The sequence below is a fragment of the Corapipo altera genome, unplaced genomic scaffold (genome assembly GCF_003945725.1).
Source record: "Corapipo altera isolate COAL_440 unplaced genomic scaffold, ASM394572v1 48b, whole genome shotgun sequence".
NCBI classification, from domain to species: domain Eukaryota; kingdom Metazoa; phylum Chordata; class Aves; order Passeriformes; family Pipridae; genus Corapipo; species Corapipo altera.
In genome coordinates, this window is record NW_020884884.1 from 6,111,436 (window position 1) to 6,172,383 (window position 60,948).

Below are 60,948 nucleotides of genomic sequence, written 5' to 3' on the forward strand. Positions count from 1 at the left end.
GTTATAATTTGGTTTGTCTTTCCTGCCTCTTTATTCCTCTCCCATGCATTGTCTAGTTTTGGAAGTGTAAATTCTCTGGAGCAGAGACTTCCTCAACAGGATTTGTTGGGGTAGGCTCCTGCTAGGTGGGTCGTTATCCCAGGTGTGAAGGCTGACAGGGGATGTGAGGTGGAAATGGTATTTAGTTTGTGCATGACACTTAGGTCCACACAGAAGTTGCCAGCGAGCAAAGGAAGGTGTGTTTTTAAACCTCAGCATGGCTCCAGCAGCCACTCAGGTGCCCCATGGCTGCACACACGGTCAGACACGTCTGCTTGGTTTGGGCTCAGCTGTAATTACAGAGGTGCAAGGCAAGCCCGTGGGTATCACAGTGGTACAACAGGTTTTTGGAAAGGCCTTGTAAGATGCCAAGCCTGTATGAGCTGAAATAGAGTTAGAGAGGATGACTGCTGGGTTTGTTGGTGGTGACTTGTTTAAAGTCAGCTGGATTCCTACTTGGGTGAGGAAGTGACGCTACAGCTTGGGTGGCCCTCTGGGAGCCAGGGCAGGGGCTCGTCTGAACAACAAGATTTATAGCTTTTGGTGTTTAGTTACATTTGTCCTAAAGCTGTAGTTGTCAGATTCTTGTCATTTACTGATTTATTTTCTTTACACCTGCGCACAGGGCACAGGGGCCTCCTGGGAAGCCCTTGCCACCCCCTCATCCATGGGCAGTGCTGACACAGGCGCTTCAGTTGTGGGGGGCACCCGGCTTTGCCACCTGGACCAAAGATGCCCCCAGTCCCAGGCATTGCTTTGCAGTAGGGGAGGCTAGGGAACAACAAGCTGGGGGTCCTGGTGTACAACAAGCTGTCCACGAGCCAGCAGTGTGCCCCTGTGGCCAGGAAGGCCAGTGGTATCCTGGGATGCATTAGGAAGAGCGTTGCCAGCAAGTTGAGGAAGGTGATCTGTCCCTCTACTCAATCCTAGTGAGGCCTCACCTTAGAGTACTGTGTCCAGTTCTGGGCTCCTCAGTACCAAGAGGGACATGGAGCTCATGGAGCTGGTCCGGCAGAGGGCTATGAAGATGATTAAGGGCCTGGAGCATCCATCATGAGGAAGGGCTGAGAAGATGGGCCTGTTCAGCCTCAAGAGAAGATGACTGAGAAGGGACCTCACAATGTCTCTACGTTATTGGAAGGGAGGGTGCCAGGCTCTTCTCAGTGGTGCTAAGCAATAGGACAAGAGGCAACAGGGAGAAACTGATGCACACTAAGTTCCACCTGAACATGAGGAAGAACTTCCTTACTGTATGGGTGGCCAAGCACTGGAACAGATTGCCCAGAGAGGTTTTGGAGTCTCCCTCACCGGAGATACTCAGTAACTGCCTGGATGCAATCCTGTGCCATGTGCTCTAGGATGCCCCTGCTTGAGCAGGGAGGTTGGCCCAGATGACCCACAGTGGACCTTTTCAGCCTGACTCCTGTGATTCTGCGAGGCGAGCGGGGCAGGCGGTCCCGCTCAGGCTGGGCGCCGCGTCCCGGCGGAGCGGCGCCGGGGCAGGACCGCGGCCCCCAGAACGCGGGGCAGGACTGCAGCCCCCAGAACGCGGCGCGGCGGGCGGTGACGCGGGGGGCGGGGCGGAAGTGTGTGTTCCCCGGGCTGGGCGGCCGCCCGGGCCCCGTTCCGGCTGTCCCGGCCTCGGCCTCGGCGGAGCGGGGCAGGGGCAGCAGCTAGGAGAAGATGGCGGCGGAGCTGGAGGCGGAGGTGCAGGCCATTGACAAGAGCCTGCTGGAGTGCTCCGCCGAGGAGATCGCCGTGGTGAGGCGGCGGGCCCGGCGCGGGGAGGGAGCGGGGGCTCGGAGGCCGCGGGAAGCACCGGCCTTGGGGGGGCCGTTCCCGGGGCCCGGGCGAGGCCGCTCCCGGGGGCGAGCGGGCTGTCCGAGGGGGGGGGTGTCCCTGCCCGGGCTGGCTGTGCGGGCACCCTCGGCTGGCAGCGGCGTCCCGCTGTGCCCTCAGCCCGCTGTTGTCGCCAGCGTCGCTATTGCAGCAGCCGAAATCCATGGCAGCGAGCAGCCAGCTTTTCCTGTTGTGCCGGCTGGCGCAGGTGGCTCCCTGAAAGCTGCCTGGCCGTGGCCATCCCCTGCCAGGGCAGCCGGGCGTCTCACCCCTTCCTTCACGTCTTCCTCGAGTTCCTTTCCTCTGCCTCCTTTGGTGCCCTTTCTCCTCTCTCGGCCGGAGATTCTCCTCCCTCGCTGTTAATTCAGGTGCATGTCTGACCCCAAATAGGCTTTACAGCGTTGAAAAGTCATTACAGGATTCTTCCTTCCTCCCTCCCGCTATTTAAGACACAGTTCTGGCAAAATCTTGAAGTAGTTAATCTTAGGACCATTAGAATGGGATGTCTGTAGAGAAAATTTTAGTAAAATCAGTGTAGCATTTCATGGAATCATAGAATATGCTGAGTTGGAAGCAATCTACTTCTGTTGATATACTTTTCCTGGTTTTACGAGGAGTAGTTGAAAGGGAAGAGAAGTGCAGTCTCAAGGGTAAAGTTTTCAGAGAAACTTTTGTTTCTGGCATAAATGTCTGTTCATATAGACACTTGTGCATTTGAGGAACTGGACATAGATATTAAAATACAGAGACTGCTCATGTGCATATCTGTAGGCTAAAACCCTGAAGAGCTGTCTGTGTGTATTTCAATGGGAATTACATTGGCTGCTTTCCAAATGGAAATAAAAGACTGTTATAATTCAGATTATCCTCAGATTATGCTGGTATATCTACAGCGCAGACAAAGGTGTGATTAGATGAGCAAATGTGCACAGTTAGCTATATCCTAGCTAGTTTAGCTCCAGGATTAGTCTTCCTTCCCAAACCAAATAATTCCATCAAGCATTTATAAAGTAGTCCACCAAACTACCTTGCCTGTGTGAATAGCAGATGTTTTTTTGGGTCACACTGTAGTTAAACCAAAGCCAAATGTGCACCAAGTGGAATACATTTAGGAATTCACTCTAGTTACAAGTGCCAGCTTAAATATAGTCAGTTCTTTCTCATTTTTATTCTGTCGTCACCAGCACAAGCTCCAGTTCTGAGATCTCTCACTCAAATCTGTGATGTGGTTTTAACATTGTTTTTCTGCCTCCTTTGCTGATTGCATTACTTACCTGATAGCCCACTGTTAACAAAACGATACCAGCCCCAAGCAGTAGTTGCAGCACTTAAGGCTTTAGTTTCTCCGTGCAGCAACTTAATGATAAACTTCCAAAGAACAGCGATCAAAAAATGCATTATTTGTAACAGAACATGATGCTACATTGCAAGGATTTATTTGTGTAGCTAAGGAAAACATAAATTGTTCCTTTTAGCTTTTGAATCAGTGACCTGAGTTTTTTGTGGCTTATTTGTATTATATGTTTTGTTCTGCTAGTATCTCTTACGTAGAGATACTATGATACTCGTGGATTTAATAGAAAAGCTGATGGACCATTAGGTATTTACTTACGTAAAATGTTGTTTGATTAGTGCTTTTTGGTTTGTTGTTTTTTGGTTTTTTTTCTGGGGCAGTTAAAAATTGCTGCAGGACAGTAAGTCTGAGGAGGGATGAAGTGAGGAGGACTACACTTCCCTTTTTAATAAAAACCTCTCTTCTCTCGAGTAGAACATTATCTTTTCTTGCATGTGACTTCAGGCTAGAAGACAGACAAATAAATAATAATTGAAAACTTGCCTAAGAGCAAAATGCTTTTGTTAAAGAACAAATTCCAAAGTTTTGAGTAGTTTTTCCGGAGTTCAGTGTTTCTCAGGTAGCGATTTAGAAAGGCAGTGCAACATAGGTGGGCATATGTATTTATTTCTTTTAATGGTTTTATATGCACAACAGCACTGTGAGTTGCCTTCCTGGTAGCTCTTGGAGTGTCATCTGTTTCCTTGTCCTAGTAGCCTGGATTTCCTTCTAATATTATTTCAACCAGATTCTGATTTTCAAAACTGTATGCTTAGTTATGTGTGTGGAACTGGTCCACAAAGAGATTTGAGTGTGATGACGTTGAGTGTTGCCACACCTAACTTTCAGACACTACTCCCAGAATTTTTGGGATGGGAAAGCCATTTACTCGAGGAACAAGAATTTTCTCTGGCTAGGTATGTGTCTGAGCTTGTAGTGCAGCTAATATGCACTGTGTATTTTCTAGATGGAAATTAGTAATGTACTGCTGAATTAAAAGGCTGAAGTTAAAAATATTTTGCTGAAAAAAATGCAGATATAATAACTAGTATATGCCAAAAAAACTAATCTAAAAACGAACTTAGTAAATGGAAATCATGGAAAAAACTAAGTCAGTGCTAATGTGATTGGGTCAGTTCCTGGTGGTAGTAGATATTTGGCACAACTGATGAAAGTTGAGGAAAAGATTAATGAATTGGGGGAAAAAAGTCAAATTCTTAGTAATGAAAACTTTACTTTTTTTTTTTTTTTTTTTTTTTTTCTGTGTGGAGTTCTTGGAATCCTGGTGGAAATGGTGAGATTATCTGTAAACTTCTACATTGTTGCCTGTGGCTTTTTGGCAACCTTTTCCCATGTATTTCCTTGGAAAAAATCTGGGCTTTGACCTTCAAAGCTGGATGAATATAGAAAGATTTAGCAGATCAATTATGATTTTAGGAAGTCAAACTTGGGGAAAGAGAAGTGAGGAAAGCACCCTGACAAATTAGGGTTTTTTAACTATGGAGTTCTACTTTAGAGTACCTAGTAATTGAAAATACTATATTATATTAAAACAAAGGCAAAAATTCAGCCACTCTGCAATGGCACAGATGCTCTGCTGACTCTGTGTGCCTGTATCCTGAAGAACTTACTACCACTGTGTTGTCTCAAACATAAGTTCTTTAGAGTAAGTTATAAATAATTCAGAGTAAATCAAGCTGTAACACTGGATCACTAAACCCATTTATTTTGGTATAATTAATTCTTGGTTTTTGTGTACAGTTTTAGGTTGATTCTGAATTCTTTTCCTAAAGTTGCTAGGGGGCATCTGCTTGTCATATTTAAAATGAGAAATGGCACACTAAGGCTGTTTATGTAACACAGGATTTAATCAGTGGACACTTGCAGTATGTGCTTACTCCCATTTGTTTATTATAAAAACCTTGGTGTCTTAATTTACATTTTAAACCTTTCTAAATTTGTAATCCACAAGGCAGAAATAAAACAAATGTTGTCCTAGAGGATTTTTTTTACTCTCTGTGTGTGTACAAGGGAAAAAGAAACTAGGAGGAGCTGTGAGTTTTTCAGTGGCTTAGGGCAGTGCAGTAGTTTGATGCCTTTTATAAACTGTCAACATTGGTTTTGTACAATTGATTGACTAAGAGACTTGTGGTGGATCGACCCTGGCTGGACCCTGGGTGCCAACTAAAGCCACTCTCACTCCCCTCCTCAGCTGGACTTGTGGGTCAAGATAAGGACAGCAGAGATCACTCACCAGTTACTGTCATGGGCAAAATAGACTCATCACCAGTCAAGTCAGAGTAAGGTTATAAGAGATAAAACCAAATCTTAATAACACCTTTCCCCCGTCCCTTCTTCCCAGGCTCAACTTCATCCACTATCTTTTCCCTATCTTCTCCCACCCAGCAGTGCAGGGGGACTGGGAATGAGGGTTGTGGTCAGTTCACAAGTTGTTTCTGTCACTCCTTCCTCCTCAGGGGGAAGACTACTCACACTCTTTTCCTGCTCCAGTGTGAGGTCCCTCCCACAGGAGACAGACTTCCACAAACTTTTCCAACATGAGTCCTTTTCCATGGGGGGCAGTCCTTCATTTCCAGTACCCTGTGGGGTCACAAGTCCTGCCAGCAAACCTGCTGCAGCGTGGGCTCCACTCTCATGGGTTCACAGGTCCTGCCAAGAGCCTGCTCCAATGTTGGCTTCCCATAGGGTCACAGCTTCCTTTGGGCATCAGCTGCTTTGATGTGTGGTCCCTCAGGGGCTGCAGGTGGATATCAGCTCCACCACAGACCTCCATGCTCTGGAGGGGCGCAGCTGCCTCACCATGGCCTTCCCCATGGGCTGCAGGGCAATCTCTGGTGCCTGGAGCATCTCCTCTGCCTCCTTCTGTACTGACCTTGGGATCTGCAGAGCTGTTGCTGTCCCATATTCCTACTCACATCTCCTAGCTGCTATTGCTCTTTCCCACCTCCCCCTGCCTTAAATATGTCATTGCAGAAGTACTGCCACCATCTCGGATGGGCTCAGCCTTGGCCAGCAGTGGGTCCATCTTGGAACCTTCTGGTGTTGGCTCTGTTGGACATGAGGGAAGCCACTGGCAGCTTCTCAGAGAAGCCACCCCTGTAGCTCCCTTGCTAACAAAGCCTTGCCACACAAACTCAGTGCAAGAATTCATGGATCTAGCATCACACTTGAACTAGGAATTTCGATAAGTTATTTTGGAACTAGGAGAAACCAAAACTCCCTCATTTTCACAGGTAATTTGTTGAAATTAAGTGAGAAATGGACTCCTACCTGATGCCATGTTTGTTATTCTTCGTGTACTTTTTGTCTCTGTCTGTTCCTTGCCAGCTGAGGCTTCTGCTGATTCTCTGTATCCCCAAATGGCAGCATCTATCTGCACTCCAGAGAAATGCAACCAACATAGTCTAGGCCATATCCCAAAAGTCACTGCTAATGTTGGGACGTTTTACTGGTTGTGCATCCTGGAAGAAAATTTTTATGATTTTTTTTTTCTCTTAAATTCTGTATTTTTGAAAAGAATTTTGTATATGATAAGGATACAATGTGCAAGCAGGGAAACAAATTATTCCTTTCCTGATGCCTGCCTTTTGTGATCATCTAGATTTAACATTTTGAAGGAAGTATGGCTTTCTAGTTTTGCAATGCCGTTTTAGATTTTTGATTTAGAAATAAAATAATCCAGATGGATATAACTATGTTTGGTATTTTTATTAATGAAGAATTTGTGTTCTCATTCCTTTTAATTTAAAAGAAATGGCTGCAAGCAAACGACCTTCAGAAAGAAGTATACCAGCATCTGGCCTATTATGTACCAAAAATTTACTGCAGGGGTCCTAACCCTGCCCCTCAGAGAGAAGACATGCTGGCACAACACGTTTTGCTGGGACCAATGGAATGGTATCTTTGTGGAGAAGATCCTGCATTTGGTTTTCCGAAGCTGGAGCAAGCAAACAAACCTTCCCATCTCTGTGGTCGTGTTTTTAAAGTGGGAGAGCCTACATACTCTTGCAGGTAGTTCAACTTAACATTGTGAAGTCCTGGAACGTTTTTCAGTAAGAATATACTGTCTTAATGAAAAGTTAATACCCCAAATGTATTTTTAAAGTAACCTTGCAGTGTTTCATTCAAGTGGGATCAGGGGAAAATTAACACACTACAGATTTGTAAATGGAAAAATATTAATTAGTGTAATGTAGAGTGTTTTCTGTACAAAACAAATGGAAGGTTAAGAAAGTAGTTGGGGTGACCTGTCAGCGTGATTTAAGGGCATTAATCACAAGTATGTGGGCAGGTGTATGTGCATGTATTTTGGGTGTTTAATATCAGCTGTTAATGTCAATGATGTATTTTAGACTCTTTCCATGACCTGTTAAACCAATCTGTTGGATGCTAAAACAGGCATACCAGCTTCTAGTTCCTTCCCTACCTCTAGCTCTAGATCTCTCTAAAAATACTTTTATTGAAAGAGAACAGGAAGTTACTAACCAACTACGAGTATTTAAAAGCATCTTCAGTTTTAAGCCATTGTTTACTAGCTGTAGGTTTGTTTTCATCTTCTCTTTTCTGAACTGTTGTACCCTCTCTGTTATAGATTTCTCCCATTTTCTATGGTTTCCACCACTCACTGGGACGCTTGGAACACTTGATGGGGTGATGGGGGGGGGGAGTGTCTCTTTTATTTCATGGATTTATTTGTCTGTGTTTCCATCCCCTTCGTTTACAAGGGCAGAATGATTGTGGAAGAATTCTATCTTCTAGTGCTCTCATCTTCTAGAAACATAATATCTAACTGGCCTTTTGGGTTTGAAAATGTTTTGAGAACTCTTCATCCTGAAATGGATGAGATTAAACTGATGGGTACTTTAGATACTTTTGACCACTAAGAAAACTCCATCTCCTCTCAGCTGTGCTGAAGTTCTTCCTTCACCCTGTGAAAAAGTAGAGAAATCTGGGTAGAGAGGATGAAGACTATCAGAGGCTATAAGTAGAGTTTCCACAGTTACTTCAGTACCTTTTCATGAAATCTACTCCCAAAGACCTAAAAATCCAAACTTCAGAACTGGTATTTTAATACAAGTCAAATTGCATTACAACCTAGAAGTAGCATGTTAATGATCAAATACTGTACGTATGGACTAATGAAAACTTTGGGAATTCTGTAATTTTCTTCTAAACACTTGCTTTTTCAAGACCAGCAACTCAATATGTAAAGTATTTCCTTGAGAATGCTGTCAGATATGATGAAGACATAAAATAATTCAATCCACTGGTAGAATTGAGAGAATGAGTGAATGTGCTGTTCGTACCCAGGGTCTCTGTTTAAGGAGAGAAATTATATAAATACAGCAGATCATAATGTCATTCATGTCAAAAAGGGTGTCTGGATAGGCCAGCTTGTCCAGTCTTCTGCTCAAGTCACAGTCAGCAGTGAGTACAGACTTATTTTTTGCTGTTGTGGCTATCAGGATGGAATCTGTCATCTTCTTTCAATCAGGAAACATTTGTTTCCTATTGTGTGTTAATTTTCTTTAACTTATAACTGGTAATGAAGAGTAATGAGAGTTTAATTTAAGCTTTAGTGGAATACAGCAAAGAATTGTTTTCCAAGTCCACAAAATACATTAAAAGCAGTGGATTTTCTGTCCAGTTGTGCAGCTTACAGGTCTACCTCTGCTTTAGGTGTAAGCACACTTACTTGTTTGAGAAATTACTTGGCAAATAGTACCGAGTTGGTAAGTACACTGCCACAAGTTTACTGTTCTGAAGAATCAACACCCAGTATTGCAGAACTGATCTCCCAAATCCTGTAGGCACATTGTTGCATTAAGTGGGTTTCTAATTTTTTTTTTAATTTTTAAAATTTTATATATATATGTATATATATAAAAGTTTTTAAAATAAAAAATAATACCATAAACATAAACTATACTAAAGCTGAAAGAGTATTGTATAATTTTGCTTTGACATTTTCACCTTCAGTAGCTCCTCTGGATAAAAACAAATGCAAAGATGGTGCTTTATGCATAGTAAGTCATGGTTGCCTGATTATCTTTCCATCATTTATTTGATTAAATGGAATGAAAAGAATTTTTGATAACATTTCATGTAATCTCTGGTGTTTTCTTTTAAACAAAATAAGTTGTTTCTCTGAATTCTTGTTTTGATAATAATCATCATAAGGCAGACGTTCTCTTGGTAGTTATTTTTACATTACAAGACCTGACTCCCTTCATCTTGAGGTGCCTTGAAGTCAGTTGCACTACATAAGTTCATGTATTTTCAGTGTTTTTTTCGAGAGTACAGTTAAATGTAATGCATAATTGTCTCTTTCATTTGTTTGCCCACTTTTGCTAGAAATATTACTTCTGTCTAATAGTGCAATGCTTGTAGACAGGACCTTATTATGGTCTCTGATCTCCTGGTTGAGGAAATTGCATTCTCACACCTCTTCAGTGAGCTTGTAAGGCTAAACTTGGAAGCAGAGGTTTGATCTAATCTGTTGTGTGCTGTTTTTCTTTCCAGTGTTCAGTGAAAAAACATCTTCTCTCATTGCTGGAGATCATTAATGCTTGTACTGTGTACTTGAGAGAACATGCTTGGGTTTATCCTGTTTGCCTGTCCTGTGTTATGTAATTCATCTGTTTACTTATATACTTATCTCACCTCTTGAAGGCAATGTCTATATTACCCAACTAGACATACTACCCACGCGATATTTTAAAGCCACTTCTGTTGTAAGAACAGATTTTTTTTTCTAGTTTATTTGTTTCCCTCTCTTTGAAAGCCATCGCTTCGCTCTTTCAGAATAATATATATGTTAGTCAGAAGGTTCATATTGGTGATATTTGAAAATTACCTGTTGTAAAATGTATAATCAAAGGCAAACCCAAATGTTTACCGCTTTTTTTGTTCTTTCTGTTGTTGCTGTTTTCAGAGACTGTGCAGTTGACCCAACTTGTGTGTTATGCATGGAGTGCTTTCTTGGAAGTATTCATAGAGAGCACAGATACAGGGTTAGTAATACTGCTGGAATATATGACATTATATTAGTAATTTTGTATGTGTATGAAACTCCTTGTTTCAAGTTTGCATGAATACAAAGTTTGGAATTGTGTCTGCAGTAATCTTACAAGAATTGTAGTGTTTTGATCTGAGTGTAAGTTCTGGAAGTTAACATTTTAAAATACACAGCAATTAAAATTTATGCACAACTGTTAAGTTTACAAATTTATGTTTTTTTAACGCATGCCCTTTAGTGAATTTTACAGCATTAGATTTAGTTTTCAACTTGCTTTGGCTTTTATGTTTCTCTGTTTTTTAAAGCTATTGAAAAACCTTTATTAAGAAGCCACTTCTGTTTAGAACTTTTTCTTTAAACATCTGAATTGTTATCAAATTATGTACAATACTAGGACCTCTATTTGTTTTTAAACATAAAGTTAAAATAGAAAACTAAATCTGCAGGTGCTACTATTATGTATAGTATTATATATAGTGATATGCTACTATTAGTAGCACAGATTAGTTAAAAAAACCCCATACAAACAAAGCCAAGAAGTCCTTGATATGTTTTTAAACTAAGAAGTTAAATGAAAATTACCAGTGCAGCTTTTCTGTAAGTCTGTTTTTGGCAATACTGCACTGCTGTTAATGTAAATTTGATCACTGCCTGCTTACACTGAGCACTAGGATTCAGAAAAAAACCCAAGTACAACAATTTGTCTCAAGAAACCTAGCCAGATTTGCTGATATCATATCACTTGCATGTAGGTTTTTAGTGTGCAAGCCTAGTGAATTAACAAGTCTAGGTAACATCAAAAAGTGTAAGCAAATGTTCTTTTAAATATTGATTTAACATTGTTGATACTGTAGGAGGTACCTGTATGTATAGAATATACCGGTATGTCAAAAATAGATGGAAGAAGAATTCTTCTGTAAATCAGTTAATAGTTGTGATGCAAAAAGAGTACTATTACAGTTATTAACTTGAGATAGTCTTAGCTTTAAAATAAAATAAATTTATTTACAATAATAAATACACACTATTTTATATATTTATATCTTATGTATATTGCCATATCCATAATATATAAACATGTATATTTTATATATTATAATGATAATGATTGTGGTTTTATTTATTATTTATTATAAAACAGTGTAAATATATCATTACAATTTTCAAATACCTTTTTTCCCTGCTTACTAAAACTTATATGAACAATTTAAGTTTTGTCTCTCAATTCCTTTAACATAAACCCCACCTTTTACTCACTGTGTAATAGCACTGTGTGAAATGATTTAGCTTTGTTCAAATTAAAAATGTGAGAATTGGGAGTAGTACAGGTGCCATTGCAAGTAATAGATTCAAAACATCTGAAAACCAGGAAAAATCCACAGCCTTCAGGCAGGGCAGAATGGAGGTGCTTGAAAGTGTTTTGTTGTTTAGGTTTTTTTCTTTTGACATAGGCACACTGATGAAGTAGGCAAGCTTTCAGCTGTCATAGAAGTAGACATGGTTTCACTGCTATTTTAACAGGGTACTGTCTAAAGCTATCAGGTGTTGTGATCATGCTTTTGTAGTTTAGCTGTGACTAGTCCTTTCTTAATGTGCATATATGTATATACACATTCACGTGAACTGCTTTGTTTTTAAATAATTTTAGATGACAACATCAGGTGGAGGAGGTTTCTGTGACTGTGGTGATACAGAAGCTTGGAAGGAAGGTCCTTACTGTCAAAAGCATGAACTTAACACTTCAGAGACTGCAGAAGAAGAGGTAATTACAAGAGGCATCATGTTTCAAAACATGAACTGTGTATATGTATGTGTATATATATAAGTCCTTCATATGATGTTATTTTTAGTCTTGTTTACTATACATAAGAGGTGGTAGGAACTCTGCTCTTTGAGCCACACTGTTAGACAAAAATTAATGTCTAACTTAAGAAAATTAGAATTATGTTTTCTACTTAAGGGCTTCATTTTGTATGTTCTTGGTCATCTGTGCAGCTTTAGTTCTGCTGCTTTGTTTTTCTCTGTACTCTGACAGATGAAGGGATTCTACCACATGCAGAAAATATCTATGTGTAATCGTGCACCAAGAAACCAAATTAAGCTATCTGTGCAGCATATGTTCTGATTCTTACTAAAGTACACGGATTTTTAAAATCAAAGTAACTTGCTGTTACAGGAAACTCATAATGGAGATGTAAGACAGAGGCCTCTAAAAGCTTTTTTGGTATGGAGAAGGTAAAGAGAGAACATATCTTCACCACAGAATCGTAGAATAACAACTTGGACATATTAAATACAAAAAGACATGCCACTTCTTACAGTATGAATTCAAGCTGTTGGACTAACTGTTGCAAAAAACCATTGTTGTTAAAAGTTTATATATGTTAAAAAGGAAATTTGTCATGGTTATGGAGGGAAAAATTATCAATGGCCATTTAAAATCTCAGATACCATCTTTAATGTATGAAGTATTAGTTTCTTAAGTTACTGGAGACTAGGAAGCATTCTGTCTTCTACTAATACTCTTTGTAACTTATTACATCTGAGGGCTGAGTGTGGCTAATTGGGCTTCTGGTCTATCCACTCACATGTGTTCTTACATAGTACAATTGCTGTGAGATTTTTCTAAAGGGAAAATATAAGGCAAAATTTTCAGTAATTTTGCCGATCTGATGGTTTAAATGAAGCAACTGTAATTGTATTTTCAGTAATAGTGGTCCTTCTAAAGTCTGTTCTCACTATCTCAACCCTGAGACTCCAGCACTGCTGCTGGACTCACCACTTGGTCTACATGATAGCTTACATTAGTTGGCAGCCTTAGGAAACTCTTGTTCTGAAATCTTGGGTGCACTGCAACTTCTGTGTCCAGAGATACTCACACAGTGAGTGTGACAGAATAATTAAGGTACCGCTCAGCCTTTGTATTTCTTCCCTATGAGCAACGTGGATTGAGATCTCTTATGTTATGCAGTTGTGCTTGAGGTAAATTAAGGATCATTTGTTGAGCATTATTGGAGCCTATTTTCTGCCTTGCCCAGATACATGTCTTTGTTGAAAGTGCTGGGAATGGAGGGAGTACTGCTGATTATGGTTTGCCTTTGCTTTTGGTGGCTGATAGTTCTCCATACTCTATATAAAGTTTTAAATGAAGGGGGGAAAAAAAAAAAGAGGAATGGTAATTGTTATCTGTCCTGTAAAGCTTCCAGATATTCCCAAAGAGTCTTGGGGGATGGGGGATAACCTTTACTAGTATAGATGAATTGCTGACTGTTAAGAGCCTCCTGTAGGTAATGCAGACATAAGTTCTGAAAAGATTATTGTGGCCTTTTTTATAAACATAAGCTGTAGTGAAACAGAGAATTTGGTATTAGGTAATCTTAAAACAGAAATCGAGCCACTGTTAAATATTTTAGTTGGCTAACAGTTACATAAACTTCAAAATACCAAATGATGAATTGAGTCTATGACCCAATGTATAGCATATGTCCAGGTGGCCTGCAGGGCACGCAATATTCCCTTTCAAGCTTTGTAAAAGAGGAACTAGTTGTTCTCAGAAATTTGAAATAGTAGAAGACAACTTCCTTCAGAGAAGAGGTTTTAGTGTTTTTTATTCACAATCCTTGAAATGGATTGGAGGGAAATGGCCGTGGTACCAGCACTACTTCATTCAGAGTTGGCAGTGGTTCTCATTTGCTGCTCCAAAAAGCAGTCCATTCAACTTGGCAGACTGAGGCAGCACTCCTCTTCCTCCCCTTCCTCATTTCTGTTCCTCCACCTGCAGCAGCCATTCTGCTCTGGCACAGAGAGGAGGATGAGTTTGTAGTGACTACTGCAGTTGTTAAATGGAGAGCACAGAATGGGCACTACTGAATGCATGGTCCACAGACAAAAGGGGAGCAGCTCTCTGTGAGCAAGACTGAGATGTGGACTGATCATTATGAAACACCTCGTTACATTTCAGCATTTAATTATTTATATACCACAGCATATAAGAGATGTGCATCATAAATCATGATACCAGTGTGCTGCATGTTGTATAAGCTGGGATGGATAAGACTGGTGCCTTTAAATAACAGGACAGTAGATGAATGGTCATTTGTATTCTGCAGTTTTCTAATGTTGTTAAGTGGAACAAAAGATACAGTGATTTGAAATCATGTTTTTGAAGGCATAGCAGAAGAAACAGATTTTATACAGCTTAGGTTAAAACTTTTTCAGAAGAACTATCTTAGAAGGTATGCTGGAGTGAGAACAGGGAGAGTGAAAACAGAGAAATGTGTGTAAATGTCAGTGTGTGAAAATGTCTCCGTAAATCAAAGACAAGTTAGCACTCAGGTATTGTTGTCAGATTAGAGCTTTGGCGATTATCAGTGTAGAACTGGAAAAAGAAAACAGGATGATTATTGACTCTGTTCTTTTCACATGAAGAGTCATCTAAAGAAAGACATCATTAAAAATGCTTACATCATCTTTGATAAAACAGAGGTGCAAATCTGAGAGTTTGTTTTCAATGTTATTTAATTTCTCATTTGCTATTTATATTTATTTTCCAGGATCCTCTTGTGCATTTACCCGAAGATATGGTAGCTAGAGCTTATAATATTTTTGCCATCACATTTAAATATGCAGTAGATATATTAACATGGGAAAAGGAAAATGAGTTGCCTGGACTAGAAATGACGTAAGTATCATATTTGTCTTCTGCCTTTTAAAGAATTGCAGATATTTACAGTTGAAAGTGCAGAATCTGATTTTAAGTATCTTTTCTGCCTTTCCTAAAATTGTCAGAAGTATTTTGCAGACAATGGGCTACAATAGTTGTAATACATTTGTATTTCTCATAGTTTTTACTTTTGTGATTGTAAAGCATATTTCTCTTCATAGCAATGATGGAACAATTTCTTTCCCGTATGTTAATTTTCTTAGTATTGAAAAGTTATTAAAATTCTGGTGGCAAAAGTATTTAGTACTTTTGGTGATCCACTTATTACAAATTTTGAAGTGTTACAGAATGCTTAAGTGTATTGTAGCATCATAGCTATTATGGATTAACTTGTGACATCTTGGTATCTGCTTTTACTTTGTGTTTTATGAGCAAGAATCCTGTGTAAATAAATGCTGTGAATCGACAGATTGAACTGAATCTGTGAGCTTAATAAGTTGTCGTTTGAGGACTGTGGAGTTTGGTTTTTTAAGAGACTGCCAAGTTTTTGTTGTCTAATAGACCTTTATGCAATGTCAGAAAAACAGGTGTGGCAAAATAATGCCAAGACTGCTGAAATCTCTAAGAAGCTATGGGGCAATGTAATGAGCACAGCTGCACTGGAAGGAAATGCATTCTCTTTAGTAGGAAACTGTCAATTCATAATCAACAAATGTTCAAAAATAAAACTCAGACTGAAATATTTTCTTGAGATTTTGCTAATTTTGGACTTAATTCTTCAGGAAAGATGCACATTCCTATAGAGGACAGGAGTTACCCTTTTCAAATAATTTGTTGAGATATGTTCCAGTATAGCAAAGGAAGCCCAGGCTTGGGTTGTCTGTTTGGTGGAAAACTTTGTTAAACTAGAAGATTTTTTAGATTACATTGCTTTGAATGATATAAATTCAATCCTTGCTTTGAAGTGAGAAGAGTGACACTTACTACTGTATGCTGTTTAATGATGAAGTCCATACCTACGAACAAGTTATTTATACTCTTCAGAAGGCTGTCAACTGCACACAGAAGGAAGCCATTGGTTTTGCAACAACAGTAGATAGAGATGTAAGTAAATTAATTGCTAGAACTTTTAATTACCTTACCCTAATGTTTATTTTATATGACTACAGTTTGTTTTCCCAAAACATGTGGTTAATGTGATTGAGCCCTATGTGTCACGCCACCCTAAAATGTCTTGACTCATTGACCAATCCAAACCAGACCTGACACTGAATATATGTTTCAGTGTAAATGTTTTCCTGTAAGTCTTGTAAGTGTAGATAGCAGGGTGTTTCTTACTCCTCTGTCAAGGACAGGCAGCAGCTTTGGCCCATCCCTTACTGTACACTGGGGAGCTGACATTGAAAGAGCCCCTATATATGCTCCAAGTGTAGGAAATGCTTCTCAGAGTAACAGCAGTTAACTGTGAGGGTTAAAATCCATAATTGAATGCTTTTGTTCTGGTGCTCATGGAACTATTTGTGGTTTGTGGGGTTTTGTTTTATTAATTTAATTTAATTTTTCATAATCTTCAGATTGTAATGGCAGGAAGAGGTGAAGCATTTCATACAGTATAAAGAAAGAACAATGAGTTTAGATTAACTATATGCTGAATATAATTTTAACTAGTACGTTGGTTTCAGAAGTTGTTTTTGTATTGTGGCTCCTGTGTATTTTTTTAAGAAAGGGATGCTTTGTAGGACAACTGCATCTTGTTATTTGTGCAGTGAGCGTATATGCAGTTGCCATGAAAATGAGTGTCCTTTTCTCTTGGTTTGTTGCCTTGTGCTTTTTTGGGGGGAGTGGTGTGAGGAGGAAATCTCTTACAAAATGGCAATATGAATGTCATTTTGGGTGCTTAAAGTGCTTCAAGAAGGTCAGTGGAGAAGGAAATATAACCACTTTATGTTACTGACCACTGAACTAGATTTTGGTTTTGTATTATCAGTACTTAATTTTTTTTGTGATACCAGTAACCAGAAGATTCCCTAAATATGTGCTGACCTCATACTGTGCATCATAGGATGCACTTAGTTTTTTCCCTGCTGTTGATCCTGTCCTACTTTTAAATACGTACAGGAATGCATATATACATGTACGTGTATGTGAAAGAAATGAGAATATTATGCCTGAAGCAGTGATTTGTCATCAGGCCAGATCTAAAATATCAGTAAGGTGTTCTGTGTATAATACACTATAAATTCAATTAGCTATCTATTTTGATGTGTGTATTGACAGTACAGAAAGAATGAAAAGTTTCCTTTTGAAATAAGGAAAGTGCTTTAGTTGTATGTTTAAAAGACCATTGGTTTTAATATCTGCTTTTTAAAGGGCACTGAAATGTCTGAAATATCTTCAAATTCTACCAAAACTGATTGAGGCTTTCATACTAAAGATAAGTTTTCAGTATTTTAAAATTAAAAAGTATGATGGTTACATCTTAAAAACAATACAATACACATAAAATTTAGTATGACAGATGACTGCATATAATTTTATTTTCTTTTAAAAAGTACAGGATGCATTTTGGAAATCCAAGTATGTAACATATATAGTACTTTAACAGTGAAAATAGCATGAAAGAAGGAGTGGTTAATGTGCATCTGAAACTTTTACTGTGTGTTTCATATAAATGTAAAACACAGCATTAGAACTTCTTATTTTGAGGCTGGTGGTAATGTTATGTCTTTATGAATTCCCAGGGACGTAGATCTGTTCGATATGGAGACTTCCAGTACTGCGACCAAGCAAAATCAGTAATAGTGGTAAGTAATGGTGTAAGTGATATTATCCACTGATTTGCCTCATCATAAGCAAAAGGAGGCTTTGCTACACAGTTTTCTGATGCTGTTATCGTAATGAATCTTTATATTTTAATAATACAGAATGTTGGAGATACTACTTACAATATGCACAGTAGGGGTATCAAAATACAGATTTATGTTTGGGCTTTTTTTTTCCTACCTTGCACCCAAAATAATTTTCTAAAAAGAAGTTGGTGGACAACTTTTTTCTTCAGAAAACAGAATGTGATCAGGAACTTTAAATGTAATCTTTTAGAATTACATGCCAGTTCAGATCAGTGAAGTTAAACTACTTTAGTTTTTTTCCTATAGAATGAAGTCGTGTCTTTCAAAGCCACAATTATGGAAATTGTTACGGATTGAATCCCAGATGAATTGTGAAACTACAAATACAATTTCATTTTACTTTTCTGCATTTTACATGTATATATAGTACTAATATCTCTATGTTGCAAGGTTCCTCCATGTAAGAACATGGGAATAATGTTTTCTGTTTAATTTTTCTTAAACTGCTGCAGTGCACTACTTAATCACATGTAAGAAATTGTTTATATATAATACTGCTACCACTGAAAAACAAATACTGCAACTGGATTTACTGATCTTAAATGATTTAAGGTATTTTGAAAGAATTAGCATATTTTTAAAGATAAAGTTGTGCAATATTTTAGACTTAGTGCCCGTGCAGTCAAAGCACAAATAGCTCTTATGTGTAACCTCTAACTATTACAGTTTCTAACGCAGAGATGAGGGTCAATAGTTCCTTTCTTTTTCTAACCCAGTGTGTTTAATTTGTATTTTTGAAAACAGTCAGTTTCCTTGGTGGGCTGCTGTGTGACTTGCATGTCATGCTGTGAAGAACAAACACGTATGGCAGTCTCAGGTTGTGCATGGGATTGCTTATCAGTAACATGCAGCAGATCAGTGTGTATGTTGATAAGAGGCCAAGGGTGGAAAATGGATTGACCTACATATGTTGATATTGCATAATAAGGTCCTTCAAATATTCATAGGGTAAACAAAGTTCAGGCTTTTTTTGTTTTTTTTTTTATAATCACAGTATGTATTAATATTATAAATGATTGAAATTAATCATAGGAATGCTGTGTTTCTGTATAGAAATATATACCAGTCCTCACATAAATATGCATTGCCTCCTTTTTCCTTTTCTTTTTAAGAGAAATACCAGTCGTCAGACAAAGCCATTGAAAGTACAAGTTATGCATTCATCTATTGTTGCCCATCAGAGCTTTGGTCTGAAGCTCCTAACTTGGCTTGGAAGTGTTATTGGATATTCAGGTGGGCAAACTTGAACTTTTTTGAGTAAGTTAGAGAATATTTATGAGACTGGCTGATTTTCTGAAGCAATTTTGTCCACTTAGTGCAGATATGTAATGTATAAGGCAAAGCTATTAATAACTTGTCAGACTTCATTCTATTTTCTCTTGCTGGAGTGCTGTTCTGAATTCTAACTTCCATGTGAAAGTGCTACCAGTGTTAGGTAGTCTTTTCTGTTTAGTTTCTGTTGAACAGAAGCTGAGACTCGCTGTCAGATGCAATATGCCAAAAAGCTATTTTTCGGTCCCCGCATTTTTAAATGAATGCAGTAAGCTGAAAATAACCTGTCTGATTAGATAAAACAAAATTATTCAGAAGTAATTTGATGAATGATGATGAAAGTGATTGCTTCGGATTTTTTGCTAAGTAGAACAACAGAGAAAATGCAAGGATGTGTGGAGGGTTTTGGTAAGTACAGAAGCCAACAAAGTATTAATCAGATTTTTGAAAGAGTTTTCTTAAAGGAATCAAGATGCACTGTATCAGTTCTTATGGAACTGCTCTGTGCTTGTTTTCACTTGGTTCTTCTTTTGTCCTGGTAAATCTTGAGGTTGTGAAGGTACGGGGTATGAGGGGAAATAAAAGGAAAAGTGTCAAACTGCCGATATGTGGAAATGTAGATACAGTCCCCCATGCATTTTATGTTCTATGCATCTGAAAATGTTAGCAAGAAGTATTAGCAAAGCAGATGCAGCTGTAATATTGCATATATGTTCTGCATAGGTGCAAGATTTCTTCAGAGACTATATCTTTTATTAGACTGGTAACTGGAAGGCTAGTCAAGATTTTAGGCACAGGGCTTCTACTATGTTCTTGTTTTTGTAAGATAAGTAGTTTATGTTTGTGTAAGTTAATTTTTAAATATACATAAATCAAACATTTGAACAAAAGTTATGGTTGCAGTTTGTTCAACTATTTGCCAATGTTGCTGGCAAACAATAGGTATTAAAAGAAAGGAGTTACGAAGATATTTTATTTCTAAGATAAATTTTCCTTTTGGTGAAACATGTAGGCAGGCACTGTCTTTCTAATTTTTTTTAAGCCCAGTTTTGTGCCATGTCATTTGTGCCGGGTGGCACAGTCACTAATTTTCAGCACTAAATGACAGTTGCAAAAAAAGTAACTTGCATATGTTAATGATGTCTCAAATTACAGAAAAAAGTATTGAATTTAGTTTGACTTGTGCGTGTAGTGTTTCTGAAGTTTGAAGAGTTCACCTCATTAAATGCTGTGTTCTTTATGATTCAGAAGAGGAAAAAGCATGTTTGATGGTAAACAGCACACATACATTCTGTGTGTGACCTGTGCCCTCAAGTACTTGAACTGCCTTACACATCTCGGGGTGCAGGCTTGTAATGTACTCCTGAGCCTGGATTTTTTTTAGCTTTTTAACAAACTCACCCAAACAACTAAATTCTACTCAATCTTCTGTAACATGGGATGATAGAGTCGCACTGTTTAAGTGGTTACACTTCCATGTCCCTGAACACAGGGCGATAGCAAGTAAGGGGTCCCCTGCTGTGCCACAGAATTAGGTTGGATGATTGCTGTGAAAGGATTCTTGTCATGAAAAAAAGGGAAAGAAACTTTTCTATGGAACTTCATCAGAAGTTTGACTTCTACATCCTTCCTAGCAAATGTCAGTTCTTGAGCAATAAGTGTCTGTTTTGTAATTGTTGAACAGTGCAGTGGTTTCCCTTAATTTGTTATCTTCTATAACACTGGTTGGAATTGAACTCGGTAAGGCAAAAGGGAATAACCCCAAACTGCTCTGGGGTTTCTCAGACTATAGAACTGTACCACGGTATGGTATACACAGCACTGCCCACTCTACCTAAGAAACTGAGAAGGCCAAGCAGCATATGGAAATAAGGGCTCTGTAAGCCAAATAGTTCTTGTGGAATATGCATTATCTGCAGTGCAAAGCCAGGTTGAACGTTCTTAATATGAGCATGTCTGGGTTGTTCTCTGTTGCAGATGCAGGCTCGTCTGCAAGCATGTAATAACTTACATGTTTATATAATAACAATTATTACTGCTTTCTGTTAGAAAAAATATGTAGAGAAGGTTTGAAATTATAGCAGCTTCTAAGTGTAAACAAAAAACTCATATATGAGTAATTTCATTTATGAATTATATTTTCCTTTTGATAGGGCACTAAACAGGAAAATAAAACCTAGAAAATTAGCCTCCTATATAACTCTTTTTTATATAATAGTAAGTCAACAGCACTTTCAAGGAAACACATTTTTATTTGATAACTTTGAAACAGATCATTGTGTTTGGCAATTTTCACAATGTTCCTTATGTTCCATAAAAGGCTAGTGTGAAACTTGCAAGGTATGAAATGTTTGTGTGTCTATCAGCAAAATATGAGTGGTGTTATTCACTTGTCAGGGAAAAGACGGATGTGTCATAACTTCTGTGTTTTGTGAAAATTTCAGTATGTCAAAATAACGTATGTTTGTGTTTAAGCTATAACTAACTTGTATCATTTCTCTTCATTAAGATGGCCTTCGTCGAATATTGTGTCAGGTTGGTTTACAAGAAGGGCCAGATGGTGAAAATTCCTCTCTTGTGGATAAGTTGATGCTGTATGATTCTAAACTGTGGAAAGGTGAGTTTTCTCAAACTTCTGGAAAATGCTAAAGATTGTTGTGCATGAGTTTTCCCTTTGCTATATCTGCTAATGTTTGATCAATTTTACTGGGGTGTATTATAGATAAATTTGCCTGATTTGTTATAATCCATCTGTCCCTTCATGATACACTCCCAAGTATATTTAAGAAAAGAACATAGACCATTTGGAGATGAGGTCGGTTTTAGATCTAATTTTTCAAAGTGGTCTGAAATGAAGGCTGACTTTAATATGCAGATGACAGTGATAGTTAAGGGAAACTGAGTGAAAAATAGAGCATTTTGGGGTTTGTCTGCTTTATAGGATCTCAGCATCTGTATCATATCTACCAAAATACCTCTTTTTAAGAAATAGGGCAGTGGTTTTCTGCTTTGACTTGTGTTTGTGTTCATGAGATATTTTTAAGTGTTCTGAGAACATTCAGTGAAAACTACTGTGTTCTATATTAGAGCCCTTGAAAATTTAAAAGCCTGACTGATAAAATGGGATTGGCTAGAAAAGTTGTAATTTTGAGGAGGGGGAGGTAGTGAATTTCTTTTTCCTCATGGATTCTGTGTCTGTTTTGGTATCCTGAAAGGGCACGTAAGGCCAGGTGTAAGAAAGGGAAGCACAGAGAAGGTAGAGCATGGTGGAATATGTCTGTCTCGGGAATTTCTTGGAGTAGGAATAAAATAAGTAAAAAGTAAAGTGAATAGTGTATGTAATATGGAGAAAATTATTATTTTAGGTTTTGTTTCTGTAATCCCTTTGTCTTGAGAATGAATTCCTTACACTGCAAATTTTGTGAGTTGAAAGATACTACTTCTGTGGAGCATTACAATATTTTAAACACAGATTTTGTTAGGATAATGTCTTTCATGGAAGAAGGAGTAACTCTTGCATTTCTACTTCAACATTAGTATTTCTCTACTTTTTCTTGTATTCCATAATTCCTCTGCATTAAGGAAATAATGTAATAGCTTTTGACTTAGAAGTGACCTACAGAAGGAAATGGTGCATATGTGCTTTTGTGTCCATGCTACATACAGACAAATCGCATTTGTATTGATAATATTTTCTGAGATTCTGTTCAGACAGACTAGAAGTTCAGAGACAGATAAGCTGATTATTTTATGGAGATGTTCATAACTAGCAAAATTTATTGCACACTTCTCATAATAGTGTGCTCTTCTTTTCCCTGGGCCATCCAAATCCCCTGTTTATCCTGAGGAGGAACAAAGTTCTGTTCTTGCTTTGCTGACTTCGCTTATATTTGAAGATTTATGTTCCCATTCAAAAGTGTTATCTTATACAGGAGTAATAAATAATGCCTCTTGAAGAATTTTGGTTTATGTATTCTTCATCCTTTGCTACCACCTGACAGACTTAATCAAAGCAGCTTCTACTCTGAAATGAGCACTTGCCTCATTCTGTAGATGCTTACTTTTCTAAATGTTTCCATAATATGTTGATAGAATATAGTAACATGCAATATTTAATTCATTTTTCTTGACAGGAGCTAGAAGTGTGTATCACCAGTTATTCATGAGCAGTCTGCTCATGGATTTGAAGTACAAGAAACTTTTCGCTATCCGCTTTGCAAGAGTAAGTATCTTTCTTAAAAAGAGCCATTAAATGCCTAAACTGTCCAGTGAAGAGAGTTTAGTTAGCTTACAGTATTTCAAATGAACTGTTACCCGATTTTTTCCCCTTTTTTGGAAGTGAGAAGTTGAAATGCTGACAACTTTATTTTAGGTGTTCAAAATATTAGTTATAATGGCATCTCATCTCCTGGGAAGGAAGTGAACTTTCAGACTTCCCAATACTAAAGCGGTTTAGATGTTTTTGTCTTCGCCATCAACTGTGCAGGCTATCACTTCTTAAGAGCTAATTGCTTCCCAGTGTTGAGGTGTAAGCTGTTACAGTACTGCTCAGAAACAGTGCTTACATTTAGTTATGCTGATTAGTATTTCTGCAGTAACTAGTATTTGAAATGCTTTAAATCAGCACTGCAAAATTCTGCTCGCTCTCCTGCAGACAAATAATTTTTTTGAGCAGAAAATAAAATGCTAGCCTTTATTGTGAAAATGAGAGTGAGTAGATCTCACATGTGAGCAGATTAAGTTGTCATATTCTTTGTACAGAATATCCATATAATAATCCTTAAGAGCTACTCTTCCCTTTATCATGGCATTAGAGTTTCCCAGAGCAGACATTTAAATTAAAAAATCAGGTCAGTGTGGATTAGAGGTGAATCTCCCCTTGTTGTTTAGAATTACCGGCAGTTGCAGAGAGATTATATGGAGGATGATCACGAACGGGCAGTATCGGTGGCTGCTCTGTCTGTCCAACTCTTCACTGTACCTACTCTGGTGAGTAGTGCCTGTCTTTCTTTTAAAAACTGATAGTTGGCACTCCTTGCCTTTTTTTGCCTCCTTCTTAATAGAACTATGAGCGATTGCAGAGTGATTTTATGAAAGATGACCACGACAGAGAGTTCTCAATTGCTGACCTCTCGATACAGATATTCACAGTGCCTTCTCTTGTAAGTACTAAAAGACCAAAAAAGGAAATCTTTATTTGTTAAAAGCCACTCAAGGTTCATAAATCAAGGCTTCAGATTTCTTTAATGTTACTGTGGAAATGCAGAGCAGTCAGACTGTTTACATACATTGCTATGGGTTTAGAAGTTAAAGCATTCAGCATTGCAAAGTTTGAGTCTAGCTTCCCAGAGTGAGCTGGGTGGTTTTGGTTTTTCTTTTTATGTTTTACTTTTTTTAGAAAAGTACTTTCATGTTTATTTAGAAACACACACACACATAACATTTAAATTCCTCGTCATACTGAGCCACAGTTACTGTTGGTAGAAATCTATATTATGGTTTGCATATCATGGTTTCAGAGCACCATTCTGGTGCAGTTTTATAAATGATCCACTTTATGTTTTCCAATCTACACAAGAGCAAGCGAGAATTGTCTCATGATATTCCCTGCTTCCTTTGGTACTTTGAGACTCAGACAATGCCACCTTTTAGGTTTCCAGGTAATTTTTGTTGCAGTGCTTCAAGCACTGTGACTTCTCCCAGCTCTGCTGGTCTTTCACCAGCTTAGGCTTGTTTGGGAAGCTTTTTTTCTTCCTTGCTCCAGTCTCCAAATAAGTCTGTCTTTGCTTGTATTATGAATTAGACAAATTAAACTGTGGAGCTGTACTGGAAATAAAAGCCTGATTTTCATACCCAGAATTGTTTAAAAAATCAATGCTTCTGAATCCTCCCAAATTTAATCAGCTTAATTGAGCTCTAAAATTCAATAGTAGCATGGCAGTCACAATGCTGAGAAAAGTTGTTCTTCAGTCTCCTAGTGGCAGATGTTATTCCTGGGAATTCAATAGGACCTCAGGATTTTGTTCCCATGGTTCAGGACAATAATATGTTGCCTCTTTTAATGTTGGTGCTTTCAGTAAGAGTTATTCAGACTTAGACTTAACAAACTAGTATTATTCAGATGGTTATGGTAGTATTTTTTCCTTTGGCAGATGGGGTGGTACAGTATGTGAATAAATACATATTTTTTAAAAAAGTAGTTTCAGACATTTCCTGAAGTGGAATGATTGCAATGTCCCTTTTACACGAGTTCTATTTTAAAAGCATGCAAAAAAAAGTAAAGCAAACGGTTTTTGACTCTTTTGCAAAATGACAGAATAGTCTGATGAAATGAAAGTAGTTATGATAAGTTCCTATCATATGAATTAAGTATTATTTTTATATGTTTAGAGCCATTCATTCTTAAGTAAGTTGAAGAATGTAAACCACCCCACTGCCCTCCAGTAACATGTTCAAAATGGTATTAGTACTTTAACTGAGGTTTTTTGGCTTGAGGGTGGGTGGGCAGCTGTGTTGGTGATGACTTTTTTGGGGGAAATGTTAATCACTAGATTTTTTTCCCCCCTGCAGTAGCATTTTAGAAACTATTTCCAAGTATTGTTAGCAACTGTAGAACCCAGAAGCTCTAGCCAAGAACCGCAGTGTCATTGGGGTAGAACAAAGTGGCCAGTCTTCTGCAAGCTACCAGCCAGATCCAAGAACTGCAAGCCTCACCCCATTTAACCTGGAGAACCAACAGAATGGGCGAGTTCTGGAAGTGTTCACAAGTAGGAGCAGGCAGTGCCTACTTAGTGCCCCCTCCTCTGTTGTGGAGTTGGGTTAGTTTAGGCTGGGTGTGGAAGGGAATCTTCCTCAGACTCTGCCCGTTGATTTGTTTCATACAACACATGGAAGTATGCAGTAGCCTTTGAGGGGAATTACAAGTAATTTCACATAATTTCCCTGTGGAAATTGCACTGTACAGTTCCTTAGCAGTTCAGAGGATGCTCTGTTCACCACAGCTCTTGACAGTTTGTAAACAGAAAACAAAAGAACTCTCCCTCCCCTAAAGGGCTCATACTTAAATTATATGAGAGGAGACAACGCATATTTAAAGGGAGGTACAAGTTAATTATAAGACACATAATAACATGTGTCATAATTATATGGGTTAACAGGAGCCTTTCCATAGACAAACTTCTGTACAGAAGGGATCTGAAAAAAGATCTGGATTCTGATAATTTTTGACTAGCTTACTTTTTCTTTTCCTTCTCTGATTCTCTGAAAAGATTGTCTTTAAACGTTCTGGTTTTATTATTGATATAACTCTTTTGGATAAAAAATAATATATATTATAAACTTCTTGGTGCAGTATGAAAATCTTGTTAGCTGTGTCTGTTAATTACAGCAAATTTCAATGTACTTTGGCATAGGCTCGAATGCTAATAACAGAAGAAAATCTCATGACCACTATCATCAAAACTTTCATGGACCACTTAAGGCACCGTGACATCCAAGGCAGGTTTCAGTTTGAACGTTACACTGCTCTGCAGGCTTTCAAATTCAGACGTGTTCAGAGCCTTATTTTGGATCTCAAGTAAGTATATTAACTATGTGCTGATTTGATAAATGGAGCTTAAAAAAAAATAAATCTAAAATTAATGCTTGCACCTTGCTCATCTACCCAGGTATGTGTTGATAAGTAAGCCAACTGAGTGGTCAGATGACTTGAGACGCAAGTTCCTGGAGGGTTTCGATGCCTTCTTAGAATTACTCAAATGTATGCAGGTATGTAAATCTGTGAATTACAAAATTTTGCAAGGTTAAAGCAGGAAGTTAGCTATCGTGATGTAAAAATGGAAGAAATTTAATATACTTCTCATTTTATAACTTCAGTACAGTATAACTTTTGGAGTCATCATGTTTTCCTGAAACATAACATCTACCTCACTTTTTAAAATTTAGTTTGTGGTAGAGGGCAACAAAGTGTAAGAGCAGTTCAAAAAGAAGTGTAATTTGGGGCATATTTTGCATTTGTAGAGGCAGACAAGGCATTTAATTGTGTGAGCAAAATCTGGTCCATCTTAAGTGTCAGCAGAGTTGCTCCTTATGTATTGAGGAATATATTGTTCAAGACACACAAACAGACCTCTTCACTTTGTTTTTTTTCCACAGCCTTTTCATGTACTTATCTTAGGAGGAGCATTTTAAAAACAATGCAGCTTTTACAAGGGCAAATTGACTGTATGATCAGTAAGGTGTAAGTCAGAATCACTCCCATTTTTCAGTACTTCAGTAGCATACCTTTCTCAGTACTTAGCTTTCATTAGTTGGTTTTTGATAGTCAATTGAAAATTTTGTAATCCTCAGATAATGCTGGGTTTTCTTATGCTAAGAGCTGATTATGTATTATAGTACCCAGTTTTTAATTAGTACACAATTGCATGTAATAGCACAACCCTAGAAAGTGTATTCAGAAACCAAAATGTGTATGTAAGATATTGTATGTATGCAAACATTGTTGGACTGCTCATAATACTGAAATCTCTACATTTGTTAATAATAAACACAGCTCATATCCCAAACCTTTCTTGATATAGTATTCTACTCTTCCAAATCCCATTTAATATTCTTGTTATTACTTTGATGTGTTTTATTCCCTTTCAGATGGTGTCAAGTTTCTTTTTACCTGTTGCAGCAACAATATGCTTATAAGGGTAGCTCACCACTGTCTCACACTCATTCTAATTTTGTCAACATATTTCAGTGATACGTTGTTGAGATGCATAATTCTTTTTGTTTTAGGGTATGGATCCAATAACTCGTCAAGTAGGACAACACATTGAAATGGAACCAGAGTGGGAAGCAGCCTTTACATTGCAGATGAAATTAACCCTTGTTATTTCAATGATGCAGGACTGGTGTGCATTAGATGTGAGTTCCTTCTGAATTGTTTTTCTGTGTGAAGGGAGATAAAACCTAAATATTAATACACGTAACAATTGAGCTAAACACATAAATTCACCATAAACCAAGAACATCTTCTCTGAGTGAGTGCAAACCTTTTCTGTATTTAAGCACATCTTTTATGGCTTGTACTGACCAATTCATGAGAATGTGGTTTTACAAAATATTTCAGAGAGTTTTGTCACACATCTGATAGTTGTGATCATCACAGCACTGTCAGGTTATAATTTTCAGAGAAGGAGGAATAAAGGAGGAGACCCTGGATCTACCACATACTGCGGATTATAGATGATATTTCTACTCCATAAGTGTTTCAAATTTTAGGAGTACAGAACTTGAGCATTTTAAAATATGGCTGTGGAGTAAGTGATCGTAGAATATTTGAACATTCAGGCTGGCTTTAATCTCTTACTGTTATTTAATGTTCAGGTTTTATTAGCCTAGCATTACCATTGCTCAGAAAGTTACCAGAACCCAAACCCAAACAACATGCTAGTGGGTATTTTTCTAATCAGACATACCAGTATGAGTTTTACAGTCTGTGTCCCCCTTAATTTGGCTCTTTTGTTGGATTCCTTATCTTAATTTTGCAGGACTGTTGTTATAGGTAAAAACTACCAACCCTTCAGTCTTTCTTACATTGGCCGTATTATTTTTTGCAGCTTTGTTTTTTTCATAATCTCTGTAAATGCCAATCTTTCTTTTAGGAAAAAGTGTTGATAGAAGCTTACAAGAAATGCCTGACTGTGTTGATGCAGTGTCATAGTGGGTTTACTGATGGAGAACAACCTATTGTTCTCAGTATGTGTGGACATTCAGTTGAGACCATCAGATACTGCGTTTCTCAGGAAAAAGTTAGCATTCATCTCCCAGTTTCTCGTTTACTTGCAGGTATGAACTGGTTTAAAAATATTTCAGGAGATAAAAAACATTGTATAAATGTGATTTGTATTTGTGTGTACATGAAGAACCACACAACTGTTGCTTAAGGCCTGAATAGGCTTCATTTTGGCTATTTTCTAGCTGTTTGGTAGCGTCTAGGCCAAATGTTCCCAAGCACTGGAGGCCTTGTTATCGTTTCAGGCCTGGTGGAGATTGTCTTATGCCTTTGGATTTGTATTGTAGGCAGCTACTACTGCTTTTGCCACTTGAGCGATGCAAAAGAACTGCAGCAAAATATGCACCGAGGTTGAATGTTTTGGAATATGTTTAGCTGTTAGAGGGAATAGACTAATCAATATTCTGTTAGAGAACAGATTTATCAAGCAGATGTGTCACCAGAAAATTAAGCTATGCCTTTCTCTTTATATTGTGCCTATCTTGTTCAACAGTTGTGTTGAAAAACACTTTATGGATTTTAGTTTACAGAATCAGAAAGCCATATGATAAAAAAAAATTCACAAGTAATGAAATGAAATAAGTAATTCTTAGGTAAAATGCTGTGCAGCTTAGGATCAAATAACTTTGAATATTTGAATCTTTGAGCCAAGTCCTTGTAACTTTAAAACAAAGCAAAGCAGAAAACCCTCATGGATTTTGTAGGAGCCACATTCTAGTTCCTGAGGTATTTTATGAGGTATTTTATCTAAGAATTGATAAAAAGGATGGGTTATCTGTTGTTGATTGTCCTGATAGACCCAGGACTTTTGGCTGAGAGGGTATGACAGAATCAAAAGAAAGGCAAAAATCTTACTTGTACTGCAAGTTTTATACAGATACAATGGGAAAACTTTAATTCTCTCAAAATGTATGCTTTTAACGTGTTTCTTCATGAAATAGCTGTGTGGCTCCACGGTGATAAGTCTGCAGACTTGTAGGTTTGTCCAGAAAATGGTCTGAGTAAATTAGATGACCTTTTTTGTCCTGTTTGAATTATATAAAATATTGTCTGTAATATTCTATATGTTTTTTTTTTTTTCTCATGTATTTATGTAGGTTTGCATGTTTTGCTGAGTAAAACTGAGGTGGCATATAAGTTTCCAGAGCTGCTACCCCTGGTATGTAATTAAATTTAGCATATTCAGTAAATATAATTAATACTTAACGTGAAATTGGTCATGTAAATGTAGGATATTATTAAATAAAACAAAGGATCTTTTTACCATAAATTCTACTCAGATTCTCTTTAGCAGATGAAATTGTCTCTTGAAAGATTAGTATCTAGATATTCATGACTGGAGCATAGGCAACCAGTGTTGTTTTCTTAAGTAACTAAGACTCAAGTTTAAGGCTTGTATTTTGTTCTTCATGCATAACTTTCTTTTTGTATAGAAACTGTTTTTAGGAACTTTAGGCAGGATCTGATTCCTTCTCCTTGGCCTGGGTTCTAATTTTCTTCCCCAGGTGTTTCTTGCTTCCCTCATGTTCTTACTGATATACTGTTTCTTTATGGGAAGTTTAAAAAAGTAGGATAAAAGAGGATAAAACCTAACTGGGAAAAGAATTTCAGTGTCTTTTGAAAGAAGTAGTACTTAACCTTTGAATGAAAGTCAGTGTTGACGTTTTAAAATATGAAACCTGCTGTCTTTAGGAATAAACTAAAGCCCTTGTGTAGTATTTTAGTGGAGCAAAGGGAATGTAAGGGTAACATTTGACTGGATAGATTGGGAATAGGCTCATCAAATTTTTCCTGTTGGATTTGCTTCTCTTTTGTATTGCTGAAATATTTTAATTATCACAAATACCATTCTACTTCATTTCAGTCCCATTTTCTTTTATTTTCTCTGTATATATCAAAATATTGCATTTTCTTAATGCAGAGTGAACTTAGCCCACCCATGTTAATAGAACATCCTCTACGATGCCTGGTCCTATGTGCCCAAGTGCACGCAGGAATGTGGAGAAGGAATGGGTTCTCTCTTGTTAATCAGGTGAGTACATAGCACCTGCAGAATCACTGTTTTCTGGTAGATCCCCCAGGATAATTTCAGACCTCAAAACCTTCCTTTCTGTATTGATTCCAAATGTTCTTTATGTAAATCTTACGGCAGTGCGAAGTAGGGGTTTATATCAGCACGCACATCATTTGAATATTTATGCTTTTAATCTGGTCTTTGATTTTCTTTAGTCAGAAGTTGCTTTTTTGTTTCAGGGCTGCTACAGGGCTCAGTGACCTTAGTGCTCTGCATGTAAAGAAGTTTTAGTATAATGCAGTTATTGACTCCTAGCCTTTTTATGGTATGCTGTCCAAAAGCAGTATAAAGTGCAGAATTCGATCTGTGTGTCTTCAGTAGTGCATTCATCACCTCCACATAAAAATGTCTCAGATATAAAAATATGCAGCATTAAGATATTATGGCTATTTATATTTAAAAAGTAATTGAAATCCTAAGACCCCACAGAAGCATTAGAAACAGTGTAGAACTGAGTGTTTCTTGGCTTCTAGCTCTCATACTTATTTTATACTTCTGGAGACTAGCTTCTTTCATCTCTAAACTTATGTTCTCTGTGTTTGTATGAATTACATGTTTCAAGCATAACAGCTATAAAATGGGTACTGTGGTGTCAGTACCACCCACCAGGGTGATCGTCTAAAGTGATTTTCTAAGCGAGTCTTACATTACAACAGGAACAGGATTTAATTCTGGGAGGTGTTAACTTGATCTATTTGCAAGAAAATTCTTTCAGTCCCACTAACCCTCATATTCATTAGATAATTCAGTCTCCTAGTACACATGCACTGCAATTAAGCTGTTCAAACATACTGTATTCTGACACTTCTTGACTCTTAAAGGATCTTCTTAAGGTGATGTCCTTTATTGTCATTATTAAAACAAAAAAAGCTCTAGTTATGTAAAATTATAACAGTGCCCATATTGCTGAAGACACACATCAGATCTGGAAATTCAGTGTAGCTTTTGATGGTAAAATAAGTCTCTGTGTTGATTTCCCCTCATTGTCAGTATCTTGAAGTAAAGAGCATGGTCTAGTTTAGATAATAAGGTTCCCAGAGTCAACAGGTCCTTCCTCTTTCCTATGGGTATGAGAGCTCATGTTCAGCCAGCTTCTTTTGCGTATTTTGCCAGACAATAGGAATGGGCATCTTTTTGTGTGGATTATTAGGGTGGGGAAGAAAGGGAAGGCATGCCTAGTTGTCTTCCATGTAATTCTGGTGAGAAATGGTGTGTCTGTAGAGGAAAGATTGGCATGCTGAAGATTGCTCCCGGTCCTAGGTAGAAACTTGTCAACCCTATTTATTTTTCCTTAATTACAGTAGAACTAAACTTTCCCACATTTCAGCGCCATGCAGTGTTTGCAGTGCTGCTGCTGCTTGGCACAGTAGTGTTGAGTTCATTCTCAGGATGATTTGGGTTAAGTCTAGTTCCATCACAGTATTAACGTTTTGCTGACACTAGCAATTCCTGAAAGATTGTATCTCAAATAATCAAAGAGCAATTCATGAAATGAAGAAGAAACATTTCTCTAACTGCAAAGGCTTTCTCTCCTGTGAATTTCAAACAGTTAATTGCTAAACAAATAGATATATTAATTCATAAGCCAAGGAGGTCAAAAATATTTTCCTTCTAAGTTTATGCAGTCCAGACATTAGATCAATACAATGTAGCCAGCAACTATTTTGTGCTATATAAAAAAGCTTTTTGCATACAGATACAATTGTATCATTTTTTCAAATCACAGGTTCATTTTTTGTTTACTAACACTGTATAGCAAAGTTAATTTTTTCAGAATTAAAATCATTTTAGATTAGATATGATCTTTGTTAATGATTGTAATGTTTGGTTTTGTTTTTCAGATTTATTACTATCATAATGTGAAGTGCAGGAGGGAGATGTTTGACAAGGACATAGTAATGCTTCAGGTAATCACATATGCCAGTTTGCATTTTTATCAAGCATTTTCAGGACGTGTGTGTGTTTGTTATTAGCTCCATCAGAACCTTTCAATGACAAGGAAAAAGTCAATTTTTTGTGGAAAGACTTCAATTTTCTTGTTGTAGCTTTATCATTATGGGATAATTTGTAAAGGAAATAACGATTGTTGTAATCCTTGTTTTTTAACTATACATTGGAAAGTGCAGAATTTTCTATGTAACGCATATATAATGCTACTTCTTCAAGAATGTAATATTTTAACTAATGGGTTGTACTGGAGTAGCAGTTGTGTGAGTCTGCATGTCTTCAGTCATGTACTCAGTGTATGCGTTGGCTCTTCTCCCTCTCTTCAAAGTTGGTGTCTAAAATACTGGGCAGAAAGTGAAACCCCTTTGATTTGTTTTTCGTCCTTCAGAAGAGATTTTGCAAATCTGCCAGTCTATTTAGCTCTGACACAGATTCAATACTTCTACACTGAGAGCAATGTAAGCTGACATTTGCAGCTCAGGGTGCATAGTTCACATGGACAGCAAAATATTTTCTCAGGAAGTTTCTCAAATCTTACCTAGAGTTAGCAATACCCAGTAGGATACAAATGCCACAAGTTACTTCTACTTTCAGACATATTTCCGTGAGGCTTGATCTGCCACTAATTTTTAATGATCATCTGCAGCTGCCCATTTGGATAGACATCCTTTAGCTGTGTTGGAAATTATTCTGTCTTAAAGATGGTCCCATTAGCAATAGTGAACTACCAGCAAATTTTTATAATTGACTAACTTAGATATCTTGTTTAATAAACAGAAAAAACTTTAGCCAGTAGTTTTCAGAAACAGAAGTCAGTGTTTGTGCTGCATTAAAACATTAATATTTTTCTTTCCAAGAAGGTTTGGGAAGTTTTGCTATAAAATCTTCAGCCATTCTTTTGAGGACTGGAATTTGTTTTTAAAATCTTCAGTGCTATCTACTAAGTGATATTATACCTTAAATTGAGCCAACAGGAACAAGATTGGAGAGTAAAAGAAAACAAGTCTCTCACTGAATTTTATTTAGACTGTTTCAGATAGAAAGAATAACCCTGAGTATTTTACATGAAGCCTTTAAAAGGGCATCAGGAATTATTGATAAAGCATAGGATTCAGCTTGTCAAATGTGCTGACACTTCTCGTTTTGGAGTCCTAAGAGTGTAAATTTAAGTAATTAAGTCTTCATGCCCAAGATTGAGAAAGGAATGAATTTCATAAAGAATATGCTGTGGACATCATATAGAAATATACAAGCATGCTATAATAACATGAAATCTATTTTCTGTTTATAATCTTCTTTTCTTTTAATAGACAGGTGTGTCTATGATGGATCCAAATCACTTCTTGATGATAATGCTGAGTCGCTTTGAACTTTATCAGATATTTAGTACTCCAGACTATGGGAAAAGATTTAGCTCAGAAAATACTAACAAGGTATTTTATGTATTACTGCTATAGAAAACCTGCAGTTTTGTTTTTCAAAGTGTTTCAGGTGCTGTTATGCTGAGACTGAGCAATTTCTTGATAAAAAAGCAAAACCTATCCTATTTTAATTTCATTTGGCTAGTTTGAAATACACGTAAATATTTTTACCTGTCAAACTGGTAAATGTCAGAAAATGCTGCATAATTTTTGCACTTACGATTGCAGTTCAGCGTAGCTTAATTTGGGAGTGCTAAGGGTGAAAACAAGCAATGTTTTGAATCACTGAAAAAGTATTTTCAGTATATGGAATAATTCTTTTAATTGAAAATTGTAAATTCTTTTTTTGATTGTTTCAGGATGTTGTTCAACAAAATAATACTCTTATAGAAGAGATGCTATACCTCATTATAATGATTGTTGGTAAGTTCAGAATGTATTTAATTAATTTTTAAAATTTAGTCCCTTTAATGGTCTGGAATGAACATTCATCGTTTCCATCTCAAGTTCAGTTCTGTTGTGGGCTTCATGTAGTTCTGACTTCTTTCCTAGGAGAAAAGCCTCAAAACTAGCTTAGATTAATGTAATGAATTTTTGAACCCTGGTGTATGAACACAAGATTCGACAGAAGGTGGCCTATTTTCCAGCCTTTAACTTGCAGAAAAAGAGAAAAGAATGTTTAAAATCCTGAAAAAAATTATGTAATTTATTTCTACAGGTGAAAGATTCAGTCCGGGAATAGGACAGGTAAATGCAACAGATGAAATCAAACGAGAGATCATCCATCAGCTGAGCATCAGGCCAATGGCTCACAGTGAATTGGTGAAAGCATTACCTGAAGATGTAAGTAACTTGGCCTGGAGGAGGGAAGCAACTTTACCTTTTAAGGCTGATTGCTGAAAATTTTCCTTACGCAAGTTCGTTTCACTTAATGTGGAATGGATGGAATGGGAGCAGCATGATTGTGCTCAGAGCAAGGTTAGCATGAATACAGAGTAATAATTCTCATGGAGAGGGTAGGAAAGAGATAAGGAAGGAATAACATATGAAAGAGGCAGGAACCTGAGAGCTCCTTCAGCTCCTTTCTCTTTTTAATGCTGTTCCTTATCTGGCCATCTGGCTGACTGTCTCTGCAGGCTGCTTGTAAACCCTGAATTAGATGTATGGAAGTGGGTTGTCAGAACTATCCAAAAATATAAGCTGTTATATTTTCATACCTAACAATAAGTGAAAAGACATGGAATCAGACACAGCATTACGACTTGTGTAACATAAATGGTTCATTTGCATGAACAGAAGCATTTATGTGAATTCTATTAGGAGTGCTTCTGTAGGATAGCAAAGCTTCCTTTTTAATATTTTTGAAGCAATCTTTTAAACATGATTTCTGAAGACAGAATTCAATAGTTTATTGAACTGTACAGATAGATTCTGAAATACTTTTCTTTGTTCTGAATATCTTAAAGAATTTGAAAAGTTAAATTTTAAAATTATTTAAAAATAATTTAAGGTTGGATGAAAAAGCAAACTGGGATTTAATTTAGAGTTCCAAACTGTATTGTCAGCCTTTTTTTCTTTGCATATTAACTGCTGTGAATATGTATTGCATGAAGGGGATGGGAATAATAAAAGGCAATTCGTGTATGAAGTAGTGTTACATATTTGAGCTGATGTCTGCTGCTGCTTTTTGTGGTTGTTTTATCATTTTTCAGTAACTTGTTTTTTTAGCTTTCCTTTATTTATTTCAATTTAAAAGCCTAGAAACCAGAAATACTGACTGTGTATTCCAAAGATAAGCTCAGTATGCTAGCTTCAGGTTTTCTTTCTTTCTTTATTTTACATCCAAGTTCATTATGACAGGGAAAAACAATAAAAATTAAGCACTTAAAATGGCACGACTTGTTAAAAATGTAAATGCAGAGATGGCATTCCTGAATGTATTTTCATGTTATGTGCTTTAGTGTTCTCTTGGGTGCCAGTAAAATGACTTTGTACTACGTTCATTTTGCATGCTTGCTGTAGTATTGTATGATATTTGAACGTGTTTAATCCAAGAACTACAGTAACACATTGTCTTGCCTTTTCACTCAATTGTAGGAGAACAGAGAGACGGGAATGGAAAGTGTGATTGAAGAAGTGGCATGTTTCAAGTATGTTTCCCTCTATCCTAATATTTCAGCTTTAGAAATGGAATGGCTAAATTAGTGAAAATGAGAGAATAAAAGAAAGAGGGCTGGGTTGAGGCAGTTTCTCATGGCTTTACTCACATGCAGAATTCTTAATCCTGTTACTTACTTGTTTTCTAGAATGCCTATTGAGCAGTGGTTTTTAGCTGTTCTACTTAACTGTTTATTCTCAGGTGTTAATAACCAATGGACATAAGGTGTTTGGTTTGGTTTTTGGTAGGAAACCTGGATTAACAGGCAGAGGGCTGTATGAGTTAAAACCAGAATGTGCCAAGAACTTCAATCTGTATTTCTATCACTTTTCAAGGGCAGAACAATCAAAGGTAACTTAGTAATTTAATTTTCCGGGGTTTATTTTGTGTCTTTTTTTGTTTGCCTTTTTCCAAAGCTTAGTTCTGGGAAGAAGTGTTATCAGCTATATGTTTGAGAACGTTAACAAAATTTGCCCAAGATTTTGCTGTGCCACTGGATCCTGTGCCCTATACAGAGCTATTGAAATCAGTGGGCCTTCAGGAGCTTGTCTGTGGCTTCTCTTACATCTTATGTTACTGAAAGTATTTAAAGCAACTTGTATTTTCCCTTAGATTTATGGAAATTGCCGCTTTAGCTCAGAGTTGTCTTACAATCTTATGCTAGAAAAAGAGTCCAGGCTGGCTCAGGTTGAAAGATTAATTTTGAAGCTGCGTGGCCTACTTTACAAGTAGAACATAAATTGAAAAGACATGAAAGCTTTTATGTTTATTTAAGGCTGGGAAAAAGGGGAAAAAACAGTAACAATGGAGTAAAGCATGAATGCTTTTTTTATTAGTTTTATATTTGTACAGGTTTTGAATAATGCTGCCATTGTTCTTCTATTTCAGGCAGAGGAAGCACAAAGAAAGCTGAAAAGACAGAACAGAGAAGATACAGGTATTTTTTTGAGAGAAGGTGGTAGAAGAAGGAATCACATATTGAGCTGTGTATTGCCCTGAAACTTAAGACTAACTTAAGTCCTGTTCCTGGACTAGAGTAGAAATTGGTTGAAAATGTAGCAATTTCCCTTATGTCTCCCTGGCTGTAGACGGGGATCTCACCTGTCATGGAACCCGCCTTCTGGAGAGCTTATTCCTTTGGCTTTTCTGTTACATGCAAGCCACGTGGAATGTTATAGCCTGTTATCAGTAATACTGTTTATCAAGCAATTTTGTTCTGCCTTAGGATCATAGAATGGTTTGGGTTGGAAGGAACCTTAAAGATCATGTTGTTCCTACCCCCCTGCCTTGGGTTAAACTGTTCAGTCAGACATTTTATGTGGGTGTTGCAAATCTTGGAGAAATGTCAAACACACAAATTTCCCTTTCAGCACTTCCACCGCCAGCTCTTCCTCCTTTCTGCCCACTTTTTGCCAGTCTGGTTAATATTCTGCAGTCTGATGTGATGCTGTGCATTATGGGAACTATACTGCAGTGGGCAGTAGAACACAATGGCTATGCCTGGTCAGAGTCCATGCTGCAAAGGGTATGGGTTTTTTGTTTAAAATAATGCTTATGCTAATGAAGGAATATTTATTTTAGCATTTTAACATGGTTTTATGGATAAAAGTTGTTTACTTGGTATCTGAAATATACAGAATACTCTGAATGAGAAATGGAGGGTGTTTGCTGACATACAGAACTAGGGAAACCCCTCTGGCTCCAATGCAATTTATTTTTAAAAGTGAATAGAAGGCCCAGGTAAATTTCTAATGTGATGCACACAAGAGGAGAGAATTCTGCTTGAATCAGTTGAAATAGTGTTCATTGTGGTAGAAAACCAGTTAATCTGAGTCATTGCATATTAAGTAGACATCGATTTTTTTTTTCTTGACATTCATTTGGTTATTTCAGTTTAAGCTAAAGCACTTTAAAAAAAATCATAGAAGTGCACAAAAGAGTTTTCTAACTTGACAATGTATCAGCTTTGGGAAACTTGACTTATTTTTCTCAAGTCAACTGCTCTTGTCTTGGAAGATCATGCAAAGGTTGATATGAGACATCTGCAAGAGGAAATGGCCCATATCTAATGAGACCTTGTTAAACAGATGTGATAGACTGAGGAAAAATTGACTGTGTAATTAAATTTTAAAAACTTCAAGACTCTCATCAGGTTTTACCAGTTTTTCTGTAGATGCTTAGACTGTTGCATTCCAGTTCTGTTACAAATTTTCAGGTGATTATCCTTTCCTTACGTGGATTTCAGTGTTGAGTCCAGGCATTCGGTAATGCTTTATGTCTGGAGCATCCTGCCAATTTGCTTAGGGTTGCAAAATGGCTGATTCAGCATGACAGAGTTCACCACCAAGATTGAAGTATTTCAGCTTTAAAATACCATTCAAACTATTATAGTGCTAAATAGGGAAATTCCATTCTTTAAGTGGGAAATTCCATACTGTAAGTGCAAGGGGATTGCAGCTTTTCACTGACATAAAAATTAGCATTATTTTAAAATGTGTTTCTAGAGAGAATTCTGTTTAAAATGTTTAAATTTTTGTCAGTAAATTCTGTATGTAAAAAGGATATAAAGTGTGCATCATGCTTCTGTCCATAGACTTGAGATAATAACAAGCCGTTGCCAGGGAGAAAACTAAGAAGCACTGACTTCTCCCTCACTAGTCAGGACAACAAACAGAAAGATACAAGTAGTACGATGTGGGTTTTATGTGGTAAAGTTCCAAACAAACACTATTGCTCCTGTGTAGCTTTGGAATTCTGTATATAGAAATAACTGCAAATATATTCTTATTATATAATTGTCTTGTATGACTTCCCTGCCTCTTAATTAATTACCCAAACTATATGACTAGATTATATGAATTATTTAAGGAAAGAACTAAAATTCATAATTTTTACCTAGGTTTTGCATTTAATTGGAATGGCTTTACAAGAAGAAAAACAGCATCTGGAGAATCTCAGTGAGGAGAACGTTGTAACATTTACCTTCACTCAGAAAATATCAAGTATGCTTTTCTTTTCAAATTTATAGCAAATCTGAAATAACTGAAAATGCCAGGATCTCGTATTTTATTCTTCTGAAACGGCATTTACCGGAAGAGTATATTTATTTATCCATCAAAATGTTACCAAGTTAACTGTAGATCCATGCTTTACATATGTGTAGATTCTATGATGGTAGCAATATTAAAGGCATTTTCTGGAGAAGAAATCCGGAAGTTGAATAATTCCCACTAAACCTAATTCTTAATATCTTTAAGCAGCATCTCAACAAAGATTGCTGTACAGGATTAGATGCAATTGCAGAAACAATAGTTGCATTCTTAAAGATTCTTTTAATCTTGACTCTCCTTTGTGTCTTCTGACTAGAGCCTCTAGTTTTGCTAACATATGAAAGTTGCTAAGACTCTTCCATTTAAAATAACGGGAAATAAAATATTGGAATTTCTACATAGCAGCTCCCAAGATGAAAACAGCAAGGGAGCACATACAGTGCATTTCTCTAGTAAGAAAATATAGTCCGTAAGCAAGACTTTCAGGATTTAGAGGTTTCCTGTAACTTTTCAGGATTTGGAGGTTATTCATGAAAATGTTTGCAGTGGGGGGAATTAAAAGTTATATTGTGCCTGTTTGCTGAAGGAATTCTTCAGCTACTGAACAAGTGTTGGTGATTTTTGTTTGTAATGTTAATGAATGAATAATTTGTCAGGTAATGGTATAATCAGTTGTCATTGTAATATTTGTCTCAGAACCAGGAGAGGCACCCAGTAATTCCCCTAGCATTCTAGCTATGCTAGAAACACTGCAAAATGCACCTCATCTGGAAGTGCACAAGGACATGATCAGATGGATATTGAAGGTAAATGTATTCTATATTACCCCCGAAATTATGGGAGTAAGATTTTTGCAACTTCCCTAATTATATTGTGATGATTTCCTTATTTCCCGTGTTGATTTGTTGTAGCTACATTTTTCCTCTTCTGGAATCCAACATTGCATGTTACCTGGACAGCATTGTATTATACACAGTTATATTCTCATGTCACAAACAAATTAAATGTTGTATTCTTTCTTACAGACTTTTAATACTATTAAAAAGCTAAGAGAAAGCTCTTCTTCGAGTCCCGTGGCCGAAACAGAAGGAAATATTATGGAGGAGGTAAAAGCAAGCTGTAACAGTTAGCTGATCTAGAACATGTCTGGGTTCTGACTAGCAAAGAACTGTATTTCTAATTGTAGCTCTAAATCAAAGATGGGAAACATCAATGCTTTCTGCAATTCTGTCTCACAGCTCAAACCCATTTGTTTGAAAGGCCTATTGGTAGAGTTCCTGGGCTGTTTTTGTTTGTTTTATATATTGTAGTCTCCAAATCTTCTGCAAGTTTACCCCTTAGAATTGTTTGTATTACTCATCACAGCATGAAATGTTTCTACTCTTCCCATAATCTCAAACTCCATGGAAAGTTGCTAAAAGCAATAGTATCTGTGTACTTTTACCATGCGGGTTATTCCAGATAAGCTCTGCCCATTTGTTTAGCTCAACATGACACTCTAGATACTACACAAAGACCTTAGTTAGGAATACAGGTAGTGTGGAGGGAGAGTAATTCTAGAGATGAGACGAGACCTGTCACTTTCTTACCTTCTTGTCTTATGAATGACTAAAGGGCAGAGAAATACAAAATACAGTTAAATGTTGGGGGGAGGAGGTTACCCTTCTGGATCTGAAGTTCTGCCTGGCACTGAACATGAGCTAAAGAAAAGAGGGCACAAAATAACTCTTTGGTAGACTTTTCTTGTGTCTTTTTATGAGATTTTCATAAAGAAGTTACAAGTGTGTACAAGTTACACATAACAGTAGCTAAAATTTGGAGGTTAGTCCGTTACACCGAGCAGTAACTAAAATAACTTACATTTTTAAAAACGGCTGAGTGAACAATACAATTTCAGAGTTCACGTGATAAAGACAAAGCTGAAAGGAAGCGAAAAGCTGAGATTGCCAGATTGCGCAGGGAAAAGATCATGGCTCAGATGTCCGAGATGCAGCGGCACTTCATCAATGAAAACAAAGAACTCTTCCAGCAAACTTTGGACGAGCTAGATACATCAACCTCCGGAGTACATGAAAATAGGTAAAGGAATCTCATTTAAATTTTTTCCCCCATTGACTTTAACATCAAATTGTCCCACTGTTACTGCTTTAAAAAGCTCTTTTTTTTTTTTTTGTCTGGATGGAAAACTGTCGCGGTCCGAAAGGGGGAACAGGACACCAGAAAGGGTGCAAGCAGACTTGTTTATTCAGGCGTGCGCCCGATTCTTAACCTTCCCACCAGGGAAAAAGGGGCAGAACATAGGGTGGGCTATCAGACAGACAAACAGGGGAGCAAATCAGAATAGGGCACAGGCAAAAGGGGGAGGAGTGGGGGAAGCAGGGAGCAGGCAATCTCATGGCAGGTCTGGGCATGTGCAGTTGTGCACCGCGCAGCATGAATACAATGAAACCACACAATAACAGCAACGTCCATATGAAAGTCCTGCCAATTGCTGCATGCTTTTCTCCATCCTGAATCGTGTTCCGTCACAGAAAACTATTCATAAGTTTTTGAGACAAAAACACAGTAGTAAATAGAATTCTTTCCTCCCCTTCTCTGTCAAGATGGTGGGATAAATATTGATTCCTCCCTTGTCGCATCCTCATAGTGCTCAACATAAACAGGCAAATAATTCTTTGTACAAAATCATGATTAATGATACTGAAGAGACTATGCTATTAAACATAGTAAATTGGAAATAGCTGATTATATGTTGGTTGAAGATCTGGAAGAAAATCTGCTTGTAGCTGGAAATATGAACTGAAGTATGCTAATGATTTGTGGGGAAGTGGAAAGTGTTTTCAAAATTCGTGTCAGACACTTAAGGGATGTGGATGATGGAGGGCTGCACATTTAATTTCTGTGTTAAACTGGAGTGGGTTATACTATTGGGAGGGTATGAATTTTTTCTAGAAAGTGTGTGCCATTTCTGGGAACATAGGAATTTTTTTATAAATGCCAAAACTGGTTTTTGTCAGCATTTATCATAAATCTAGAAAACTCATTCATCACACTTAAATGATGATCTGAATTGCAATGTTTTTCAAATAATTTGCTTACTAATATTCTTTCAATATTCTAGCCCTGTAATTTCAGATGCAAAACTCACAGCCTTGGGACCAGAGCAAACTAGAGTAGCTGAACCCAGGCAGGTTGTTATGTGTATATTGTGTCAGGAGGAGCAAGAAGTTAAAGTGGACAGCAGGGCTATGGTCTTGGCAGCATTTATCCAGCGATCAACTGTGTTGTCTAAAAATAGAAACAAAATTACTCCAGACCCTGGTAAGTACTGTTCATAGTTGTCTTTAATGTTAAAGAATGTTGGAGGCAGTGTGACAACCTCACGTGTTCCTTTGAGACAGTGACATAGCCTTCTTATGTTAACTGTGTGTTTGTGGAAGGCTTCTTTGTAATCAGTAGCAAAACTCCCCGTCTTTTTGGTGAGGTAGAAATGTGTGTTCTAAACAATGTAAATCACTGCAAAGCATGATCTAAATGTTCTGCCATTCATTTGTGACAAATTATTTATAACTGTTAAAAAACCCCTTAAAATCAGAAATGTTTGTTCTTAAACGATGCCTGTAACATAAGAGAGAGAGGAGGTGTTGATGTAATGCTGTAAAAGCACAAGATGTACGTTTTCTTCCTCTCAGTTATATCCTCTGAAATGCCACTTAGCAATAATAAAAAAATCTTGGATTTAGGCACTTTGTAAAACAGATCACAGTGAGCAATAGAGTTGTTAGAAAGGCTTCTCTGGATTATGTATGTGTAAACACATGGAAAAATCTCTGCCCTGAATTGTTTTGCACTCTCACGCTGAAAATTAATGTTCTTGAACTCATTGTGTGGTGGTACCGAACCACCAAAACTGCAGGTAAATCTTGGGGATTTTACCAAGGCTTCCAAAAGCTTGGTTTGAAGTCTTAAGTACAGCGCACATACACACTCAAAACAAAATTTACATTGTACCTGTAAATGATCTAAACAGTTTTAAGTTGTTGTGGATTAGTAATGTGTTCTATGCTTCATCAAATGAGTTAAAATTCTGTGATAAAGTTAAATAATAATGTGATTGTGGTAACATCAATTTGCAGTTAAGTTGTTTGATAAATGTTTATTTCAAAGTTGTGTTGTTTTGTTTTGTTTTGTTTTAAATACAGAAAAGTATGACCCATTATTCATGCACCCAGATCTGTCATGTGGAACACACACGGGTAGCTGTGGGCATATTATGCATGCTCATTGCTGGCAAAGGTAAAAGGCTATATTTAAGTTTTTAGTCCAAATAGCATGTTTGTTATGTTATCAGTTTGTCTAACGGCACTAATTTTAATGGCAGAATTACTACCATGTAGTAAACATAAAAAGTAATTTCATAAAGTGATTTAAACAACTTTCTGTTGAAAAAAAGAAGTAGAAATCAAATGCTGTAAATATGTTCAAAATAATTTTCATTTGCTGTCTGTCATCTCGGTAAAGAAGAATCCAAAGCCATACATGGCAGCTTTCATTCCATTTGCTTGTTTATCTCAATGCATAATTCCCTGTGGTGCACATGTATCTGAACACTGAAGCTCAGATTTTTTGGGGTTTTTTTGCAGTTCACTGATAGACATGTTTTTGCTGCTTCTTTTACTCTCTACTGGAGTTTTAGATGACAGTGCATCTCTTGCACTCTTAATTCCTCCAACATGTTTCATTTGAAGTAGAAACATCTACAACCTAGTTCAAGTTCATCTTCAACGTAAACTCAGTTTTGTCCTTTGTTCTTAGTTTTTTAATAAAAGCTTTTTCCGTTTGTTTTTATTCTTTGATTTTTGGAGGTGTATAAACATGCTTCGTGCTGTGTGGGGCCAGTGCCATGTGACAAATGCAAACTGTTCAAGCCTCTGACTTTGGTGAGGCTCTTGTCTTGGTCCTTGGCATGGCTTCTGAAGTGCCTAATTTCAAATTCTGCTTTGTGTGTGAAGAGTGTTAGGAGCTCCCAGAGATTCTGGGAGCTATATATATGTGTGGCTATAACCACACACTGGTTTCATTTGTGGTGTTTGATATCACTGCTCACAGTCCTGTGTGGGTTCCATTATCTCCTGGAAATGCCCACAGAGGCCTGTATTCAGATCATTTGGGGGTCATTGTTTGCCATGGTTTAAAGCACATCATAGGCTTCTGGAATAGGAGTTACATTTAGCAAAGCAGTGAATTCAGTTTCTTTTCCATAGAGGATTCAGCCACCAGTTTTTCCAGTTGCTCCTCTGTTTTGGTTGTGGCCTATAATGGAATATGCCCACAGATAATGCTCATGCTCCCTAAACATTTCATGTAAAAATGAGGCCTTTTTTTTTTTCTTTTAGTCCTTCAACCTTCTCTTTACCTCTTCCTCTGGAAATTGCTGAAGTCTTAAACATGATTTTAACAGCCCAATGAACTTCAGCACTTTGGGGGATTTTGGCACCCAAAAATTGGGGATAGCTGGAGATAGTAATACTTTATCAGTCAGAGGGTAGAGCTTTTTCCTTCAGATAATTCTCTTACCTATATCTGGGAAAAGGCAAAAGTGTGTGTCCCTGAGAATTCTTGAATTTTTATGTTAAAGTAATGTTTTAATAATTTGCTGCTAATGTCTTGCTCTTTTCTAAAGGTATTTTGATGCAGTCCAAGCGAAAGAGCAACGAAGACAACAAAGATTGCGAGTACACACAAGTTATGATGTAGAAAATGGTGAATTCCTTTGCCCACTTTGTGAATGCTTAAGCAATACCGTTATTCCTCTGCTTCCTCCACCAAGAGTTTTGTTCAACAGGTCTGTTTACTTTATGAATGTCCTTAATAAGTGTAAAAAAGAAGGTCCCAATCAAGCTACACCCCAGAAAACCCTCCTGAATGTTTATTATCCTCTGTTTTGATAAACTCAAATGGATTGCCTGCCTGTTTATTTTGGTTTATGAATTTTACTTTGTTATTGTGTATTATGGAATTAAGAGCATGAAAGGACAGGAAAGCATAGGACCTGCAGAAAAAGAACTGAATGTAGAAAAATACCTGGGCAGTAGGGAAAAGAGCCTGTTGAGAAACAGAAGAGCATGGAATGCCTCTAAAATACTAATGCTGTATATAAATTGTTTTTAATTGTTTGTTGGGATTTTTTTTGACAGGTTAGACTTTTCAGGCCAACCAAACCTAACTCAGTGGATCAAAACAGTATCCCAGCAAATAAAAGCACTGCATTTGCTTCGAAATGAAGACTCTGCAAGTAAGTCTGAAGAAATCTGTATATTTATATGTGAAAATGTTATAATATTCATGGAAAAGAAGCGAGCATATCCGTTCTACCAGAATGGAGTTGAGAGATGATGGCATAAGTGGCAAGAACAGCTTGGAATTTCAGTTTCTGATGTTGTGCTTCTTCACCTTTCTATAATGTAAAAATCATGTATAGGTGAATAATCAGTGATTTACTACTTTTTGTTTGTACAGGTCATTCTGGTCATTCAGAAAAAATGGATCAGCTACAATTACCTGAAGGATTTAGACCAGATTTCAAACTGAAGTATGTATTTATGTCTTAATAAATCATTAAAAATTCAACATGAAATGATAATATGAAAATAGAATGTAACTTCTGTGCTAGGTCTCAATAATTAAGGTAAATATATGAATTTTGTTTTAATTAGAAAAATTAATTTTGTTATTATGATGGTATTGAAGTTCAACCCACAAGTCCTAAGTAATGCAGTAGAATTTGAAGAGGTAGGTGTGGTAAGTGGTTGTGCAGAGAACATGCTGCACTTTTTTTTCTGGCATGAAGGAAGACTATGAAATAGAGAGTATGCTAATATGTAATTTCAGCTGTTATGGTGTGCTTGTATTTGGTTCTACCCCTTCTTGACTTGAAGAGAAAGTAGTAAAACTCATTATGTGGTACAGACAATTGTCTGCCAGGTGCACACAAAGATGTGAGGCATCTGTCCCAGCTGACAACAGATTTAGCTATCAGTCACACATATTTCTTGTAATTTAGCCTTAACTATATAATCATTGAAGACTAAATATACTTAACACTAAAAAATGAGATTGGTTCCAGTCAAATAATCAAAATAATAATTAGGAATATATCTGTCACAAAAAAAGAGGTCACTGAATACCAGATCCAAAGAAGGATATCGGAGTTATCACTTAAATTTTAAAAATCCAGTAGGAGATGAATGCGTATTATTAAAGTACTATGCTGCCAGTGGAGAAAATAATGAATTAGTAATATTGCTTGCTTTGTTTCAGGAATCCTTATTCTGAGAGCATAAAAGAGATGCTGACAACTTTTGGCACGGCAACATACAAAGTAGGCTTGAAGGTTCATCCAAATGAAGAAGATCCCCGTGTACCTATAATGTGCTGGGGAAGCTGTGCTTACACGATACAGACCATAGGTACTGATGTATTCATTTTGCTCCTTTCTAGGTAATTTTCAGAATTTAGTTAAACTCACAAGATGGATTTTTTTTTTTTTACAGAACGAATTTTAGCTGATGAAGATAAACCATTGTTTGGTCATTTACCTTGTCGACAGGTAAGGATCAAATAGCAATTCCTCTGAGAAAAAAGAGGGAACTGTGCTTCACTAGTGAAATTTTAAGTTACAGCTATTTGATAGTTTTATTTGTTGGATCCTACTGCTGAGTCAATCTGTATCTGATTTCTTAATCTATTTAAAAATCAAATCTAGAAAAACTGTTACTTTTTTCCTATAAACACATAATTTAGTAAGGTTATGGTTTCTCATTGTAACAGTCAAATTAATAATACTGAAAGGAAGTCCTGTGTATCTGCATAAAATAAGTATCTCATACACTTATACAGTCCAGCTGCTCCAATAAACTACAGTTGAGAAGCCTGAAAAAAATGCAGTAAGTCAAAAGACCTTTCTTTTCATGTTGAGGAACTTGGTTGACTGTGTCTCTTATTTTTTTGTTTTTAAAGGACGACTGCCTTACGTCACTAACAAGATTTGCAGCAGCTCACTGGACAGTTTCATCTCTTTCAGCAGTACAGGGTCACTTTTGTACTCTATTAGCATGTAAGTTCACCACCTTATGCTGGTTTTTTTGCAAAGATACAGATGCAGAAAAATGCTTTCAGGATGACTGTTAGTATTGATTAGAAAATTATTTTATGTACTGGTTTTAAGGAATAGACCAAGAGCTGGTATTTCCACCTATACGTATCATACCATGGAAAAAAGAAAAGAGACAGTTCTTTTGGTCTGCAGCTCCAAGATACATTTCAAGGGAAGCATGGATATTTTGCTGTGAAGGATTTCTGTTGATTCCTCCTTTTAGAAAGATACCTAGAGCAAAGGAGAAGGAAGTGTGGCCCTTCACAAAAGGGATGCACTGGAAATCTAAATATGAAGAAATTAAGATTAATATAGTGTGGAAAGGAAATAGGAGGTCTGTAATATATCTGCAAAATTTTCTGTCTTTGAAAAGTAGGATCTGTGGGAAGACAGGACTTAGTATGTAATGTCATATGTTCATTGTGAATTTTAATGAGAACAGCCAAAATGTTCCAAACTTGAAGCATTACTAGATACAGACAAGCAGTCTGAAGTTCAGCCTAATGCAGTAATTGTTCATGAGAGGAGTATTCTGAAAGGGTGTTATAAAATGTGTTAACTTCAATATTTCCAGTCAGTAGAGCGAGGAAGCTTTTAAAATGCATTCATATACTGAAATTACGGGTAGATGGATACCACCTACTTCAGCAAACAGTTGGCAGCTTTATGGGGAAAAACTTAATTGTCATCAGTCCCTGGCAGTAATGGTTGAGCCGTTTTCTAAGTGAACCAGGACAGCAGATGCTGCTAGCTATTTGACTGGAACTTAGTGGTATATGGTGTTCTGTGTGGTTTGGGTATTCTTGAAAACTTGAATGAATGTTTCTTCAAAGCTCTCCTTCCTTCCAACTGACAGAAGCAACTGTACTGCTTTGATTTGTGTGAAGGAAAAAAGTTTCTGCTATTTTATTTTTCAAGGCTAGGAATAAGGAAAATTATTAGCCTTTGATCTGTCAGTATTCTATAAACTATACATAAAGATGACTTACTGAAAAGAAATTTGGTTTAGTAAATCCCTCTCTCTGGTCACGTTTTTGATAGAAACATTTATTACACTTCTGGGTTGAGTTCTGTGGCTACATGCTTACAAAAGGAAAACATTTAAAATCTGAGTAGTGATGAAATGTTTAGTAATAGAAATAGATTCAAAATGTCACATCTTCAACTAATTAATTTTTTGGCCAGCAGTAGTCTTCAACTGAAGTATTTTTAAGTTCTTGTGATGAGACTATTTTTTACTGTAGTAGTGTTTTTAAACTTGGCAGCTTAATGCTTAGAGCTGCATTGTAAAACTATACCCATAGCTGCAATTGAAACTCTTTTATTATAAATCAGATTTTACTGCTTGGAGCAAAGAAGTCTGCAATTGTTCCTTGATTTTTACTTAAAATATGTAGTAACATTTTCAAAACAATTTATATTGTTTGCTTTTAGATGGAGGTGCTTGGAATTTATTGTGTGTGAATTTCTTTTGTCAGCTGGAGTGCTTTAGTTAATAATTTGTGGTTGCTGTGAATACTACACAGGTGAAGAGACCAACATCTCGCTCTTTCTTAATTAGAGATAAAATAATGTATGTATATTTTTGAGTCCATAAGACAAATTATTTATGTAGGGCAAGTTCACTGAATCTTGTCAAATTAAGCAAATTGCATCCTTTGAGCAGCTGTCTAGCAACAATTAGTGGTCCTATTTAATCACTAATGTTTGAGCTTATTTCTGCATCAGAGCAGAGTTTTAGATACTGTCTTATCTCCCACTGGAAACCCAAGAAATGAAACAAAGTTACTATGGGAGTAGCAAATGGCTACTTCGTTTCATTTCAATGGAGTAAAATAGGCAAGAGTCTTTTCCAATAGTGTTGAACAACTGAATTGATTCCTTTCTGTCCAAAACAAGTACATTTGTATTTTTTTAAGCATGTACATGAAGGAGATGGCTGTCATTTTGTAACTGAAGTACACTAAAATCTCTTCATATATAAATGTTCAATTAATTCTTTTTTCCTCTCCAAAATATTTAGCACTGGTGCCTAATGAAAAAAATGGAAATCTTCCTTGCATACTTGATATTGACATGTTTCATTTATTGGTATGTATTCCATAATATGTATTAATAATGTTTTGATCAAGTAGGCACTATGTAAAAATTACTGAAAACTTTTTCTTTAAGTTAGGAACCTTTCAAAATGTTCAGGTTTTTAATATTTTTTCACTACTTAATAAATTTTAACTAAATTCTTTAGTTTCAAGTATTTCCATGTATATATAATAAAGGGGTAGAATGACGTGGAATATATGCTCTTTGGCTGTTAAAAAAACCCCCAAAATAAATGAAAACCAACCCCTCCAACAACTCACAAACAAAAAATAGGGACAAAAAAGAACCCCCTAACAAAACAACAAACCCAAAAAACCCAAACCTATTCAAAACTCTCCTGATAGTTAATCATTGTTCTCTTAAATAATGTCTGTGTAATTAGCTTCAAAATTAGCCTTAAGTCTGCCTTCAAAGGGTATAGTTGCAGCATGAGCAGAGAAAAGGGGAAGATTCCAAAGGAGAAGGAATGTACCGGCTTTCTTGTTTTCTTTTACAGGTAAGCTTGGTGCTCTCTTTCCCTGCCATACATTGTCAGGATTTTTCAGGGGTTAGTCTTGGCACTGGAGATCTTCACCTGTTTCATCTTGTCACTATGGCACACATAATACAAATTTTACTTACCTCATCAACAGGTAATGCCACTTTCTTTCAACTTTTGTTGAAATGATTCCTCAAATCTGTACTTAAGAAAAAGCTATGATGCTGCTGGTAAATGTGTGCAGTTTACAGTTGCAAAACACAGTTGTTGGTGTTCTTTCTGTCCACAGAGAGTATTTATAAATTGTACTCATGCAAGTTCAGTCATCTTGTCTTTATTGCTCAACGCTGGAGGTTTCTTGGAGCATAGCTAGTCATGAATCCTAGCTTTCCAGCCAGTATGTGGAAGTGTTTATGGCAGAGATTTGGCTTAGGCATTACATGATGAATAAGTTGCAGTTAGCAAACTAAGGCATCAATGTATATTCTGGCAAGAGGAGCTGGATAAGGCATAGTATGTCAAAACCAAGGAACTCCAAGCAAGTACTTTGGGAAACCCAGCCAATTGAAGAAGTAAATCAACACCTCACTGGAGCTGACAATAGCATAAACTTACCACATAGGATGTACAGCAGAGAACCTTTTTCTAGTACATCCTGTTCCATTCCAGTGAAATATTTCACTGAGTTTGGGCATTTTTTATCAAAACTTGAAAAAATGCACTCTTGTTTTATAATCATGTATATATGAAACAACTTGCTTATTTATTTATTTCTTTTTCAGAAGAGAATGGCATGGATCAAGAAAACACTAACAGTGAAGAGGAAGTAGCTGTGCTTACACTGCATAAATTTCTTTGCCAGTGTACAGGAAGGTAAAAGAGAAAATTTTATGATATTTTTCTTCCTCTTCGACTCAACACTAATTACTGATTGAATTCTATGTAATAATGTGGTCAAAGATGACGCGTTTCACTTGGGAGCTCTTGTATCTTGTTTCTTATCCAGTTCTTCTAGATTCACTTTAAGTAACTATTCCTATAAATTTCTCTGTGATCATGAAGATACCTGCTCATGAAGGTTGTTCTCTGGAACAGTTTTTTTCTTTAGTCAGTTTGCAGAATCTGGAATAGGCAGTGTCTGAGTACAGAAAATTTGTTGGGATAGGAATGTTTTCAAAATGGAAGAGAATAGGTTTAGATTAGTTATTAGGAAAAAATTCTTTACTGTGAGAGTGGTGAGGCACTGGAATAGGTTGCCCAGAGAAGCTGTGGATGCCCATCCCTGGAAGTGTTCAAAGTCAGGTTGGATGGAGCTCAGAGCAACCTGGTCTAATGGAAGGTGTCCCTGCCCATGGCAGTGGAGTTGGAACTAGATAATCTCTAAGGTCCCTTCCAACCCAAACCATTTTATGATTCTGTGATCTGAAATGTTCATGCAAAATTATCCTTAATGTACTGTCCCTGTTGGTTACATTTCTATGAATCTGTAGTTTATTGTTTTTCTTGAAGTTTTCTTTGAAATAAACACTTTGCATAATGATTGTTTTAACTGAAGTCAGTAATTTAATATGCAGTATGGCTGATGGCTTACTAAATATATCTCTCAAACTGAAATGATTAAATAAAAGCAAACTTTTTTATTCTATTCTCTTAAGTGCCTTGAAAGAAATTTCCTCAGGCTGGCACCTGTGGAAGAATCTAAAAGCTGGAATCATGCCTTTCCTGAGATGTTCTGCTTTGTTTTTTCATTACTTAAATGGAGTCCCGGCACCCTCAGAAATTCAAGGTACTGTCTGCTTTGTATTAAATCAGCTTTTCAAGACATAAACATTAATGATCAAAATAAATTACATTTAAATTCTCTTTTCTGAAGGAACTGATTGAATGAATGTGGACTTGTTACCAGTGCAGAATCATATCAGCATAACAAAAAAGACCATTTTTGTTTTAAAAATGTGTTTTTAATATAGAGGTAAACACTGTTCTAGATTACTTAAATCGGAAATTGATGCTCTTCTGTTAATAAGGGAAATTTTGATTATTTCAAAGCTCCTATAGATTACTATTTTCAAATGAGACCACCTTTTCCTTGCATTGATTTCATTCAATCAGCATCCGCTAATAATTAATATCAAGGCCAGGCTGGATGGGAGTTTGAGCAACCTGGTCATCTGGTCTAGTGGAAGGTGTCTCTCTCTTCTTGGCAGGGAGGTTGGAAGTAAATTGTCTTTAAGATCTCTTCCAGCCCAAACCATTCTATGATCTCTCCATAAACACACTGTGTTATGTTACACCCCAGATAATTGATGTTAGTAACATACTTCACTGCCCTCCACATATGGCATGTGTAGGGACAGAATGTAAATCTGAAGGTGTTAATAATAAGTAGGTTCACAGCACATCAGGACTGCCATGTTTAAAACAAAGTCTGATACTTGGTGCTGAGCTGACATAAGAACAGTGATTGTCTCTCATCATGGGTGTGTTTTTGATTTGGTACTTTCAGAATGTTTCCTTGACAAGTTGTGTGTAAATTGTAGGTTTTTTATTGTTTTTTGTTTAACAATCACAATACTTCATCAGTTAGACCAAAACAAAGAAACCTCTTTTCCTGAACTTTTGTTTTCTGTAAAAAGGTTTCTCAAGTTCATAGTCTGGACCAGTAGAGATCACTTGAGTTCTTTGTTTTATGGTTACTTTAAGGTACAAAGTGCAGATGTACTTCCAGATGGTAGGTCTGTGGGCCTTTAAAGAATGTGTTGTAAGAGAGCAAAAAAGAAAGGCTTTACTTCATTTCTGTTTTACAATCCTCAAGTCCCAGGTGCTTGGATGGCCCTGCAGTTTCCCACCACTGCGAGACGTTCTGTTCTGGCAGTGTCCTGTGACACTGGGTGTTTTGTGTTCCTTTCCCACTCCCCTGCTCCTGGATCCGCGGATCCCGCAACTGGCTTATATTCCTTTTCTCTGGTGTTTTACTGGGGGTTGCAAAACAGAAATTACTTGGACATGAGAGAGAAGTGAGTGCAGCTTTTATTCGAATTCTTTTCCCTCCTCTATTCAGAAGCTAAAGAGGCTGTTCCCCAGAAGAGGTACTGGTATGCTTTTTCCTGAAAGTTGGGAGAGCAGAGGCCAGGAGAGTCAAACCAGTAGACTAGTGTGATTATGGCAGTCTGGGGCTGTGCCTTAGATATTTTAGTAAAGTTTGGCATTACAGGCATTTGCAATTCCTATATTTCTTCCTGAGGCTGTGGTATGCTGCCTGTCACTGACCACCTGTCTTGATTCATGTCACAAGCAGCATGAAGTAGCCATTTATTGGGCGACATTGAAAGTTGTAAAGGCTGTTCAGCTCTCAGTTGTGGTTCTTATATGACTATGCTTGAAACATGCTTAGGGAGGAAATTTTAGGAAAGGTGCTTTTCTTTATTGGCAGTTTTCCAGCATAGCTATCTGGTGCCTTTAACACTTTCAATCTTCATGCCATGTTTTGGGTGCTGGAGAATACAGTTTTGAAAAAGAGGAAAAGGATAGCTGTCCCATTACTTAGAGCTGTATTTAATTTATTGTAGTTAATGTCATTTTTAAAAACATAGTTATGAGAATTACACTTTTTTTTTTTCAGTAAATGGAGCAAACCAGTTTGAACACTTATGTAGCTATCTTTCCTTGCCAAACAACCTCACTTGCCTTTTTCAAGAAAACAGTGAGATTCTGAACACTTTAATAGAAAGGTAAGTTGTGTTTTTATGCTTAGTTTAAATATAATGAGTCCTGCACAAGGTAGTAGTATAAGTATTCTCCCAGGAATGCATATATGGAAGTGAATTGTAGATTTTGAAAAGTGTTTTTGCAATAAGTGTTTTGAAAGAAATAATTTTGGTTCTAGGGTTATTTAATATATGTATTATGGATTTTTTTTTTACTTGTTTTTTTATCATCCATTGAAGTTAAAATGCAGTTTTTTTCTTTCTTGTAGTTGGTGCAGTAACAATGAAGTTAAAAGGTATCTAGAAGGCAAGAGACAAGCTATCAGGTAAAAATGGACATATTTCAAGAAGAGACAGGGGAAAAAACTTTAATGTTGCTGTTTTCTTCAAATTTGTTTTGTAAAGGGTGTTTATAACAACATAGTATCAGTTCTGACAAAAATATTATGGGATAAGCAAAGAGATTGGGGAATTTCATGACAAAAGTAAATATTGCTAAAATTAGTAGATTTTAAAACTGTAATATTTAACTTTGCCTTTGTTTAGACTGACCCACAGTAATCAGAGGCCATAAAATTTCTTCTTGCGTTTCCTATTACTTTGTACCTTCTGATTCAAAAGATAAGCTGTTGCTATAAGACATATATAACCTTTGTTTAAAAATGCAGGCATTGAAGAGGTTTTTAAATTATCTTCTTAAAGAATCCAATTCCTTCAATGAAACCAACACTGAGTCAGTTGCTAAAAAGAAAATTCATTTTTCATAGATTTTTTTCTTGCTAAGCAATTATTTTGAGTTCAAATCACGTTTATTACTTTGTGGGTGTAGAAAAGCATTTTAGGTGTTGCTCTTTGTGAAGGCTGGGTAAAAATAGTGGTTAACAATTATTCAGACAGTTATAAATGAATGTGAGGTTCACAGTGCAGTGATTGTAAACATATCCCTGCATTTTAATCTCCTGTGCTAAATACATAAAGTTAATCTTTCAACATTGTACACAGAATAAACCTAAGTGACAAAAATAAAAATTAATCACTTCATCTGTTAAACACCAGACTATTAACAGAATCTTATACAATAAGAGTACTGTGGCTGTGTAAATGATTTCCTGCTGCTTGTGATTGTTGGGATTTTTTCCATGTTTTACTTTTTCTGATTCTTAACTGCTCTTCCCAAGATTATGTCTGACTTGATAGTGATTTTTTTTCCCTCTCAGCACGTTCTTGTACATTGTTTCTGTTACAAACCTCTGTTTATGTTTCACAGTCTAATTTATATTATTCCTAGACTTGAAGATTATTAAAATTAAGTGTATAGTATCTCTTATTTTTAAATATATAAATATTTGGTATTAAATAGATCCTTTTCATTGCATGAATGTTTCATTCTCTGCAAGATACAAGTTCTCTGAACTTGAGAGTCAGACTATTTTCCATTCAGTATTAGTGACTAAAGGAAAATACAAAGCAAACTGATAAGGGAGAACAAATATTTAGTTAAACCTGTAGAGACCTCATAATGAGGTTTTGCTGAAAGTATACATATGACATGTATTTTTCTGACTTTCTGCCTCTTTTTTGTCAAATTAATGAAAAATGTGACAAAACAGGAGGTGGCTTAGTTGAAAGATGTTGTGAGTTCCTTTTTAATGTGTTCCCATTTCACTCTGAATGGCAGAGAAGAGGAAAACCTTAAAAATTTATTCACAGATGCTGTTTAGATGGATCAGGAAAACACGAATGAGTTTGAATTCACTTGTGTATTATTCATTGAAATTTGAGTGTTTGATTGGATTGTTTTATTCTAGCTATGCAAGAGAATCCAACAAATTAATAGACCTTCCGGATGACTACAGCTGCCTCATTAACCAAGCATCCAATTTCTCGTAAGTTGAATGCAATTACAGTGAGGACCCTGAAGTCTTCTGCTCCTTTTAATGAACTGGGAAACCTCTAACCTGAAAGTTAAACCTCTCAGAAAGTTGCATGGAGAATCATAAAGTTAATGGCACATAGCATTTGTCAGCAAAACTGCCCTGTATTTCAGTGAAGTAGAAATCGCAACTGTTAACTTTTGAATCTTTTTACCATCTAGAGTTAATACATACAGTGAATTTCTTTTTGTTTTGGTTTGGTTTTTTTGCTTAACAAAAGGTGTCCGAAATCAGGTGGTGATAAAAGCAGAGCCCCAACATTGTGCCTTGTGTGTGGGACCATGCTGTGTTCTCAGAGTTACTGCTGTCAGACTGAATTAGAAGGGGAAGATGTTGGAGCCTGTACTGCACATACGTACACTTGTGGTTCTGGAGTGGGCATATTCCTTAGGTAAGGAGCTGAATACCTCTACTCATACTGCTGGGTTAGGTGGTGTGTGTAGTCATGAAATTAGTAGTTCTGCAAATGTGATTGCAGGGGTGGTTTGTAAAGGTAGTGTTTTGTTAACAATAGGGTTCCCTAAAACTAGAGTGTATGCGTCTTCCTATGCTTTGGTATAAGGTTAAAAGGCTGTTTCTTTGAAGTTAAATTTCATAGAAAATCTGAATTTCATTTTCAAGTGAATTTGTTTTGTCTGTGCATTTATTTCTTCTTAAGTATTACAGAATGATGAAGGTAAATACTTTGATTTTGTTATTGCTGCTGCTGTTAAAACCATGAAAATTCACTTTAGCTGTCTTGCCACATACAAGAAAAGATTAGATAATGTCTATTTTCACTTTGGCAAAGATTAGTGGGAAGTGAAATTGGTTTTTTTTTCTTGCTGTGGTTTTGTTGAGTATTTTACACAGACTGCAAATAATGTGACATGGAACTACATTGTTTTTAACCACTATGGAGAAGTTATAACAGGAAGAGAATGAGGTCTTTAGTTTAAAAAAAAAGTACCGTTAAAAATCTGTACATGCAGATTATACAGAATGAAAGTAGGTAAGAACTGGAAAAGCAGTGTTTATGGAAGTATAGGAAACTAATAATCTAAAAACCAATACCTAAAAACTTCTCTGTGGTTTTTCTCTAGGGTAAGAGAATGTCAGGTGCTATTTTTAGCTGGGAAAACAAAGGGCTGCTTTTATCCTCCTCCTTATCTTGATGACTATGGAGAGACAGACCAGGGACTCAGGTAAATATTAAAAAAATGCATCCTTTAAAGAGAGAAATTTTGAAACTATCTGGTTTCTAAAATACACTTTTTATGTTACCACTTTATTTTAATTATATAGGTAACATTATATTTTGACGTTCCTGCTGCATCTAATATCTTCAAACATTTTAATGCTGACATGTGTTTTTAGGTCAAAAATATTAAACGGAAGACCTTTTCCAGGTTATAAACGGTTGTCTTGAAGTGTAAAAAATTTAAATCTTTTGAGCATCTGTAAAGTTGCCTAGAAACTAAGGCTGAAAATTTTATTTGTATCTAGTGCATTTGTGTGGATAACCTGTGTTAATTTAATACCAAGTGAAAATACTATGAGATTGTTTTATTTAATGAGGTAGTTCTTTGTCTTAACTCCCGTCTCTGCTTCCTATGAGAGGATAATTTGGGGACATGCTAACGTTAATGCTTGCTACTTTTGAAACTGGTAAAAATCAGAAAATGTGAACTGGTTCAGCCTGGAAAGATTGCTGAAAACGTACTACATTCCGAGGTCTGTGGGCTTTGCGGAAGGTTCCCAAAGGCTGGAGGGAACTGTTGAGCTGTAAGGGTGGGGCACCAGGCAAGGTAGCACCACAGTTTACTAATCCAAATATCTGTTGAATTCCTCTGGAAAGAGAATGATGTTAAAGGGTTATCTAAATATTTTAGTATTTCAAGGGGTATTATCTAATACTTAATATGTCACACCTGAGTGTTTGTGCTTAGCTGCAGTGTTTTATCATTCCTGATAAGTGTTATCTCCTTTTCAGACGTGGGAATCCCTTACATCTGTGCAAAGAGCGATTTAAAAAGATTCAAAAACTCTGGCAGCAGCACAGTATCACAGAGGAAATTGGACATGCACAAGAAGCAAATCAAACACTAGCTGGCATTGATTGGCAGCATTTATAATGGTTATCTGCTGAAGACTGGAACTTTATTAAAGATTTTTGTAATTCAGTAAGCTTTTCAAAGGCGGGATAAGGAAAAAAGTCTGAGGAAAAAAACCCCAACAAGCTCAAACCTGTTATTTAATCTTTGTTTTACAATGTATTTCATAAAGATACCAGTTAACATTAATCAAGTAAACTTCTTTCTATGTAAGCAAGTTTTATTAGTCCTATAATTTGCACTGTGCTTCCTTCACAGAAATGTCTTGGGTTATAAACCTGGGCAAATGAACTTAAGTTTCTGATAAAAAAAGAATGACTCTTTTTGGAAGTCTGACTATGATTTTTCTTATAAACTGCAAGAGAAGAAGACTGCTGAAACAGAAACGAGATAGAGCACAATTATGGATTGTGTTTTGCCCCGTGCTAGTAATCTGAGCCATTTTATTTATTATTCTGCATTTTAATACTTAGCTGTGTGTACATGCAATGGAATGAAGTAAGGAAGCAAATAATGTAGCAAATGGATGTTTCTCTCTGCATCAGTGGATAAATTCACTCCTTCACTTGGTGTATCTAAAATGATTTTGTCATTCGTACTCTTGCAGCTTTCTTGCTTCCAGTTGTTTTTTAACTAAAAAAACTAACACTAGCTTTACAAGTAAAATAATTTACAGCCTTCTCCAGAGCATTGCACTCCTTAGAATTATGCGAGTTTTAATTTGAATTTAGCTGGGAAACCCTTTCACTTTCAATTAGGTGATTGGTTATTGGTATTCAAGGGGTTGACATTGTGCTTTAGAAGTTATTTTAAGATAACAACACACAGAAGTCACAGAAGCTAATTTTATGTTAATTTGCAGAATCACAGAGGATATTTTCTTCATTTTTGTTAACAGTCAACTTTTAAGGTGCAAATCCCATCTCCTTTTTGTTGCAGACAAAAGGAATAGTTTTCTCTGGCTTTGAAGGGCCACAATCACACTGCCCACATTTTTGCATTGATTCTTTTTTTTTTCTGTTGTCCCATCAAATATATTTACTTTTGGCTTGATTTAAAGCTCTGTAAAGATGTTTGCATATAGTATATTTTATAAATATATTCTATAACTGCGCAGATTTGCACTTGATATGAGGGTGCCTGAAGGCAGTGAGTTTTCTAGCTGTATGTAATTAGACCTCCAACGTGTCTCTAAAACGTCACATTATGCTTACTGATTTAAAATAAAATTCATTACCTGTATCTCTCCTATCTTCTGACAAATTAGTAAAATCTTAATTTACATAGTTCTGTTTTCTTAATAATCTGTGGGGTTTTTCGTTAAGTCTTAATTTCTGACTACGTCTTCTGCCCAGATAAGCAATTCCCTTTACTGTCTGCCAGGTCTTCAGTTACACTTGGTCTGACTGAATTGTTCCTATTTTTACAGATTTAATGCTTCAGATGAATTTTGTATGTTCATGGTGTACAGGACAATTTTTCAAACATACAGTAACAGTATTGAGTGAAGATGTGAAGTATGAAATAAAGAAACTTGGCGAATGTGGATTTCCTTTTCTTAAGAACAGTACAGACTACTTTTGTCTCTACTACCTGTTGTAGATTGAATCATTTATATATTGCTGTCACTTCTTATGAAGAGACATGCAGAAATTGCAGGAGCAAAGGATATTAATGCTTTATCTCTGGTTACCCCTACTTAAGCTGGTTGACGTATCAACAGTTTTCTGTGCATGGTACTTAGAAATCCCACTTTTTTGGTGACGTTACTATTCCTTTGCAGAGAGTCTTGCTTTTTGAACTATGTGCCACAGTTTCAAATAATGTGTAACTGCATTGAAAAACTCTTTTCCTGTAAGCATAACATTAAAAAGATAATTGATGATACTGATAATTGATTCTCTGTGCAAAGCAAAATACTGACAGCGAGAAGGATTTTTTTTTTCCCTCTGGGATCAGAGTTGGAGACTGCAACCACAAATAATTGCAAAGTACACAATTTATGATTTTTTTGCAGTTTGGTCATTCTTTACTCAAGACTTCTATTTTCTGATTTATTTTGCATGTATTTATATTAATGTAGAAATATTTATATATAACATTGTTTCAGTATCAGGGAAATAATATCTGTAATAAATTGGCTATAACTTTAATATTTATGAATTATGTGTACAATCTAGAATGTATTATGTGTTTGGGGGGAGAAAAAAAAAGAACAGCAAAACCACACAGAATTCCCAAACATAAAACCATCATAACAGAATACAAAACAAAGCCAAAAGCATCAAGTAAGTGCTTTTCATGTCAGCATTCAATAGGTACTTTCTAAATGTTGTTTTCAGAATTTTGCTGAGCTTGTTCCTTCAAGTGTGCACCTTGTTAATCACAAGCTGACAGAAATACCTGGATGTGCAACATCTGCAATTCCATGGCTATAAATGTAAGATGATTATATTATTAGTGTCACTTGCTTCAGTCAGCTAAACCTTTCTTGACCTCTACCGAAAAGTCTAATCGTCTTTTTAAAGGATTGTAACTTATATTTTGTAAAGGGATGAGGGTTGAGGTTCACATCAGTAATGTTTTTTACTTTGTTCATACTTGAAGATAAACACTTCTTACTCTCCCCAGACTGCCACAGGAGGCTCTTTCTTACTCTGCTGGAAACACATAACCAAGATAACAAAAACCTGGTACTGTCTGACTTGTGCCAAGAGCCACAACTCTCTAACCACTTCATCTGTAATGTCTCCGGGAGTTTGTTGGCTGAGATTAGGTGCTTGTGGATTCTCAGACTGTTGACATTTACAGCTCTCCTCTGCTTCTCTACAGCTTCCTTCCATGTCCCTCAAACTAGTCTTCAATGCTGATGACTAAGCAAGTAAATTTCAGGCCTTCCTGCTGTAGCCCTGGGAACAACCTGGACTGGAAGGGTTCAACGTGCTTGTTGCAC

General features: G+C 36.7%; 1 protein-coding gene across 3 annotated transcripts; it reads left to right on the forward strand.

The window, feature by feature from the left end:
- The first annotated feature begins 1,628 nt into the window (after positions 1-1,628).
- UBR2 (ubiquitin protein ligase E3 component n-recognin 2) lies at positions 1,629-60,145 on the forward strand. 3 transcript variants are annotated; one of them, XM_027641461.1, is made up of 47 exons: positions 1,637-1,800; positions 6,984-7,243; positions 10,167-10,245; positions 11,899-12,012; positions 14,804-14,931; positions 15,879-16,017; positions 17,655-17,717; positions 18,935-19,055; positions 21,604-21,711; positions 23,228-23,316; positions 23,985-24,083; positions 26,507-26,670; positions 26,762-26,861; positions 27,879-28,007; positions 28,748-28,931; positions 29,976-30,037; positions 30,800-30,910; positions 32,794-32,859; positions 34,210-34,332; positions 34,680-34,743; positions 35,039-35,163; positions 36,418-36,470; positions 36,727-36,829; positions 37,367-37,415; positions 37,849-38,003; positions 39,378-39,480; positions 40,225-40,334; positions 40,554-40,634; positions 41,426-41,607; positions 42,650-42,849; positions 43,731-43,824; positions 45,212-45,373; positions 45,726-45,823; positions 46,048-46,120; positions 46,849-46,997; positions 47,082-47,137; positions 47,548-47,644; positions 49,707-49,774; positions 50,280-50,415; positions 51,044-51,134; positions 51,917-52,047; positions 53,884-53,992; positions 54,238-54,294; positions 55,777-55,854; positions 56,123-56,293; positions 56,985-57,086; positions 57,875-60,145. In XM_027641461.1, the coding sequence occupies exons 1-47, from the start codon at positions 1,723-1,725 to the stop codon at positions 58,014-58,016; spliced, it is 5,256 nt and encodes a 1,751-aa protein (XP_027497262.1). In that variant the 5' UTR covers positions 1,637-1,722; the 3' UTR covers positions 58,017-60,145. The 3 variants fall into 3 exon arrangements, with proteins under 3 accessions (XP_027497263.1, XP_027497262.1, XP_027497261.1); XM_027641460.1 differs by lacking the exon at positions 23,985-24,083 and adding an exon at positions 24,158-24,256; XM_027641462.1 differs by lacking the exons at positions 23,985-24,083; positions 27,879-28,007; positions 28,748-28,931; ... (30 more) ...; positions 56,985-57,086; positions 57,875-60,145 and adding exons at positions 24,158-24,256; positions 27,249-27,334 and having other exon boundaries at positions 1,629-1,800.
- The last annotated feature ends 803 nt before the right edge of the window (positions 60,146-60,948 follow it).

Coding starts and splice junctions, on each gene's coding strand:
- UBR2 (XM_027641461.1), top strand. CDS start 1,723: ATGGCGGCGGAGCTGGAGGCGGAGGTGCAGGCCATTGACAAGAGCCTG. Junction 45,374..45,725: donor CCAAGAGTTTTGTTCAACAG/GTCTGTTTACTT, acceptor TTTTTTTGACAG/GTTAGACTTTTCAGGCCAAC. Junction 46,121..46,848: donor AGACCAGATTTCAAACTGAA/GTATGTATTTAT, acceptor GCTTTGTTTCAG/GAATCCTTATTCTGAGAGCA.